At 52.8% G+C, this 69145-nt stretch overlaps 2 protein-coding genes and 1 long non-coding RNA gene across 7 annotated transcripts in view; 2 read left to right on the forward strand and 1 right to left on the reverse strand.

The window, feature by feature from the left end:
• Ubl7 (ubiquitin like 7) overlaps positions 1 to 8085 on the forward strand; it is an 18746-nt gene extending 10661 nt beyond the window's left edge. For all 4 annotated transcript variants that reach the window (XM_076576370.1, XM_076576374.1, XM_076576371.1 and 1 more), the window contains exons 5-11: positions 1 to 59; positions 427 to 484; positions 1390 to 1523; positions 1741 to 1790; positions 2016 to 2183; positions 2742 to 2864; positions 7836 to 8085. The exon at positions 1 to 59 is cut by the window's left edge and continues 26 nt beyond it. In XM_076576370.1, coding sequence (XP_076432485.1) covers positions 1 to 59; positions 427 to 484; positions 1390 to 1523; positions 1741 to 1790; positions 2016 to 2183; positions 2742 to 2864; positions 7836 to 7973 — 730 coding nt within the window. In that variant the 3' untranslated portion in view covers positions 7974 to 8085. The remainder of the gene's footprint in view (positions 60 to 426; positions 485 to 1389; positions 1524 to 1740; positions 1791 to 2015; positions 2184 to 2741; positions 2865 to 7835) is intronic.
• Positions 8086 to 18803: 10718 nt separating this feature from the next.
• On the forward strand, positions 18804 to 41708 carry Sema7a (semaphorin 7A (JohnMiltonHagen blood group)). Of its 2 annotated transcripts, none has more exons than XM_006971515.4 (14): positions 18804 to 19055; positions 32172 to 32314; positions 32813 to 32854; positions 33182 to 33274; positions 33481 to 33568; positions 33704 to 33814; positions 34374 to 34513; positions 35058 to 35242; positions 36052 to 36160; positions 36252 to 36450; positions 39048 to 39175; positions 39359 to 39513; positions 39671 to 39732; positions 40053 to 41708. In XM_006971515.4, exons 1-14 carry the CDS (start codon positions 18878 to 18880, stop codon positions 40412 to 40414), a joined length of 1995 nt encoding a protein of 664 aa, XP_006971577.1. In that variant the 5' UTR covers positions 18804 to 18877; the 3' UTR covers positions 40415 to 41708. The 2 variants fall into 2 exon arrangements, with proteins under 2 accessions (XP_006971577.1, XP_076432490.1); XM_076576375.1 differs by lacking the exon at positions 18804 to 19055 and adding an exon at positions 30931 to 31098.
• Positions 41709 to 59624: 17916 nt separating this feature from the next.
• LOC143274134 (uncharacterized) lies at positions 59625 to 63923 on the reverse strand. Its single transcript, XR_013052565.1, has 2 exons — positions 63757 to 63923; positions 59625 to 60352 (listed from the first exon to the last, which is right to left on the reverse strand). It is a non-coding gene; the product is annotated as an uncharacterized LOC143274134 (long non-coding RNA).
• Between the last annotated feature and the right edge of the window lie 5222 nt (positions 63924 to 69145).

Below are 69145 nucleotides of genomic sequence, written 5' to 3' on the forward strand. Positions count from 1 at the left end.
GTCTCTGGATCAGATCATTGTGGCCACTCCAGGCCTCAGCAGTGATCCCATTGCTCTAGGTAAGTACAAGAAAAGATCTGAAGAAATGTGAGGTTTTGGAAGAGGAGAAAACTAGAAGCAAAAGAGGGCTCTGAAGAAGCACTGCTCTTGAGGGATGAGGGAACATAATCAAGTTCATTCCACACACCTAGCCCCTAAGGGCTCTAAGTCCTTCAATGTGGCAACTCTGTGTGGCCTAAGTGCAGGAGAATGGGGAACAGGGAGCATTCCCACTGGAACAAGATACCCTTGACTTTCGTTTCTGCCTTTCTCGGGAGGGCTGGTTTGGGGTTCCATTGAGTTGCTTGCTTTGAGACTTAATGCTGCTGTTTCCCTCTGGATCTGGCCAGATTTCAGCTGCCTAAGAGAAATCTTGGTCTCTTCCAGGGGTTCTCCAGGACAAGGACCTCTTCTCTGTCTTTGCTGATCCCAACATGCTGGATACGTAAGTAAAGTACCATTCCTCACGTGGTCAGGCTAGAAACCTGGTCATTGCCTGGGATCTCTTCTTGGAAGTCAGTTCAGTCTGTCACCGGGTCTGCTTTTGAAATGTGTCAAGATGTAAGGAACAGCAGGGGCTGCTTAAGGAATAGAAAAGCCCAAGGCAGGGGCACATGAAGTATGTCACGATGAAGCAGTATGGTGAGGGAGGGACGGAGGGAGGGGGAGAGAGAGAGCGCTTAGTGTGCTGGGTGGATTCCGTGTAGTAAATGTCAGGGATTGTAAGCTAGGGAAAGAAGACATAGGTATATAGGACCATAAAATGTTAGAGCTGGAAGGACATTAGTGGCCGCGTCCCCTTATTTTGCAAGCAAAGAAATTAACCCAGATCTAGGAAGAGAAAGGAGTTATCAGAAGCTGTCCACTGTATAGGAAGTTGTGTCTGGACCCAGCTCTTAAGCCCGAGCCTACCAAACTGCATTTCCATTTCCCATGGTGCCTTGCCTGTAGTTTTGCTCTTTGGTCTGTGTGACGGATTTTCAGTGGATTTCAAAAGTGGAGCCTTTCTAATACTGCTAAGGGCAGATCAGCAGGATGACAAAACTTCCTGGCAAAAGATGCTGAAGAATGGGCTAAGTGTGGGGCACTTACTTATAATCCCAGAACTCTGGAAGCAGAGCTACTCACAATAAATCTGAGGCCATCTTGGCCTAGAGAGCAAGTTATAAGCCAGCCAGAGCTATAGAGTGAGGCCCTATCTCAAAGCCCAAACCCAAACTAGAATGAAACAAAATCACACTGAAGACTAAGGGATTAAGGGCAGGCCTGGGTAGCTCTGTTTTAAGGGTCACCCATACTGTCATGGAAAAGGGTGCTCTTTCTTTAGTCATTTTTTTATCCCTCTTCTAGATTGGTGCCTGCTCACCCAGCCCTGGTCAATGCCATCATCCTGGTTCTGCACTCGGTAGCAGGCAGCACCCCAATGCCAGGAGCTGACTCCTCTTCCCGAAGCATGCCCTCCAGCTCGTACCGGGATATGCCAGGTGAGGCCCCTCAGGAGCTGGTAGTGGCCCAGGGATTTGCTTTACTCAGCAGCTATGTATAGTGTTGGCATAGGGCGTGAGTCAGGAAGTGCATCTGTCCTGTAATTTTCCAAGGGGAGAGATGAAATATGAATTTAGAGCGTAACTCGAGCTGAGATCTGGAGCTGCGCCGGTGCCTTTCTGTTCTTCCTCCTGGAATCTGTTCACTCTCCTGCAGGTGGCTTCCTGTTTGACGGGCTCTCGGATGATGAGGACGACTTTCACCCAGTGAGTGGCATGGCAGCCTGCCCCTTGGGAGAGATGGTCCTGGGAACCAGCTTCTCCTTAGACCTGCCATTTCCAAGGCTGGGAAGTGGTCACAAGGACCTTTAGGGGCCAAGGCCATGTATTATTATTCCTTTTAAAAGGAGGGACCTTAGGAAGTCTTCCTGGGAACTGTGGGAGCATGGGTGTGGTTCTTTTATCCTAATTCTGGATGCTTCTTTTTTCCAGAGCACCCGGTCTACGCCTTCTAGCAGTACACCCAGCTCCCGCCCGGCCTCCCTGGGGTACAGTGGAGCTGCTGGGCCCCGCCCCATCACCCAGAGTGAGCTGGCCACTGCCCTGGCCCTGGCCAGTACTCCAGAGAGCAGCTCTCACACACCAACTCCTGGCACCCAGGTATGGAGAGAGAGTTGAGGACCCTAAGTCCAGGCTGCCAAGAGCAAAGCTCCCTGCAGTAGATAAGATTTACCTTGACTACCCCTGGTGCTGGATCTTTTTGCACTAAGTCCTGGGGCCTGGTGGGGATTTCTCAACTGTGGTTCAGGTGACTCCCTTTTTCACTTACTTGCCTTTAGGACTCAGAAGTCCAGTTTTAGCACAAGCCTGGTTGTTCCCTCTTCCTTATCCCCAATAGGGACTAGATATCACTGGAGTAAGGTTCTTGCTGATGATTTATTCTGTCTCCAAAGCTACCTCTCTCAATACTGGGGTTCTAGATTGGGCCTGGGGTCTCAGAGTCCTTTTCCCTGGAGTAAAAGAGCATGGGACCTTTTATGTCCACATAGATTGCTTTTAGGTACCCCATAATATAGTGTGGTTGTCTCATAACAGACCCCTGTTGGTAGGCAGGAGTTAGGTACCCCAGGAGTAACGTGCAGTCATGTGGCAACACTGTCTGTCTGCTGGGAAGCTGAGATGGCTGTGGAGCAATGCTGACTGTCTATTTGAATCTAGGGCCATTCTTCAGGCACCTCGCCGATGTCCTCTGGTGTCCAGTCAGGAACGCCCATCACCAATGATCTTTTTAGTCAAGCCCTCCAGCATGCCCTGCAGGCCTCTGGGCAGCCAAGCCTTCAGGTGAGTCTCTACACTTTCAGGTTTCATGTAGTCTCCTAGTTTGGCATACTAAACCTTTTTCTGCACACTGGAGGAACACCAGGGGCAAATGAATGGCAGCGTGACAGGTGAGCCTTCCCAGAAAGGCAGTTATTCTTGTGACTTCTCATTCTTGACTGTGGCCTGACTCCTGTGATCATGAGGAAATTTTGTGCTTTCTTTTCTTTTTTTTTTTTTTTCCTGAGGCAGGGTTTCTCTGTGTAGCTTTGGAGCCTGTCCTGGAACTCTAGACCAGGCTGGCCTCGAACTTACAGAGATCTGCCTGCCTCCCAAGTGCTGGGATTAAAGACGTGTGCCACCACCGCCCGGCAAGGAAGTTTTAGTTAATCATTCATTCAGTGAGCATTGACTGGGCAGTGAGCACACATATTATTGGGACTAGGTTGAGCTGCTGGAGCTCAAAGCGAGCCTGTTCCTTGTTCTTGCCATGGAAGGGTACCATGCAGGCACACATTTGGGAAACATCTTGGTGAGAAGCTCAGCTGCTTGGGGTAAGGGCCTGGGTCCAGCAGAACTAAGAGAGGCTTAAGCTGATTGATAGAGCTAAGTTTGGTAAGCTAGGTAGGGGATGAGTTGTTTGTGATGGAGAGGGGATGATTTCCAGACAGAGGCAACTGCCTGATGGAACAGACATGTATAGGTGTATGTGATATATAGTTAGAAGTCAGTGTTGGCATAGAACATCCTGAGATGGGATCAGAGAAAGAGAGTAGAAGCCTAGGTGTAAGGGGCCTTGAATGCCAGTCCAAGGGGGTTAGATTTGATCTGGAAGTTATTAGAAGTCCTTAGAAGCTTTAAAGACAAAAGGTCACCCTAGCAGCTAAGTGGAGCATCAAAGTGTTAGCATTCTATCTTACACCTTCAAGTATGAGCTGTTTGCTTTATGCCTGCTTCATAGTGAGTCTGGGGGGGAAGCATCATTCTGAAATTTCTTTGGGTCCCACAGCTATGAAGTCGTAAAACCAGGGCACAAGCCTACGTGGTTTTCATGATTATATGTGGTACTCATGGGCAGTGCAAGTGATTGGACGGCCTGGGTTTGCTTCAGTTTCATCTCCAGCCAAATGCCTGTTCCCTGGGCTCCAAAGCTCTAGGCTCTCACTGGCTCTGCCTGGCGTAAAGCGAAGCTGAGATGGCGTGTGTGCATTTCTCTACCGTCCGTACCTTACCCTGTTTGCCTCTGCATTTCTCCCCACTGCCTTCTCCTCACGTGTGCAGTTTTCCGTAAGTTATACATTTCCTTTTTGTGACGAGGTAGGCAGTCATGAACCTATGAAGGAGGAATATGTGGGCAAATCTCTTTCAATCCTTAGAGCAGGGGAAGCTGCTCATGGCTGAAATTCAGAGTCTAAGAGCCATTATATACAGTCATTCTAAATTTTGAGTTTGTCAAAGTGAAAATTCATTCCTGGAAAACCAAAGCCAAAAAATCAACAGCAAGCTGGGTGGTGGTGGCGCATGCCTTTAATTCCAGCACTCGGGAGGCAGAGCCAGGCAGATCTCTGTGAGCTTGAGGTGATCCAGAGTGAGATCCAGGACAGGCTCCAAAGCTACACAGAGAAACTCTGTCTTGAAAAACAAAACAACAACAAAAAATTCAACAGCAAAACCCAAGCAAAGTCTTAAGGCTGACAAGTTATAACCGTATCAGACATGTGGCACACCCTCCTGAAATAGAGCAACTTCAGACCCACCACTTCCTAGAAAAGTGGGAAAGGGTATGAATAGACTATTCACTGAAAAGGAAGTATGGCTGTATGCACACAGAGTTCCTAGCAGTCCCATTTCTCCGAAACTGTCCTGGAGATGTTTGTATATAGAAAATGATATTTCACAACACTGAAAGAGTCACAGCAGCATTGTTTGTAATGGCAGAAAATTGCAGACAGTCAACTGGGGGCTGGACTATTATTATGTGCTTACTAAATAAGTTTTTGTATTAAGGCATGGTGGTACACTGTGATCTCAACACTTAAAAAGTTGAGTTAGGAATACTATGAGTTGGTGACTAGCCTAATATATATATATTAGGAAAACTCTTAAAAAACAAAACAAAAATTTTTGTGTATGTACTGGCTATTTTTTATGTCAACTTGACACAGTTTGGAGTCATCGGAAAGGAGGGGACCTCAATTGAGAAATTCTTCCATAAGATCCAGCTATACACAAGCCTGTGGAGCATTTTCTTATTTAGTGTTGATGGGGGAAGGGCTCAGCCCATTGTGGATGGTTCCATCCCTGGGCTGATGGTCCTGGATTCTATAAGAAAGCAGGCTGAGCAAGCCATGAAGAGTAAGCCAGTAAGCAGCAGCCCTCCATGGCCTCTGCATCAGCTCCTGCCTCCAGGTTCCTGCCCTGTTGGAGTTCCTACTCTGGCTTTCCTCAGTGATGGATTTAAAAGCTGTAAGGTTTTCCCCAGTTACTCCCCAGTTACTTTTATCGCAGTGGCGGAAACCCTGACTAATACAGTATACCAGCATAGTAAGATCACTTTCCACTACCTATTATAGTAAGCAAAAATTAAGCAAGGCGTGATGACGTGTACCTGTAATCTCAGCACTCAGAAGGTGGAAGCAGGGAGATTGAGAGTTCAAGGGCATCCTCAACTGTGTAGTTAGTTCGAGGCCAGCCTGTTCTACATGAGATCCTTTATCAAATATCCAAAAGAAAAGAAAAACTTTAAAAACAACTCAACTTATTTATTTTTGTTGATTTTGTTCTTTGACAATTTCATGCACATACATATTGCATATAATTTATTGTGATTACTCTCCTTGCACCCTCTTATGTCCTCCTCTCATCCCTATCAAATCTGCCTAACACCGCTACTAGTCTCTTTCCGAGATTCATGACTTTCGGTTTTGTTTTGTGTCCCATTAGTTTGACCAGGCCTTCTGTATAAGCACTGGCTTGGGACTGCAGTGGAGCCTGGTGGGGTCACCAGTGGGCACACAGCTGAAGGCGGTGACTCCGCCCTCCTTGATCTATCAGCAGTAAATAGTTCAGCCTTGTGAGGGATGCCCCCCCCCAGCCCTCCCTCCACCTATGCCTGACTGCTGATCAGCCCATTGTTTTGCTTTGATTTTTACATTATTTAACTTATTATTAGTGTGTGTGTGTGTGTGTGTGTGTGTGTGTGTGTGTGTGTGTGTGTGTTGCAGCATTGTTGGGTTCCAGGGATTGAACTCGGATCATCCGGTTCACAAGGCAAGCACTGTTACCCGATGAGCCATCTCACTGGTCTTCCGGGCCTTTCTGCAGGCTCAGTCAGTGCAGACATCCACGGCTGCTGTGAATTCATTATTGTAATGGTTGTGTCTTGCCTAGAGGAGGGCATTTCGTAGCCCTTCTTCCAGTGCTTTCTTTTCTTCCCACCCCCTCCTCTGAGTGTCCCCTGAGCCTTAGAGGGAATGGGATGCGTGTCTAGTTTAGGGATGAGCACTGAAGCACCTTGTATAGCTATGAATCTCTATTCACCACTATTCACTGGGAAGGGAGGCCTCCCTGATTGAATGTGTGTGCATAAGCATAAGTCGTTAGAAGGCAGTTGAGGACACTGTCAGTTTATCTGGACCACAGCAGTCAGTCCTTTTCCCCTTAGGGCTTGTGATCTTCCAAGCATGGGGTTTTGGTCAGGTTTACCATAGCAGACGGATTCCCTCCTAAGGAGCGGTTGTTTGCCCCATATCAGCAGTGTGACTATTGTTCGAGAGGGGCACGTCTTACCTGGCAAGTGGTCTCATAGTTTGTAGGGTCACAGACGGATAAGACCATTGATGCCTTTTCTCCTTCAGCAGCCTGCCCAGTACTTTTGGGGACTTGGAAAGCTATCCAGGAGGGAGGAAGCTTCCAGCTCAGTGCCACTGTTATTTATTTCTCTGTATCCTGCTGCAAACGTGTGTGGTGTCTTCAGTAATAGGGTCTGATTGTCTACTTCTGGTGGCCAACCAAGAGGATGGCCAGAACCTGTGTTGTTTTGGGGAGCTCTGGTGCCTCCCTGATCAATAACTCCCTAATCATATCCCACCCTCGGCACTGGTGTTTTGTTTAATAACCCAGAGCTTCTAGGAGCAGCTTTTTCCAGCCATGAAAGGTATGCTTAATAGGTTTCCATGTGCCTTTTCGTATCCCCTTTGTTTTCGTTAACCAGCCTCCTCTTCTGTCTCAACTCCTCTTCCTCGTTTAAACCTTTCCATCCCAGTGTCCCCATCTTTGCTTTCATAGCACCTACATTCTGCTTTACTCCTCTCTCTTAGGGCAGCCTCCTCCCAATGGCCCTCTTTATAGTTTCATGACTTCTACAACTACTCTTTTTTTTTTTTTTAAGGCTCACCAAGCTTGAATTAGGGATGCCCTGCCTTGACTTCACCCCTGACTTAAAACTAGTTTCAAGCCGGGCGGTGGTGGCGCACGCCTTTAATCCCAGCACTCGGGAGGCAGAGCCAGGCGGATCTCTGTGAGTTCGAGGCCAGCCTGGACTACCAAGTGAGTTCCAGGAAAGGCACAAAGCTACACAGAGAAACCCTGTCTCGAAAAACCAAAAAAAAAAAAAAAAAAACTAGTTTCAATATTTATTCCATGTGTGTGTGTGTGTGTGCGTGTGCACGCAGATAACAGGTTTTTGGAATTTAGACATTGAGTAATCTGTGCTTTTTCTTTACTGTAAAGCTTCATTTGTTCTCTTTACCTTTAAGTGTATCTTTAGTCTTCCTGAAGCACCTGTGGTATGGCCTTGAGCATCAATAGTTTTGCTGTGTGTCTCCTCTCTTCCTGTCTATCCTGAAAACAACCTCTAAGTCTGAGTATGGCCCTGGGCACCAGTAGTTTTGCTGTGGGTCTCCTCTCTTCCTGACTGTCCTGAAAACAACCTCTAAGTCTGACTGTTCCATCTGGAGCCCGGCTAACACCTTTGCCTGCCCTGTCTTTCCACAGAGCCAGTGGCAGCCTCAGCTGCAGCAGTTGCGTGACATGGGCATCCAGGATGACGAACTGAGCCTCCGTGCTCTTCAGGCCACTGGAGGGGATATCCAAGCAGCCCTGGAGCTGATCTTTGCTGGAGGAGCCCCATGAACTTCTAGTACCCGAGTGCCTAGCAAGTTGCAGAGGCGATTCCTAGAAGGAGACACTTGTGAAGTTGCCTCCAGCTCCCCCCACCCTCCCAATATATCTGATGGTCTACTCACCTGCTGTGTCCAATGCTTGGCCTTTCTGTTGATCTCAACTGGTGGGAACAGCTGGGCAAACAAGATGTATGGTTTTGGTGCCGTGGCATCAGGGGTCAGGTTGACACCCCTCCCCGCTTGGTTTGGGCCCTGGGTAGGAGGTTTCAGACCAGTGTCATGGAGGTACTGTGTAATACTCATGTTCACCCTAGAGACAAGTCCCTAGAAGTAGCACCCATGTGATCTGGTGCTTTAGAGCCTGAGGCTGGAGCCAGGCTGCAATCCAGTTTTCATAGTAGCTGCTGAGTTACAGTTAAGTCCAGAAGAGACTACCACTTGTGATGAAAGGCTAGAGAGTGACCAGACAGATTTTGGGTGTGGCAGGAGAGAATATTTGTCAAATGATTCCATGTCCCTACACTGGCTGTGTCTTTGCAAACCTCCTTTGATGTATGTTCTGTAATCCAGGACTCAAATGGTTTCAGGAAGTGTGTCCCTTTCCTGTGTCCTAAAGGCATAAAGACAAGAGCAGTTAAGAAAAATGCTAACAAGACCAGTACAAACAGAGCTGAGCTTTAATATTGAAGATCTTAAAATGTATGTTATTGGAGACAGCTGCTGCTCATCTGTCTGTGCGCTCGTTCCACTTGACAGCGTCCCCTGGGGCATTTCCTGCAGCATTGTAGACATGTCCAAGTTGACCAAGTGGGCTTCGTGCGCTTCTCATCTGTTTGGGAAAACGTCTTTGCTGTCAGTGGTGCGTGGACTCACTTGGAGCTGATGTGGGTGGGCAGGAGCTCAGAGGGCTGTCGCTGCCTTGGCCTTGGCACACGTTCCATTCACACCATCTCCAGTCCTGGCCATTTGGCTCCAGCTTGTCTCCTCTTGGGAAAGAAAGTTTTCCATGAGTGTATCCATAATCTTTTTTACCACAAGGAGCCATATGGAACTGGTCTGTGCCATATTTCTCCACCAGTACAGTTTTAGTTATTTGGTAATTCCATGTGTCCCTTTGAACTACCATCCTGATTTTGGTCCCCAGCACATCCTGTTCTGTATAACCTTTATATTAGTGATAGTCATAAGGGGAGATGCTCAGAAGAACACAGTATTTAAGAGATGCCCTCAGCAGCCCGTTCTTTATCTACTCTGCAAAATTTTTGAAGTTTCCACATTTCCTTCATGATCCTGGGGTTGATGTTGAGAGTATTTGCATTGGGAGAAAAGACTCAGAACTCTCCTGGCTCCTGGATGTCAAGCCTTTTGTGCCTCAGTGATCTGCCTAGAGCTCTGCTTTGTGGTTGGCAGCGAAGACCTGCAAGCTCTATCTGAGCCCAGTATCTCTCACTCTGGTAGAAACAAAGACCCAGGTCCAGTGGTGGTCCTAATGGGGCTGACACAGCCCCTCCGGTCCACTGCTCAAGCTTGCCGGGAGCTGCTCTGTTCTGGGGCAGCCTACTCTGCCAGGCTCCTGAGCTCACTCACCCCATTCTGCTGCAGAACCCTTGGATGTCCTCGCTCTCTCTGGAACAACTCCTGGTACCTGTTACCCAGCTTCCCAGAATTGAGCTGAACAGTTTCCCCTGTTTATCGGGTCTTTCCTCCATGGGCTTGGCACACTGGCTTTGCTTCCTGTGGTCATATTTTAAACAGTACGTGTTGGGCCTGAAAAGTGCCCCCTCTGAGTCCGGGGCTTTCCGTGGCTGAGGATGCCTTCCTTGCCATTCATTGTGCTTCGCTCTTGCAACAAACAGTGAGCCTCTGAGTTGTGTAAACATGGTGGCTTTCTTGCTCATGAAGAACTGGGCTAGTGCTAAGACAGACAGGCCTTGCCCACTAAACCCTGATGAAAGCTGGGCCAGGCAAGTCTAAGGTTGCAGTGGACAACTCGTGGGGAAGGGAGCTCACTTAGATTAGGAGTATGTGTGTGAAGAAATGCTGCTTGGAGAAGGTAGTATTGGAACTAGATTGGAAGGGTAACGAAGAATGGGTAGGCAAGGAAATTGATATGCTGAGTGGCTAGGAGTGGAGAGGGGATGTCACCAGGTGGGCCTGTTAGTGTGGAGAGCAAGTTGGGGACCATAGGGAACCAGAATTGTAACTGGGGAAGCAGATTCGCATTTCAGAAAGGTCATTCTGGCTTCTGGTTGGTGACTAGATTAGAGATGGACAAGTTTGGGAGAGGGGGAGGAGTAAAGGTTGAGGCAGTGGGCCTCTTTGATTGACAGGTCTGGCCTGGCAGGAAAGGAAAGAGGCTGAGGGGTAGTTGGCATGACTGAAACTGACTCCAGTCTTTGGGAGAGTGTACTGTTAGCATCCTGTTTAATGACGACAAGGTTCTGAGGGGAAATCCTGTCAACAATGCCATGGTTAGGAAGTGGACAACTAGAAACTCACTCCAAAGCTGTGTTCTTTCTTCAGCTGTGGCCTCGGAGATGGGGAAGAGCAGGTGGTGAGAGTTGGAGCAGGCTGAAGAGCTCTGGTTTTCTCCTCAGGGCAGAGGAATGGGAGGTGCTCAGAACACATTATTCAAGAGATGCCCTCAGCCGCCCATTGTTCTTAACCTACTCTGCAAAATTTTTGAAGTTTCCACATTTCCTTCATGAGCCTGGGGTTGATGTTAAGAGGTATTTGCATTGGCAGACTCAGAACTCTCCAGGCTTCTGGGTGCCTTTTGTGCCTCAGTGATGTGCCTGGAGTCTTGCCTTGCAGAGTGTCTTTATGCAGGACAGTGGGGTGGGGGTGGGGGACCAGATTTGCATGTGAGATAATCTGACAGCTGTGTGGAGGCTGGATTTGTGGGAAGTGAGACTGCGGATAGGCAACCACCGAGAAGGTTCGTTATCTCCAGATGGGACATTGTAGGGCCTTGCAACCAAAGCTTCAGCAGAGGAGCTGTGGAGGGGAGGGATGTGAGGTGTGAAGGACAGACCAGATCTGGGGGTGGGGAGAAGGGAAGAGGCAGGATGTAAGTAGGTAGAATTTGATGCTGCCAAGAATAAGGAATGGGTTACGATGTGGAATGCAAGACCAGTTTGGGCATGGTGAGCTTGAGGTACTCGGAGACAGCCAGGCAGTGGTTCTTGGCCTGAGACAGTCATCAGGAAATTTAAAGTTCAAGATTGTTTTGGCATCGTAGAGGAGGTAAATCATCTCTCCAGGAAAATGTGGAAGAAAATAGATACTCAAAAGGTTGTATGGGAAACGGGAACTGGGAGATGTGGGAAAGAGATCTGCTTCTGGGAAGGGGCTAGCAGGGGTCACCAAAGTGGGGTAGAAGGAAGTGGACAGAGGGCATGGTCAGTGGTGTCAGATGCCAGGCAAACCTAGTCTCAGAAGGGCAGACCTTGGACCCAGGGACTTGTGCTTTGGTGACCTTAGGGAGATGTTACAATGGGGCTAGAACTGAGTTGCAAGAACTGGCCCCGAATAAGCAGTGGGCATTGGAGGCAAAGAGGTCAGGGGTCTCTGGGCAGCCTTGCTAGTGAGGGAGAGGTGAATGAATAATTGGAGAGGAGATGGGATGATTGAGTGAGCATTTGCAGTTCAACAGAGGTGAAGTTGGAATTGATGACGAGAACTTTTCTAGGAAGCTAAGGGAAAAAAAAGGAAGAGAGACCCCAAAATAGAATATGCAGATATGCAGAGATGGGTGAGCTTTCTGCACAGATCCTCTCTCCTGATATAACTCGGATTTGGCTGGGCTGACATGGGCTGGGCTGGCACAGCTTGCTGGGCACATGGGCCCGGGTTCTGCTCCTCGACTCAGCCCCATCTGGCCTGGGCCCCAGACCAAGCTCAGATCCTTACCCCAAGGTGGCTTCTTGTTTCCTCTGCCACGGGCCTTGGCAGTGACTGCTTGATGAGGATGCTGGGGAGTTTATTCACATGCCTCTCTGTTTGCCTCTCCTGACTCCCACAGCTTGGGCCTTCTCTGGCTCTGGGCTGTGTTCATGTCAGCTTAGCCTGTCTTGGTCCCACAGACTCTGCAGTTGCTGGTTACAGAATTCAGCCTTCTCTAGGCCAGAAGTGCCTTTCATGATGACCTAGGCACTGGCTGCCTCTGCCTTGGCAAAGCTAGGGGCCTGCAGTGCAGTGCAATGGTGCTCATTTACCAGGCATTTTTCTGTTTGGGATTGAGTTGGGGTCTCACTGTGCATTCTCCTAACAACCTTGAAAAGCAGGTTTTTATTGCCCTGTGCCCATGAGTGCTGCCATTTAGTAGATGTGACTTGGTGATGGGAAATCAGCCTTTCCAGGGCTTGGGTGAAAGTGTATCCAACATAATCCCATTATTGCACTCACCGGGTCTTGTCCTCATCCCACAGTCTGGAAGCTACCTGGGCCTAAGAGTTTATTAAACATTCATCCTGAAAGTGGCAGCTTAGGTGTGGGAGGGGAACAGGTTTCTAAGTCAGATCCACTCTTCCACAGATGATCTGTATTCGAGGAGCCTCAGTTGTGTCTTGTTTGACAATATACTCTATGTCTATAGATATTAACAGTGTGTGTATTATAGATACACTATCTCCAGGCACTCCAGAGCTGGGTTGGGGAATATTCAAGGAGTCAGAATCCTACCAAGTAAGACAGCACAGGGAAAGTCTGGAGAGATGGTTCAGTGGTTAAGAACACTGGCTGCTTTTGCAGAGGACCTGGGTTTGGTTCCCAGCTTATAACTGCCCCAAACTCCAGTTCCAGAGGATCTGATGCCTTAATAACTTAGCCTCTGCAGGTACCAGACACACACACACACACACACACACACACACACACACACACACACACACACTGCACTTACATACATTCCACCCATACATATAAAAAACAAAACACCCATACATATAAAAAACAAGTAAGTCTTATAGAAAGAAAGCAAATTTTGTTTGTCTAATGTGTTCTCATTTTGTCTCCTCTTGGGCCCCAATTCAAATTGAGCCCTTAATTCCAGAGAAACTCTGTTAATGGTTAGAAATTAGCCCATGATGACCTCTGAGTAAAACTGATAGGATTCAGATACCTGTTTCATCCTTAGAAGACAGTGATGCTTAAAATCGGAAGCAAGGAAGCCGGTCTTTACTACCCAGCCTCTGCTACAGCTGCTGTGTTCTGATCTGCGCATGACCTTTAAAAGAGATGGACACACACTAGACTGCTTAGGGGCCAGGAGAAGTTTGTTAAATACCTGACTGACCATGTCTTGAGAATCAACCAATTATTAGACTCCAAGGGAAGCCCCATGAAAGACCTTTTGGGGATTGGAATTATTTACCTTGATTGAAAAAAAAAAGCGAATTTGGGGTTGAAGTCCAGCGGTTATATATTAAGTATTCAGTTCACAGCTGTTTCTAACTAACTCCAGGGGATCCAACACCTCTGGCCTCGGAGGGCACCTGTATAAACGCACATGCATACATACGTGAGTGTACACACACACACACACACACACACACACACACACACACACACAAATCTTTAAAAAATACTTCAAAGGATGTGACCTAAATTCGTGAAGGGTTGTATTCTAGAAAGAGTGAATAGACACACGCTGTATGATTTTAGAGGGTAAATTTCAGACCACTGTTTGGTATTCACTGAGGAAGGAGCCTTTGTGCAGAGCTCAAGAAAATAGACAGGGTTGCTCCATGGTAGAGTGCACTATCCCCAGAAACATGCACTTAGAGACTGTGAGGCCATGAGGGCTGTGGTAAGGGGCTTCCAAGTTAGACTGCATGAATGTCTTTTGAGTACTGCTTTTGGTCTGTGATTCATGGGTTTTTCCATTCATGAGAGAAGGTGAATGCTTTTGGGGAGCACACCTCTACATGTGGTCTCACTGATAGGGCCTTAGCTAGCCTGAGGATCATATCAGAGCTCAGAGGGTCCTGGGATCCTATCCTATGGAAAGTGTGGTAAAAGTACATGTAATCCAGTGTCCAAGCAAGAAGAAAAAACAGAAAGTGGGACCAGAATGCTTTGTCCCGATCCAGAGAGGAGCAAGGTCAGGAAAGCAGCTGCTTTGGTTCTTTTTTCATTTTGTAAATAAAACATGGTGGCTCACACCTGTGATCCTAGTACTTAAGAGACTGGGGCAGGAGGATTGCTGTAAGTTTGAGGCCAGCCTGGACTGCAAGAGCGTAAGACCCTGCAAAGAAGAAAAAGAAGAGGAGGAAAAAGAAGAGACAGAGAAGGAAGAGGAAGAAGAGGAGGAAGGGAGGAGGAACAAGAAGTAGAAGAAGAGGAGGAAAAGGAGGAGGAGGAAGAGGAAGAGGAGGAGGAGGAGGATAGGAGGGTTGGTCTGGGACAGGGCATTGCCTAATAACTTAGCAGCCAGGCTGAGACAGGGACCTTGCAGCCCCATCTAGTCAGGAGATGTTAGATTCTATGGGTTCCATGTGACTTCATGTGATTGTCTTGGCTCCAGGCCCTAGAGACCAAGAATGGAGGCTCAGAGATGGGTTTGTGGCATAGACATGGGCTGGAGGGAGGAGCTTTTCTCATGGAAGGTTTGGGAGTTTCTGTCCTCAGTCCCTAGGACGTGTCTGTTCTAGAGTAGACACCAGGTGGCGCTCCCACCACAAATCCAGTGCCATCTAAGGATGCTGAGCTGTCTGACCCAGTCATACTTGAGGTGAGCCGACTGTCTTAAGGGAAGGTGAATGAGTCTAGCTCTTCTCTGCCAGTTCCCTGTCCTCACTAAATATTTCTCTGTGGATTTTTACATTATCATCTCATTTAATGTGGCTAGCCAGACTTGGGTTTTAGTAATTTAGGGTAGGGTCAAATAAAAATCCACCTAGGAAGACAGATATAGGTATAGGGTGGCCTTGGGCAGTGTAGACCAGAGGGGCTAAGTAGTGTGTGCTTAGGTAGAGGAAGCAGAAGCCCCAGAGCAGTGTGGTGGGGGTCTGGAGGTGGGGGGAGTGAGATGTGGTCCCGGGATCTGTAGAACCTAAACAGGGTTCCTCTGCACTCCTTTCCAGGCACACTTAGGCTCTGCCTTCTAGGCCTGCGGGCCATGGACAATGGTAACTTAATCTGTTATGCCATGCTTGTGAGGCAGACAGACATGGTGTGCTGAAGGTCCAGATGTAGCCTAAACCTGTTTTTTTTTTTCCTCCAAACTTTAAATTTCATTCATTTATTTATTATTCTGTGCATATGAATGTTTTGCCTGTTTACATGTCTGTGCACCATATACATGCAGTGCCATCAGTTTCCTGGGAACTGGAGTTACAGCAGTTGTGAGCTACCCTGTGGATACTGGGAACACAATGTGTCTCCCCTGGCAGGGCAGCCAGTGCTCTTAACCATTGAGCCATCTCTTTAGCTCCTAAAACCTGTTTTTATTTGGCCTTATGCATCCTTGTTAACTTTTTTGAATTATTTGGCGATATTTTGATTTGATGATACCTTTAAACCAGAGAGTTTGAGCAAAGACTTAAGTTTCAACTCCACATGAAAAACCAGACCACCACCTATCTGTTGACTTTCCTGTGGCCCCCATGGTCTCCCCTGTAAACATCATTCCACAGGCCCAGCCTACTCAGGTCATGAGTGACCTGCCTGGTCTGTTTACCTCTGACAATAAGGGGTCATGAAGTTGAGTAAATAGTTCCTGTTGTTAGTGGCAGGCTTGGGTAGAGACCTAACAGCAGGGGATGGGTTCCTGTATGAGGAGGCTACTTAAAGGACCCTAGTTACTAATAATCCAAGAGTTTAGATTCTTAGATTATTGTATCCATGAAAACGAGCAGTTTATGATGGCCAACATCAATGCATGTTATACACTTCCCATAGGCTTCTTGTTGGGTAGGTTATTCCTGTAAGGCTGTGTCTAGGCATTGAATCAGGGCTGATGAAAGCTTGGAAATGGAGAAGCAGGCTGAGTTTGGCCCCAAAGGGTAAGAGGCTCTGTTGGAATATTGGGATGGACTCCCAGGACCTCTGCTGTTTCTGGGTCCTGAAGCTCCAATCTGCATGTGTCCGGATCCTTTGATTCCCCAAGGGTGCCTCTTGGATTTGGCTGCACCTTGTCTGCCCTGCCTCATTGCTTCTATCAGACTTGTCATCATCTGCATCTGTTGCTTCCTCTTCTGGACCATTTCCCATCACTGGTCATGAGTAGGGGTTATGCCTTGGTTTGGGCTCAAGAGTCAGCTTTGGACTCCAATAAGGCAGGCAGGGCCATCACTACCTAAACTATTTTGATTTGATTGCTCAGTGTTACTTGATTAAGGAGCCCCAAAACTATTGCTGGTACCTGTTCCCTCCAGTTGCTTTTCCCTCCATAAAACTGTTGTTTCAAATCATGGACCCAGGAGTGGGCTGCCATCTGGCTTGGCCCTTTCTCCCCAGGGCCTGTCTTGGAGAGAAGATGGCCTTTAGTACCACTACTTCTCACTACAGCATGCAGCCTGGAAAAAACATTCTTTGGCTTCTACCCCTACTTTCCATCTGTTTCCTATTGCTTAGGAGGCTGAGTCTGGCCCCTGGCCTGCCCTTCTGTACAGCATGTGGTAACCTAGCCCTGTCTGGGTCCTTCTGAGGATTGTTTGGACCCAGACTGCAGCCATGTACCAGAGCTATAGTGCAAGGGTACATTATACTGATGGAGATGAAGGCGTTGGCCCTGTTGAGACCACTTGAGTTAAAGTCACAGCTCTGTCTCTGTCCACCTGAGCAAGCTTAGGTATATTGCATCTCCTTTCTATGCCTTAAATTTCTTGCTTATAAAGAGAGAGAAAGGAATAATAGCATCTAGCTCCTAGGATCATGAAGACCGAGTTAAAATGAGGCAGTGAAATCTGCATAGCATGTAATAGTAACCACACTGTTAGCAATTGTTACTAGAATCAGAAAACTTGGCTTCCTGTCTTACTCATTTCCAATTGACCTCAGACAGATCCCTGATGTCCTGTATGCCTCAGTTTCTTTCCTAGGATGTAGTTATGCTTTCTTACTCAGAGGGAAAAAAATGTAGGTCTGACAAGAATGATGTAGGCGGAAGTGGGCTGCATCTTATGAGTTACTGTGCACATGGGTAATGTTTTCATTTCAGATGCACTCGAATCTTTGGTTCTTAAAGGCAGAGATAGGTGATTTCTTCTTGCCTCAATCGTTTACAGAAATGAAGACACTGGAGGCCATACTTGTCTAGCAAATGAGTCTTTGGGCTAGAAAGCAAGTGTCATTCTTAGAAGCTACCTTGGGCCAGTCAGATTTCCAGCTTTAGGGCCATAAGATCCAGTGCAGGCCTGGGAAAGGAGTTCCTGGGCTGTCTTCAGCTGTCTCCTATCTGGGTGTGTGATTCTGGGCATCATGAAGCTAGTTGCTCCGTGTAGTAGAAGGGGCCTAACCCTTCAGTATCCCTAGACCCCTCCACACATCCCAGTGCTGGAGAGCTGGAGGAATCCACCTTATTGGCTCAGGTACTTTGGGGCTTTTAGGAATGGAGAGAAAAGCTTGAAGCAGAATGTGCAATTGGCAGGGCTACAATCCATGCTATCAAAACCTTCCTGGCCATGGTGCAGTGAAGAGGGCCGGCTCTGAGGTCAGGGCATCCTGCCCAGTGTCTTTGCCTGTGTCTGCAGCATGCTCAGTAGGTCTAGGTCTGTAGGTTCTGAAGGTCAAGTCTTTGTTTACCTCTGTTCCCTCTTCCTCACTCTGTCTCTTCTCGGTGCAGTACACCTTAGACTACATATACAGTAAACACTAGATGAAGAGCTGCGGAACTGCCCGGATTTCATGGATTTCAGTCATGGCTCCCTGGGGTACAAGCAGAGGTGGAGAGTCTGAACCATCTCTCTGACCCAAGGAAGACAGGAGACCCTTTTACAAAGAGCAAGTGACTCCAAGTTTATAAGCTAGCGACAGAGTTCCCCGGGCTGTTCAGGTGACTGCAGAGGGGCTGGGGCCTGGACCCTCCGAGGGAGCCACCACCAAGTCATGAGGTCGCCCTTGGTAGGTAGCCGGGCCTTAGGCAGAGGGATCCCTTCAACTGGTCTGACCTTGCCTCCCTGACTGTGGGCGTGCAGGATGTCCCCCTCACGTTCTTCTTGGGGAAGGGGCCTTCCTAATTATATCCCCCTCAGCTCACATGGAAATGAGTTTGGATTTTCTGAGCATACACCAGCTGGCTGGGGGGAGGCAGCCCAGAAGGCTGCTGGCTGGGGAAGGGAGGAGAAAGGAGAGGGAGAGGAGGGAGCCAGGCCAAGATGAAAAATTCCCAGTGTTCTTTCAGGCAGAGCAATAGTGGGGCGTTGTGGGCACCCCACACATCATCGACCTCCTCTGTCTCCTCCACAGAGGAAAGCATCTTGCTCCGGGCCAATAGGATCAGCAGAGAGCTGGGTCCCACTCCGGCAAGCCCATTCTCTGAAAATGGCTCTCTAACTACTAACCACTTAGCTGGCTGCAACCGGGTTGTCCGGTGTTAGACTCATCCACGCGCTGAGTGTTCCTTCCAGATTTCCTAGGCCTTTCCTTCCACTGGGGTGAGGGAAGTGGAACTGAAGCCCAGAGGAGGGATGGGGCCTGCTCCTCATGACAGATCACAAGTCTGTCTTCTTCGCAGCTGGGTTCTCCCGGTGGAGTTGCCTGAGAGCGGGTGGCGAAGGTTCTCCTAGCAGCGGGCACCGGGCACCGCACAAGCTAGGGGCCACCGGCAAAGCTAGAAAAGGCTGCGAGGGGCGGGGGGGAGGGGTGGGGTGGGGTCAGGAGCTTGACTCCGCCTCCTGGCGCTAGGTTCTGCCTGCGGCCGGGCGCTGGCTCAGTCTCGGCTGCTTGCCGCTGTCGCTCCGGGGCTGCGGGATGACGCCTCCTCCTCCCGGACGTGCCGCCCCCAGCGCACCGCGCGCCCGCGTCCTCAGCCCGCCGGCTCGGTTCGGGCTCCCGCTGCGGCTGCGACTGCTGCTGCTGTTCTGGGTGGCCGCCGCCTCCGCCCAAGGCCACTCGAGGAGCGGACCCCGCATCTCCGCCGTCTGGAAAGGTAGGCGGCGCCGCGCGGCCGGCGGGGCGCGGGATCGGACGCTGTGCGGGGAGGGTGCGGAGTGTGCGGCACCTAGAGAGAGTGCGTGTGCGCAGCTCTGCAGGTCTCGGGCTGGCCCCGAAGGGAGCGTGTGGGTCCGGGTGAGTGTATGTGAGTGTGCGTACTGTCACGCCGGAGCGGGCTGAGCGCTGCAGCGTGTGAGCGAGCGGCTGGGGCCCGGGCCCGGCTAAGTGGCGCTCCAAGTCCAACAGCAGCTCCGAGCCGGAGCCGCAGCGCCTGAGCGCGGGGGGAGGTTGCGGGCCCTTGCCTCGCCGCGGCTCTCTTTGGCTCTCCGCCGCGGGGTCTACTATACAGGACCCTTCCTCCCCCCGGCCAGCTTCCTCACCCCGACCCCTTCCTTGCGAGCTGCGGGCTCTGCTGGAACGCGGGGCTCAGGATGGGCTGGTGAAGGGGGCGCGGACCCATTGCCGCCGCCGCTGCGCTCGGGCTGCGGGAACAAAGACCCCGCCGCCTGCCCCCGCCCCCGCCCCGGCCCGGAGCGCGGGCCAGGCAAGGGGGTGGGCACCTTGCGGCGATTCGGGACAAGGTGCAGTGCCGGGGCTCCGGGCACCTGGGCGCTGTCTCCCTAATGCTGGGACCAGCCGCTCCCCCCTTGCCCGCACGTGGCAGTTGTCACCAGAAATTGGCGCTAGCACGAGGAGGGGGATAGTGCCCATTGGGTGGGGCGAGGCCATTGGGACCCCCCAAGCCGCGTATCTGGGGAGGGGTGTGCAGCCTTAGGGCTGTGATGAATAGGAGAACCTGAGGGACAGGAGTCTTCCCCTGGGGTATCTCAGTTTAGACCCCTGTACAGTGGGACAGAAAGCTGGCTAGGTTAGGGTTGGAGGCTTTCTGCCGCTAGGGACGGAGATCCCCTCCCCTGCATTGCACACAAATGCCTCCCCGCCCCCAGGCAAACTCAGCTCTGTACCCAAATTTGGCGTCTCTGCAGCCCCTCCTCTAGTAGTGATGGGAGACTCATACCGGGGGCTGGGGGTCCTGGTCCAGTCTGTCCCTACTGGGGACCCTTTGATGCCTTGGCAGTTTGCAGGGATTGCGGAAGTCTGAGCATTATCTGGGGCAGGTATTCTTAGCAGGGGAAGGGGGGGAAACCCACATAAAATGAGTGGCCCGAACTGCCGCAGCAGCTGAGAGAATGTGACTTGCCCAAGGTCACTGGGCAGTATGGGCGCTCACTATCCAAGTAGGGGCTCAGATCTGACCCTGAACCTGTCCTGGTCCAGGGTTATGAAGAGGAGAAGGATTTAGATGGTTTTCCAACCAGAAATGAGGTACTCTGGTCTCCAGTTCGTCATCCAGACAGAGGTGTACTCGGTGGAAGAGGAAAAGCTTAGCTGGCGCCCTGGACCTCTCACTCATGGCGGGCAACTGCACACCGGGCATTTGCACCCACTCAGCCTCTTTTCCTCTGTCCTGCCAGCATTTTACCTTGCCTCTGTCCCCTTGTGTCTTGCACAGCACAGTACATGAGTGCTCCGGAGGAGACAAATGGTTATGTCTGAGTGTTGTGGAATCTCCCTCTATATTCATTTGAGCACGCTTGTCCCCCCAAATCCTTCCTTGACCTCCCCACCGCATACTTAATGCATACCCACTTGTTAGCACTTAATGCATACCCTTCTATCCCTGGCACTTAGTCCTTACTTACCCTGAGGCTATTTAAAGCTGCTTTCAGCCCTCTTACCCACTTTTCAAGCTCCCAGCCCATCTCCGTGCCCAGCTTCCCCCGCTTGCACTCCACGGCTGTGACCACACTGGTAATGCACTATTGACCCCCTCTGGCTGGGATCCACCAGACACTCACCAATCTTGTCCAAGGACAGTCTGCAATCTCCTTCACAAGTGCCAGGTGCCCCACTGACCAGACAGGCCCTGCCATTCACCTGCCCCCACCCCCTAGGGTCACCAGCTGGTGATAGTGTGCCCGGCTGACAGCTGCCTCCTGCCTCCTATGGGGTAACACATGGCAGGCGGGTAGTAGGGAGTTTGGACAGGGCAAACCCCGGCATAGAGTGAGAGGAAGACCCCACCCCCCACCCCCTCGCCAAGGCTCTGCCATAAGCCTAGGGCCCTGTCTATCAGGACAGGGACCTTCAGGGGTGACTAGACTAAGGACGGTGGTAGCCCTGTAGCCATTTCTCTACAAGACATAGATTTAGAGTTTAGTTTTGAGTCAAGACAGAATAGGGACTGGGATAGGTATAGAAATGTCTTTATTTTCTTTGCTCGGGCCCACACCCTCACCCCAAGCCTTCGGGAATGATTAGAGCAGGGGACTCTGAAAGGGTCCCAGACTGCAGTTGTTAAGAGAGTTGCCGCCTTTGCAGCCAGATGAAGGCCTGGTGCAGACCAGCTTGGACCAGGGGGAAGGGTGCTCCATCACAGACTGCTGGGGATCCTTGAGCCTTGCACCTGTCTTTGACCCTCAGAGGTTGCCGGAGCAGGAAGAGCTCTGGAGGTTGTCCCCACAGGGCATCACTCACACATGAGTCAGTTAACAATGTAAAGGGGTGACTCTGATCTTCCTTCAAGCAGGGGCCAGGAAGGGAGTGGATGGCAGGTGAGTGAGGGTGTGGTGAGGCAGGAGATTTGCATGCTTCTGTATGCTATGCACTCCTCCCCTGCTCCACCAATATTTGGAGGAGAAGGAGAAGCCCATGGAGGTCCTGACCCCCACGTCAGAGTGAGCTAGCCTGTCCACAGAAGGCAAACAGTCCCAGCTCCGGTCTCTACCTGCCCAGCTGGTTCTTCCCCCTCTGGCCCAATTAAACAACAGGATGTTATTGTTGACTTGGGAGCTGTTGGGTAGCCATTAAGGGGCCACTCCCCAGGGTAGGGGGGTTGTTATCACCTCCCCCAGGGGATGAGGTCACAGCTGGGGCTCCCCAAGCATCAGCATTTCCAGTGGAAATCCCTGCCCCCTTGGGGACTTAGATGAATTCATCACCTTCAAGGTAAACCACCCTCCCCCCTGCAGAACTGGGGGGGGGCAATCCCCAAGAGGAAAGGGGGTTTCCTAAGCTGGAAGAGATGCTTGGTGATGTCCCCAGAAGCTCCCTGCCAAGTTCTGTGATGGATCTGGGCTGAACATTGAGGATTCCAAGAGCAGGTGTTGGGGGCAGGGCTGCAGAGAGATGGTGGTACAGATCCGAGTTGACTCTGGCGCCTTGGGGAGAAAGAGGTGGGAAGTCAGGAGCCTGGTTCTGGCCTAATTGTTCTGGCTTCATTTGCTGTGTGACTTTGGGTGAGCCCTTGCCTCTTTCTGGACCTCTGTTTCCTCGGATGTCCGCAAATGTCAGAAGTAGTGAGTGTCTCCTTCACTGCTGGCCCATAACACCTCCAGATTCCCTTTTCTTTGGACCGAGGAGGGCGGAGCAGAGACCGAGTGGCCCATTCAGGTGTTAAGTAACTAAAACCGGGGCAGTCAGGGGAAATCCTTGAGTCTTGTGTCCTTCTCTTTCCTATCATGGGCTGAAAGTCAAGGATCAGTGGCAGGGAATGGCCTGTGGGCTGATGGCCTTAAGGGTGGACACACATTCAACAGGTTCTTTGTGAGTTCGGCTCTGTGCCAGTTCTGGGATTGGGCTTGAGGGTCCAGCAGGGAAAGGAAATGAGTTGGTGTCCTTGTAGGGAGGGAGACTGGGCAGATGAACCAGTACACACACTAAAGGGCTGGGACAGGACCTACAATGGAGGGCAGTCATGGGTGCTGAGGAAGTCTGTGAGGCCGCGGGCTTTCTGGATGAAGCGGTAAAGCTGAGATGGCAGAGGCAGGAGGCTGGATGAGGAAGGGCAGGAGTGGCTGCACCTGTCTGACAGAGTTGAGTCGGCTTTGGCCAGGGGTTCTCTCAGACAGGCTCTCACCGTGTAGCCCTGGCTGGCCTGAAACTTGCCATGGCCTTGAACTCACAGAGATCCACCTATCTGCCTCCCTAGGGCTGGCACTAAGGGCGTGTGCATTGCTATACTGGCGTCAACAAGCTTTCTTGGAGGAGATGATGGCTGAGCTTCACCCCTTGTCACGGCTTGGGCAGCCTTCTGGTGGGGTCCAGGGACACTAGGACTGTCCCCATCCCCTCCTCACTCTGAGGAGGGGTCTCGTCTGGGAGGCCCACGACGCCCTTTCTCTGCGTTCTCTCTAAGGCAGAAGAAACCCCCTTGTATCCGGGCCCTGTACTGCGGACAGGGCAGGCCCGATCCCTCTGACCAGCTTCCCCTTCCAGGGACCTCGGTTCCTTCTGAGAGTAGATAATTTTCTGGGTTGCAGATGAGGTTCTCTACACGTGGGAGAAGCAGAGTGAGCCGCACAGTCCTCTTTGAGGAGTTACCAGGCCAGGTGGGCTGTGAGGCTCAGCCTACAGGGGGCAGTGGTGAGAACGGATGACCCCAGAGTTGCCTGCTAGCGTCTCAGCTGACATTCCCGCCTCCGCCACCTCCACTCTACGCCCATCATTGTACCTCATTCAGGGTGGCTGTGTCATAAGAGACTGACCACACTTCCCTACCTCTTGCTAGCAGCTCAAAAAGCCTTCTGCTTTTCTTAGTTTCCTTTTTTGGTTATCCCAGAGGCCTGTCTCCTCTTTGGGGACAGGAGAGACAGGCTCTTGATCTGCCCTGGCCTTGCAAGAAGGACTGGCTGCCAGGCGTATGACCATTTGGCCCTCGGTGGACCAGGCGGACAGGAGAAAGGAGAAAGAAAAGGCCACAGTCCGCGCTCCACAGAGACCGGCGGCTTCTCCTTCCCTAGTCAGCCCAGGCCCCAAGTTGCTGCCTTCCCACGAGGGAAGGTTCTCCAAGCCCTTTCCTCCTGCAGGCCTTCACCCTGGTCCCGCTGTCCCATGTGTGGATTGTACTCTGCCCTCTTCAAGGTCCCTCCATTCCTCTGTGACACTCTGCTGAGTGTTCTACCCAGAACACACAGCCACAGAGTTGATGCTTCCCCGGAGCCTGATGGTTAGTTACCCTGTGGCCCTCCTCTTTCCTTCCCAGCACCCACTGCTGCCCCAGGGCATCTTCTCTGCCCCATGCCTACCCACCTCCTCAATCTCCCTTCTCCTCCCTGTCAGTTCTTTCTCAGTTTCACTGAGGAACCTTCTGAGATGTCCTCAGCTTACTCAGCCTGACAGCGCAGAGCTCAGGGTGTGAGAAGAGAAATGTCAGAGAGAAGCTGGGCCAACCACATCGGCCCCAGATGGGGAAACTAAGGCCCAGAGATGGCAGAATTGGCTCAAGGTCATTGGCAAAATAAGCAGAGCTGGAGTCAAGGCTGCATTTCCTGCCCCGAGGTTACTGGCGGCCTCAGCTCCCTGCCCTTTCCCAATGTCCCATCTGCTTTCATGTGTTTCTGGGTGGAGGACTTCGAAAGCCTATCGCCGCCTTGGCCAGTTTAACTGAGCCCAGAGACTTTCTGTCCACACCCACCAAGACCATACTCCCTTTAGACTCTCAGATTTGGACCCCGCTCTGTGTACCTCATGTCTGGCCTTTGCTGAGCAGAGCTTAGGTCTCAGGTTGCTCTGTGTCATGGCTCAGGCTAATCTGGATTTAACCGCCACAGCAGCCTGGGGATTAGGCTGATCCTGCGGGGCCTCCTGTACCCTGCTTCTAATCAAGACCCTGGGCTTTGGGCCAGCATCCTGGGGACCCTCCCTGTAGAGGGCAGCCAGCCCTTGACCCTTGCCTGCACCTGATTCAGCTCCTGGGACAGGGAAAGCAAAAGAAGCCCTGCGCTTGCCCCCAGGGAGCCGTTAGTGACTAAGATGTAGGGCTCATGCCTGTGATGGAAAAGGGGCCCCTGGGAAGTCAGGGGTGCAGAGCCAAGACTGCTAAGGAAGGCCGGTGTGGGTAATATGATCAGGGAGAGGAGAAGAGCCAGGCTAGAGCAAGGGTTAGGGACACAGGGCGAGGTACAGCTGCTGCTATCAAGTAAGGTCACCATGATAAGCCCTGCACCCCATAGATGGCCCAGGAACCTCTTCTAAGATGTCTACTCCTCTCAAGAGTAGCACCCCTTCCCACTGTCTGAACCATCCTGTCTCGTCCAGCCCTGGCAATGGACGATGGGGTCCTTCTTCACAGTACCCCACATCTCAGGTAAAACCCCACCGGACACAGTGTGATCTCAGAGAAGGTGTTGTGTGCCAGATGGTGGATGGAGCACAGTCAGGGAGTACAGGGCAGAGTAGTGAGGGCGGGGAGCAGTCTGGAACACTTCCTGGAGCCAGGGGATTTGGGCTAGACGTTCAAGGACAGGTGAGAGCCACATGCAGCGGAGGAAGGACAAGGGCGGTGAGCGCGGGTTGTGTGGAGATGGGAGTTAGCCATGATGGAGTTGCTCACAGATAGGTGAGCCTTGACTGCCCTGCTTTGGGGGAATTGGGCCCTACTGGGATGGGCAGTTGGGAGCTGTGGTGAGGTCCTGAGCTTAGAGCCCGGGCAGAGAGGATGAGTGCTTCAGTGAGTGTTGACTGGCCGGGAAAAGTAGAAAAGGACTGGTGTGCATGCCCAGTCCCAAAGTTGCCTAGTAGAGACAGAGATCCCAGGAGATTTGTCTTCCCAATTAACCATACTGGCTAGCATTTAGGGTGAAGGTGACACACGGCACCCTATATTCCTGCTCCACCTGCACCTGCACACTCATGCTTACTCACCCACACTTACAAGGTGTCACAAGCAGAGAGGTCAGGCGTTTGGTGGCAAGCAGCTTTTGCCTGAGCGCTAGCCGCCCTCAGCTTTGGGCTCCTCAGCTGTATAGAAGGGAATGCCCTGGAAGTCCCTGAGAGTCCACGCCTGGAGTGCAGCAGGATACACGCGGGTACCAGAGTTAGTCTGCCCTGCTGCATCCCCAGATGTGTGATTCTGGGTAAGTTGCTAAGCTTCTCCTGGCCTCATACCCCTTCTCTGTGAAACAGAACTAATAAGAGACCAGGCATCGCACGAGCTTACTGACTGGCTGAGTTAATAGATCTAAAAATCACGTAGAGTAGTCCCTGGCAGATAGACGGTGTTCCTGAAGCGCCGGGCTTAGGGCTAGCCCCACACACCATCGCTGTCCCTTTCCTCTCTCCATCCTCCTCCTCCTCCTGCTGCAGCATCTCTGGTTTCTCCTGGAATGCATTTCTGGCACCCCAGACCCTGCCAGTTCTCCTTAACGGGCTGTGCTGGCTGGCTGCCTTCACACTGTGTCCCCTGCTGGTCCAGGCTAAAGCTGAGGCCGGGAACCTTCTGTTTCACCACGGTCTTCCACCTGTCTCCCTCTCTGCTGCCCTGAGGTAGCCGTCCTCTGCTCTCTTGCCACCCCAGCCCGGGCTCTGGGCCCAAGAGCAGACTCTGTACTTTTGCCCACTCTCTGCTTTGAAGTAGCCACTAGACGACCTTTAGGGCTCTGGGGACCTGCTGGGCCAAAGAGTGGATGGGAATTAGATAGGGTGTGGGCATTGGCTCTGCTCTTCCTGCTTTTCCTGGGATCGAGCTCAGCGCCCCTCTCCACTCCTACTGGGCTCTGGGACCACCTTCCATCTCCACCTGAGCCCTTGACTCCTGCTCAGTTCAGCTCCCCCAAAATGTACTTCTCATCAGAACTTGGTCCAGCAGCTAAGCCCTCTGATTTTCTGGTCACAGTAATGTATGTGAGTGGTCCCAGCCCTTGGTGGTTTGGGAAAGGGCCTTAGTTTTCCTCTCTGTGGAATGGGGATGCAGACCTTTGACCTGCCTTCTTTGCAGGGTGGTGGGGGATTTGTTGGGCTAGCCAGTGCAGGCAGATGAGGATGTTGCTTCTACTGTCTCTCTCTACTTTCAGAAAGCTGCATCTGACTCCTTCAGCACACACAGACTCATATTTTCCCCCCAAACGGCCCATGAACTTAATCTTGACTGTTTGGTGCTTGTTCCTGGAATTCTGACGGGTCATAAAACCCAACCAGTAACCCCCCATCCCCACCAGCCGCAGAAGGCGACACTGAACTCAGGAAGGCCCTGCCCCAGCTCACAACCACAACAGCTGCCTGGATGCCAATGAAAGTGGGAGGTTTCTCAGAGCTGAGTCTGGATCAACACCTGAGACCTCCTCCCCTCCCGCCATGGCTGACCTTGGCAGTGGGTGGAGGCTGTAGCACACACAGCTTGTTGATAATAAGGGTGGGTGTCTCATTCCTCCACGAGGGTGACTACCACGTTAGGGCTTTGCCACCTGTGTTGGTGTAGCACTTGCCTGGCAGAGCCCAGCCGGGCACAGGTGTTGCTACCAGGACCCGGATAGTAGCCATAATCTGCTTTTAACACCAGGTCGGTGCCATCTGGAAATGGTTTTCTTTCCTGGCTATATCAGAGGCAGAGCCAATGAAACATCTGTCCCTGTGTGTCTGCCACCAACTGGGAGGTTTCCCTTCACCACCCTGCTCAGCACTCACAGTTCCATTAGTCATGCCTTTGGGTTACTAAAGGCCCTCGGGAGATCAGGGCCCTACCTGGGAGGTGAGTGGGTGATTCCCTTCATTTGTCAAGTTGGTGACTCTGCTCCTGGTGAATGGGGTGAGGGTGGAGGTCTAGGGAGAGGGTGATGCAGAGGAAAGGGAGGGTGAGCAGACAGTTTTGTTTTGTTTTGTTTTTTCACATCAGTCTCTCAAAGAAGTCCTGAGTGTGGTTCTAGAGAGATGCAGTGGCATGATGGGTACCCAAGTCTGTGAGCCTCCCCTGGGTATTAGCCCTTGGGCCAGCCTCCCTGGCCTCTGAGTCTCCCAGCTTCGTGGCTGTTTGTATACCTTCTCCATGTGTGTAGTGCGAGATTCCAAAGGGTAGAGAGACCACATGGCGCTTCTTTCTTTTCTCTGCCAAATGCGTGGTCAGGTGAGGTTGTGAGTCGGCCTCTAAGTGCAAAGTGGGACACAAGTGTGGGAGGAGGTCCCTGCCAGATATGTGGTTGGCCAGGCTCCTGCTCATTGGCGACTTGACTCAGGCATTCCCTACTGGGATGCCCACATTCCTGCCATTCTCTGCCCACTTTCCAAGGGCTTTTGGAGGTTAGCATGCAAGGCTGATGAGTTCAGTGGGTCAAGCAGCAGCCCTCGTTGTTCCTTTGGCGGACAGTAGTCCTCATTCCATCCTCCCCAGCCTGCCTCCCTCTTTCCCAAGCATCCAGGCTCTGGGGATTGACAGGACCAGATGGCAACAACATCCAGAGTGAATGAGAGGAGACAGATCCTTCATTAGGCAGGCCTGCTTTGAAAAAACCCACCGTTTCCCCAAAGAAAACATCCCCACTTCCTATAGTCAGTCAGCTGTTGGGACGGGGCGTAGGGAGGGGAGAGGGGCCCTCAAAAGGACTCAAACCTGACTTTTGCCCCCAACATAATCAAGGCCTCATGGGCACCCTGGCAGGGGTGCTGTGTCCGCATGGGACCACTTTCCCTGGTCCACCTTCCCAACACTTACATTTGGCTAGAACTGGAGCTAGGCTTTGTGAACCCTAAACTGCAAGGAGGAGGAGGAGGCGGGGTCCAGCCAGGTATGGGACAGCCCCGGGATGTTCTTGCTCTGCTCAGGAGAGCCAGGATTGGCTCTGAGTCACATGGGGGTGGGGGTGGCCTTTCTTGTGCCTAACCTGCCTTGAGGCCATGTCCTCTCTGTGTGCCCCTAGCCCCCTCCCCTGCCTGAACCCCCAGTTATTCTGGGAGCTTTTAGCTACCACTTAGTCAGCCACTAATGCGTCAGGCCGGCGAGAGAGGGGGGAGACACGGTGCCAGACGGTGCTCCTTTTAGACACACAGGATGGAAAGGAAGCAGGGAGAGCCAGGAGGTGGGAGGTGGGGGACTGCCAGAGGATGGGAGACATTGCCACTCCTGACCCTGCTCCTTGGTGGCAGGCAGTGGTGGTGGGGCGATGGGCAGTGGGGTTGGTATGTCCTTGGGTTCGATGGAGCTAGCTGTGCCTCCCTTGCCCCACCACCAAGGCCTGAGCTTCTGGATTCTTCTTTCACTGGTTCTCTGTCAGGCGGCAGTTGTGGCCTCTGTCCTCTGCACCGATCACACAGTCCGCTTCCCATCTTTGGTCACGCTGTTTCCTCTGCTTGCCTATCCCTTCCCCATTCCTGGCCAGTCTAGCTTTTATCTATCTGTCTCCCCATATCTTTGGATTCACAAGACGGCAAAAAGAAAGCGTTTAGGGATAGAAACACTGAGCCTAACCCTTTTAAAGGGAGACTCCAGCTCGCTCAGCCCCTGCCTAGGCAGGGCCCTGAATCTGTCCCTGCCCATGGCCCAGCTCTCTCTGAGGTGATCCTGGCTATGAGGCCTTGCTGCTGCTGCTGCCCTCACTTCCAGGCAGTCCTCCTGCCCAGAGCCCCCAGCCCCCGCTCCTGCCGACCTGAACAAAGCTTCCTTTCATGTATTCATGGAACTGCCGCTCTGACACTTCCCGGGCACAATCAGGCCCTTTGAGGGCCTCGGGCAGTGCGGGAGCCTGGGCTGGGGCCGGGGTGGAGAATGGGCCAAGGTCTTGTCCTGGGGCTGAGCTGGTGCCATCCCCTTCCTCCCCTAGTCCGCAACACATCACCAGGCACAGATCTGGGAGGGACAGGAACCTGAGAGTCACGGGAGGGCCGGTGAGAGTCGTGGGAGAGCTTAGGAGCTCCTGCTTGTTCTGCAAAATGGGGCCAGCCGTCCCTGCCTCTTCCCCCACGTTGACCTTGCCAGGGTTTGAGTGGAACAGGCTTGCAGATCAACCGAGTGCTGCCCTTACTCGGCTGCTGACACTCTCCCCTGCCCTTCATAGCTTCTGTGCGTCTTTTGGGAGCAGCCCCGAGCTCCCTCCTGGGACCATCTGCTTAGTGAGCTTTCTATGGGATGGGTCCCTCTCAGACTTTGTCCTTGGTGCCTCCACACTCAGGCTGGACTCTTTCAGGACTGCCCTTCGACAGCCCTGCTACCTCCAAGACAAAGGCTCCCTCGTGGTCCCCTCTGGTGCCTTTTCCCGCTTGAGTTGACTTGTACATTAGCCTTGCCTGGCTCTTCTCTGAGGCCTGGGGGTGTGACCTTGATCCAGATGCTTGGGAGCTAAGGATCTGGTGCATGTGGCCAACACGGCCTGTGAGTGCTTCTTTTCCTTGGCTTTGGGGCTGTGGGTCTCAGTAGCCCAACATCCCCAGGTGCGGATGTGGACCTTGCTCCTGGCTCCCGGCCTGGATGTTCAGGCAGTGGAAGAGAAGCCGTGCTGCCTGGGACCTGCTGCTCAGGTTGCTGCTTGGGCTGTGGGTGAAAGGAGAGCCGTGAGTCAGGGAGACCACGTGTGTCTGGGAGCTGCTGACCCCGGCTTTGCATTTTTATCCCAGCTGCAAGAGAGCTGGAGGACGGTGCCCGCCTGGGATCTGCCACCATTAAGTACCTCTATCCGGACAGCAGCCCAGAGCTGGACCCTCAGCCCCTCCGCGGCACATCTGGGGCTAATGAGAGGCAGCTTTGGGGTCTAGGGTATAAGAGGTAGGGTGTCTCACACACACACACACACACACACACACACACACACACACACACACACACACACACACACACACTGCTGGATCAGGCTGTTTGCGGCATGCCCCAGGAGAGCCAGGCCAGTCAGAGGGCAGCAGACTCAGCGCTTCACGCCGCAGCCAGCCAGGCTCACATCTCCAGGAGTGTTCTTGAGAACTGATACTGTCCGGATGAACCAATCTGTCCCGCTTGCTGATGTGACCTTGGGCCAGGCTTGTCCCCCAGGGGCCTCGGTTTCCTCCCCTACACAGTGAGCCAGGCCACAGCAGAAATGCAGAGTTTGAGTTACTCCCACTGTCTGTCTGGGCCCACTTGGCTGTGGAGAAGTGTGTGTTCAGGAAAGGGGACGGAGGCACGAGTCCTACACGGTATGCTCTTGCCGTTCCTTGCTCTTGATGGATGCAGGATCAGTAGCAACGGCTTAAGTGGCGGCAGCAGCAAGGAGGATTTAGGGCAGACCTTGAGGAACTGGCAGGTTTGTTTTTTGCTTGGGCTGGGTCATGTCCTGCTTGGCGGTTTCTGCCAAACTGGCTGTTCCCAAAGTTTGCCGCAGCTGAAAAAACAGTGGTTAGACCAGATTCCGGGGTGAGGCCAGGGCTAATCAGAGACGAGGGGACAGAGGCTATGGTTGAGTGCCCAGGGCATAGCCATAGGCCATCCCATCCCTGTCATTTAGTCCTGCCACCCGGACAACCGCAACAATGTCCCTAGAGAGGAGACAGCCTCTCTCTGGAGGTGGTGGCTGCAGACAGTTTCTTTTTTGGGCAAAACTGCCCTGGTCAGTCCTTCTGCTGAAAGGCATAGCCTGTGATTTTTGAAGGTCCCCTGTCCCAGAGTTGCTGGGAGAGAGAGCTGATCCTGAGACCCAGAAAGAGCTGGCATCTGGGTGACGGAACCAAGCTAGAGGTTAGCTTGAGAGACAGAAGCGGGAGGGTTGGTTTAGGGCCTGCTACCCACCTGCTGTCATGGGTTCCTTGACCTGTTTCCCCAACTGTATAATGGGAAAGAATGAACGTTGAGATTTGTTCCAGCTCTGAAATGGTGCCCACTGAGGGCCTGGGAGGGGTTGGAGACAACTTCTCAAAGGAAGATTTGGAGTTGTGAGTAAAATGGTTGCCTGGTTATCTGGACTCTAAGTGGGGTGCCTCTAAGTCCTGCCGTTTGCTTCTGAGGAGGCTGGGTGAGGTGGACGAGACTGCAGATCCCCTCACAGCACAGAGGTGATGGTCTCCCTATACCTGTCCAGCCCCTCAGGATTGTGTGTGTGTGTTTGGGAAAGGGGTCTGTTCTCCCCGGGGTCCCTAAAATGCCCCTCACTCTGAGAAAATACACATTGTGGGGAAGGGACCATGGCTTTGGGTGGGTGGAAAGGTGGTTTCTGGAGCCCACGAGGGGGTTCTTTACTTCTCAGGCTCACCTAAATCAGGCTTTGTCTCTGAGCCTCAGTGCCCTGAGCTTGGGGCATTGGTTAGCCAGCAGGGTCTGGTCTGGCTGTGGAAGCTCGAGGGTCCTCTTCCTTAGGGTGTTTTTCTCCTTCATGCTGCACAGGGCAGGACCATGTGGACTTTGGCCAGCCTGAGCCACACACCGTTCTTCTCCATGAGCCTGGCAGCTTCTCTGTGTGGGTGGGTGGACGTGGCAAGGTCTACCTCTTCAGCTTCCCCGAGGGCAAGAACGCCTCCGTGCGCACGGTGAGCTTGGGCCTCCCCTGCCCCATCCCCTAACCTTTCCTCATCCCTGACCTCTGGTCCTGGCAAGGGCCCTTAGGGAGTGTGAAGGAGCTGGCACATCTTTCCACACAGGTCCTTCTACCTCCATAACCTCACACACAGTTCCTGGGGGAGGAGGCATCAACAGGTAATCTACAGTAGAGTCAGACTCTGAGAGAAAAATTGGAGGCTAACACACACACATGGTCAGGCCAGTAGTACTGATGGGGGAAGGCAGGCTGGGAAGCTGGATTCCTGGACCCATAGCCTGCCTTTTGCGATTGCTAGGCTCTGCTCCTGGTATCAGACAAAGAGCCTATGTGACCTTGGGAAATCTGCTTACCCTCTCCAAGTCTCAATTACCTCCATGGAAGATGAGAATAATAGTCTCATCCAGGGCGTGTCCTGTGGCTGCATGAACAGCATTTCAGAGACATCTCATCCCTCCAAGAGGGACTAATGCCTCTCTCCCTCCTCCAGGTAAACATTGGCTCCACAAAGGGGTCCTGCCAGGACAAACAGGTGAGCGGGGCAGATGGGGGAAGACCATGAAAAAGAGCAGGCCCCTTGGGAAGAGGGAGAAGAAGATCATGAGATTTGGAGGAAGGGAGGGTACATGGTTTTGCCTTGTATTCCCTAGACTTATGGGGTTGCGGGAGTTTGGGCCAGTTTTAGGGTCCCTAGTCAGAGGGGAGACATGGACCCCTGACACAGGTCTTGTTCAAAGGGGGATAGAGTCAGCTGTCCTGGGGGGCTGCTGTTGGCCATTTTGGATGTCTTCTTTCCCAAGACTGATGGTCTTGATGTCTGCTGGGCCTGCCCCACCTAACAATCTCCTTCCCCACACAGGACTGTGAGAACTACATCACTCTTCTCGAGAGGCGAGGTAATGGGCTGCTGGTCTGTGGCACCAATGCCCGGAAACCCAGCTGCTGGAACTTGGTGAGAACCCTTCCCATGTGCCTGAACAGCCCTCATTTCCTGGGTGGGCGTCAGCCCCTCACGGCCAGACAGAGATGGGAGATTCTGAGCCTGGAATTGCCCTGAGCGGAATCTCTGCGAGAATAGGCTCCTGGCTGGGAAACTGGCCCTTGTAGGGTACAGTGGCTGGTGGTCATGATGCTATCTGCACCTCTGATCTCCTCCAGGTGAATGACAGTGTGGTGACGTCACTTGGTGAGATGAAAGGCTATGCCCCCTTCAGCCCGGATGAGAACTCCCTGGTTCTGTTTGAAGGTAGAGCCGTGCTGTGACAGGGGCCCCGGGAGGCGCGGGGTAGGAGGGTCAGCCCCGTGTTCAGTGGCCCGAGCCTGGGGTAAGGACTTATGGAAGTTGTCGCTCTTACCCACATGTCCTCCTACTGTATCCCAGGGGATGAAGTGTACTCTACCATCCGGAAGCAGGAATACAACGGGAAGATCCCCCGGTTCCGCCGCATCCGGGGCGAGAGTGAGCTGTATACAAGTGACACTGTCATGCAGAGTGAGTCAGGTTGGGCTGAGGGTGGACCAGGGCGTGTGCATGCCCAGGATGGCAGATAACAGCCTGATACATCCCAAGAGGACTCCCTGAAAGGCACAGACCCGAACAGCCGGGACCGAGGAGTTTGAGTTGTGGGAGAGGAGGAATCAGAGAGAAAAGAGTGTGGAGGCCGGATGGGTCGGAATTACTCCGGGAACAAACACAGGGGAAACTCAGACCTAGCACGAGGCTCGGAGAGCCAAAGTTCATCTTTCTCATGAACCCATGTTGGGCAGGAGGCCGCATCTTCCTCATTAAGGCTCTGTTGATTAGGCAGAAGTGACATGGGCACCCCAGGGGCTTTCCTGCGGTCCCCAGGCATGAAGTCATTGCTCCTGGGCCCATGACATCTTTGTAGAAGAGGACATAACAGGTGTGGGGTATTGCTTTAGAGTCAAGGGCCCCGTGGGGCTTTAAGTTCTGAGTTCATATATATATATATCTGGGAGAGATGTGCAAGGTTAAATGGGTACCCCACGCAAGTTTCTAGCCTCATATCCTTTCACCCTGTCCTTGGCAGACCCACAGTTCATCAAGGCCACCATTGTGCACCAAGACCAAGCCTATGATGACAAGATCTACTACTTCTTCCGGGAGGATAATCCCGACAAGAACCCAGAGGCTCCTCTCAATGTGTCCCGAGTGGCCCAATTGTGCAGGGTGAGCCAGATATGTGAGGGGTGGCTGGATGAGCGGGAATGTGTCTGTGTATTTACAATAGGAGTGTGTGTGTGTGTGTGTGTGTGTGTGTGTGTGTGTGTGTGTGTGTGTATGAAACCGTGGGAATTTGTGTGCACAGGCTATCATGTGCCTGTGAATAAATGTGGTCTAGTGTCTGTGCATATTGGATATACAAACATGTGAGTACCTAAGTACCCGTGTGTTTACCTGTGTTGTGTTTGTGTGAATTTGCTATGTTGTATGTTTGTGTACAAGTGTGCAGAGGTGAAAGTAGCAGAGGTGTCTGATCATGTTTGCTGTGGGGACCAAGAGTGTTCATCTGCAGGGCCCCAATGTGGGTCCTGGCACACCAGGCTGGAAGTCCACCTGAAAGCTTGCCTGAATCTCCACAGACATCAGCCCCTGCTAGGCTGCCCTGCTCCGCAGTAGCCTGGGTGCTGGCATGCCCGGCAGCAGGTGTCTCTGGTGTGTCAAGCAGCCCAGGCAGGTGCTGAGGGGCATCTTCTGCCTTCTGCCCTTCCAGGGGGACCAGGGTGGTGAGAGTTCATTGTCTGTCTCCAAGTGGAACACCTTCCTGAAAGCCATGCTAGTATGCAGCGACGCCGCCACCAACAGGAACTTCAATCGGCTGCAGGATGTCTTCCTGCTCCCTGACCCCAGTGGCCAGTGGAGGGACACCAGGGTCTATGGCGTTTTCTCCAACCCCTGGTGAGAAATAGTTAATGACATTAGCAGAGACTGCGGGTGTAAGGCTTGAGCTGTTATTAGGTGTGTGATGGTGGTGGTGGTGGTGGTGGTGGTGGCGGCGGCGGCGGCGGCGGCAGTCAATGTGATTGATGCCTGTCCTGTTGTATTTCTGCCTCTGTTCACATGGTGTGTGGCCCTAAGCCCTGTGTAGATTCCTGCCATGTGTGTGCCAAAAGCTGATACTAGGCCTGGGAAAGGCTGAGAGGCCTCTCCTGGGGTGCTGGGTGCTATCACACCTGCTCAAACACTGCCTGCTAATTCACACTCTGTAATCACTTTCATTGATTGGAAACAAAGCAGACAAGTGTTGGGGGGTGGAGAAGGACCCTGGTCTTGGCTCCTGTGTGGGTGGAGCCACGTACTGGTCTGGACATGGAGGTCTGGGCCCCTGAGGCTGTAGCGCCCTGCAGCCTGTGACTGGAGGGCCCAGAGAATGACTCAGCCCATGATGGGCTTCCTCTCTCTTTAGGTCGTGTAGAACAGGTGGCCTCTGAACTCAGTGGTGCTGTAACAGAACCCAAGGTTGTGGTTGGAGATTGCAGTGGAGATAACTTATTTGAGCTTCCCTCCCTCCCTCCCTCCCTTAGTTCTTCCTCTGTTTGAACTTTGTTTGACATGCTAGGCACCGAACTCGGCCTCAGACTGGTCCTGGCTCACAGAGCTTGCAGGCCGAGGGCTGTGGTTGTGCCCTGTCTGGCCTGGGCCTGACCAGGGTAAGTGGAGGTGGGTATCCTGGGCCACCTACTGGAGTGGTTTGTATATCCTTGCAGGAACTACTCAGCTGTTTGCGTGTATTCTCTTGGTGACATTGACCAAGTCTTCCGTACCTCTTCGCTCAAGGGCTATCACATGGGCCTTCCCAACCCTCGACCTGGCATGGTGAGCTGTTGACCAACCGTGGCCCAGACCCCAGCCCTTCCTGGTCTCACCTCCCAGTCACCTACTGACCTACTTCTTTTCTCTTTCTCAGTGCCTCCCAAAGAAGCAACCCATACCAACAGAAACCTTCCAGGTAGCTGACAGTCACCCAGAGGTGTCACAGAGGGTGGAGCCCATGGGGCCGCTGAAGACACCATTGTTTCACTCTAAGTACCATTACCAGAAAGTGGTTGTCCACCGAATGCAAGCCAGCAATGGAGAGACCTTCCATGTCCTTTATCTAACCACAGGTGATGGGCTATCCCAGAACTCTCTGATTTACTTTGTGAAAATAGATAAGAACCATTCTTTGTTATGGCGCACGCCTATAATCTCCCTACTCTAGAGGCAGAGGTAGGCAGATCTCGGTGAGTTCAAGGCCAACTTGGTCTATGTAGTGAGTTCCAGACCAACCTAGGCGATATAGTGAGACCCTGTTTCAAAAAAAAAAAACAAAACCAAAAGAAAAACTAAAGTTATGGAAGGAATAAAGAACCCTGCAGGGTAACATCTGCTTGGGCCTTTAGGTGTAAACAGAGAATTGAGTGGGTAGAGCTGTGAGGGGTTAGTGTACCGAGCTGTAGATGCTCAGGCAAAGAGGGAGGGCTTCCTGGAGGAGGTGAGGCAGAAGGACAAGGGAAAGCTCCTGAGTTGAGAGAAGAGCATGCACTAGAGCCAAGTACAGCTTTGGCCCCCATGTCTCTCTCACTGGAGAAGGTACGGGAAGAGACATACATGGACAGCTGGGGGTGAGTCAGGGTTGGGGGCTTGAGCAACGGGCCTCCTGGGAGCCTCTGTCTGGCAGAATAAGGGTCGGGGCCTCGCTTAGACTCTGGGGTTATGCAGGTGAGAGGAAGTGTTTGAAGAGCTGGTAGGACACAAAGAATTAATGCCGTGTCAGGAAGGAGTTGCAGATGGCAAAGCCTCCTGGAGACTTGAGACAGCGTCTCCCCTTCCTTTCCTGGAGGGGCCTCCCTCGGGGGGACTCAGTGAATGCCCTAGAGATGCTCCTTTGTTCTAGAAGGCCTTTGTACACCCTGAGCTTACTTTGTGTCTCCGTCCTCATCTCAGGTCTTGGTCAAAGCGGGGGTGGGGTGGGGGTGGGGGGTGGGGGGTGGTATCCTGGAAAGAGCCTTGGAGGCCATTGTGGGCTTGGCCACGGGCCTTCCTGGAAACTAGAGAGGACCCTATACATCTGGCACCTTTCGTCAGAGCCCAGGCCCCATCCCTCAATTGTTCATACTCCTTCACGTGGCTTCCTGTTGCTGCCTCGCTTTGGGGCTTTTTTGGCCATGTTGGTCTGGTTGGAAGCTAGAGTCCTGGGGTCATTGTTTGGCTCCTGGAAATCTCAAGGAGAGTAATTTCCCACAGGACATTGGGGACAAGGGAAGGGAGGTCACACAGTTCAGGATGGGGAAGGCTGGACTTGGGCCCAGGGAGCCCTGCTACTCCCTTCCTATGTGAATGGGCTACAAACATACTCAGGGATGACAGAGGGAATCTCTTATCTTCCCTGTGGCCCATGGGAGAGACACCAATTTAGAGCCTGCAGCATTTAGAAATATTGGGGCCAGATAAAAATAAAGAATTCTCTAGGTCCTCAACAGAGACTGGAAACTCTCACAATGGGGACTCGCTGTGTGTTTACTTATCTGTATGTGTCTATGTCTGTGTGTATCTGTGTCTCTGTGTCCCGGGTGAGGCAGGGGCTGTGTTGGGGGCTGGTCAGGTCCAAGTAGTGTTTGGCCACATCTCAAAGCCTGCTGGTTGAAACATTGAGCCTAGAGAACTGTCTCAGGTAGGCATTGTCTGACTGCCTTTTTTTGGGGGCAGATAATGCCCTGGGAAATGGGGATGGAAGGAGAAAAGGAGGAGGCTATTCTAGAAACTGGGACAGTCGGTGAGGTGGGATTAGGAGGACCAGGGTCAGGACACCCATTAGTCCCCAACAGGTGCCAGCGGAGAGAGAGCTGGGCTGGCAGACAATCTGATTGTGTGACCTTGGGAGCTCTCCTATGGAATCCAAGGTTCTTTTCAGATCTAAGAGTTTGCAGAAATTAAAATATCCCTTAAGACCAAGTGCAACGTGGAATCCTGGATTGGCTCCGGGAACAAAAGAAGGACATCAGTGGAAAAACCCCATAAACCCAGATGAAGTCCCAGTGAATAGGAACACATTGGTGTCAATTGCTTAGTTGTGACAAATCCACTCAGGTTATGTAAGGTGTTCAGCTGGGGAAACTGGGGGAAGGCTAGACAAGGACTCTACTATCACAGCCACTTTTCTGAAAATCTAAAATCACTCCGAAAATAAACAATTAAAGACAATATATCCCCTAGGTACCTCGGAGGCAGGCAAGTTTTAAAAAAAAACAGCCAGAGGTGGGGTTCTGACCCATCTGAGTTCCAGTTTGTTCCCTGCTGCTCACCATCTGGGTGACCTTGAGCAAACGTAGCTTTTGTGCGCCTCCTTTCCTTATCTGCAAAATAAGGGAGATAACGCCTGCCTCCGGGGCAGAGGAGGGGAGGGGGAACTGAGGTAAGGTGAGGCCACCATCCCAGCTTGCTTTTTCATTTTGCAGCCTCCAATAAGCCTTTGGCATATTGGGGGCACTCACTGAGGGGATGGCCTTTGGGGATCAGCCTTGGAAACTTCCAGACTGCCCTTAGGCTCCATGTTCCTTCTCACTCAGCTGTCTCCGCCCCATGCTACCCCAGTCCTGTGACACTCGCCTGAGCCGTGACTCCTAAGCCCTCCCCGCCAGTGTATTTTCCTGGCAGCCCAGCCTTAAAGAAGGCCGTCTGGCTGAGGCGGACTTCTGTCTGTTGACCCCTCCTCTGCTCACAGACAGGGGCACCATTCACAAGGTGGTGGAATCAGGGGACCAGGGACACAGCTTCGTCTTCAACATCATGGAGATCCAGCCCTTCCACCGCGCGGCTGCCATCCAGGCCATATCATTGGATGCTGACCGGGTGAGCTGCCCCACCCTCGTCTGCACCCTTGGGACCACCCAGACAGCTCTTGGGGGAGAGGGCTACACTGTTTGCAGTGTGCATGTCATTTCAAGGACCTCCAAGGTGGCAGAATCCTTTCTTCAAGGGTTGAGAGCTCAGTGAAGGGCCCTGGCCTGACCCAGCCTTGCTCTCTCGTTCCAGCGGAAGCTGTATGTGAGCTCCCAGTGGGAAGTGAGCCAAGTCCCCCTGGACATGTGTGGGGTCTACAGCGGGGGCTGCCATGGCTGCCTCATGTCCCGAGATCCCTACTGCGGCTGGGACCAGGACCACTGCGTGTCTATCTACAGTTCCCAACGGTACATTGGACAAATCCCTTTGCTGCGAGAAAAGGCAGACCCGAGAATGGGGAGGCACTGAAGGGCACGGGAGGATCATTCTGGGGTCACGTGAGGATAAGTGGGGGTGCTGTGCTGCAGCATCCCATCTGCTGATGTTTGCTCCTCCTGCTTCTAGGTCAGTGCTGCAGTCTATTAACCCAGCTGAGCCACACAAAGAATGTCCCAACCCTAAACCAGGTATCTCATTGAATCCCACCCTTGGGCCCCAGGCTGATGAAGGAAGCACAGCTATGCCTCAGTTACCTTGATCTGCAGAAGGCATGGCCTTGGTCGGGGGCCCCTGGCCCATATCCTGCGGAGGGAACTCCCATGATATAGGGTGCTTATGAGAGGGGTGGGGATATAGGAGAATGCAGGAATGTAACTAAAAATCAGGATCCCCTCCCTCTCCACCATGTTCCCTTAGAAGCCTTGCTCTAGGAGCCTCATCTGCAGGACCCAGAGACTCCCAAGGTGCCTTTGACCCCTCCTCACGTCTGTTTCCCCTACTGCCACAGACGATGCCCCGCTGCAGAAGGTTTCCCTGGCCCGAAACTCGCGATACTACCTGACCTGCCCCATGGAGTCCCGCCATGCGACCTACTTGTGGCGCCACGAGGAGAACGTGGAACAGAGCTGCGAGCCGGGCCACCAAAGCCCTAGCTGCATCCTTTTCATCGAGAACCTCACGGCCCGTCAGTACGGTCACTACCGCTGTGAGGCCCAAGAAGGCTCCTACCTCCGGGAGGCTCAGCACTGGGAGCTATTGCCTGAGGACAGATACCTTGCAGAACAGCTCATGGGCCGTGCCCGCACCCTGGCCGCCTCCTTCTGGCTAGGAGTCCTGCCCACACTCATACTTGGCCTGCTGGTTCACTAGGGCTTCTAGGAGCTGGGGGGTACCCCAGGCTTCTATAGCCCGGGAATCGTAGAAAAACACCACACTCACAGCCGGCTGGCCCGGGAGCTCCTTGTCCACTGATTCTTCCAGGGGTACTAAATAATCCAGTGGGGGGGGACAAAGGGCCTGGAGATGTCCAGCCGCAGGCGGCTGCTGAGGCCCAGGTGGGGGTGGGGACAGTGAGGGACAGCAAAATGAAGGCACCGACTGTGAAGCTGGGGCCATCAGTGACCCGAGACGTTATCTCCCTGAGATTATTTTTCGAAATCTCCTCACACTTGACTTCATGCAGTGATGCACCTGGCCTGAGAGCCCAGCAGCCTGGCAGTGGGCTTTGGGAAGGGAGCTGAGACCCCATCTCTGGACCTTGGGGCCGAGGCCTGAGTCCTTTGGGACCGCTGTGCCCAAACTGCTTCCTTCCCTGCCCCACTGCTGGGTGGCCAGCGTTCCTGCAGACCCAGGCTGCTCCTCTGCACCTCCCTCACAGCCTGGGTCCCACCGGACAGCGCCTTGCATGTTTACTGAAGGATGTTTGCTTTCCGGACGGAAGGACGGAAAAAGCTCTATTTTTATGTTAGGCTTATTTCATGTATAGCTACTTCTGACTGCATCTGTATGAAATACCAAAACTACATGCTGGGGGGCGGGTAGAGGGAGGGCTTGGGAAGGGGGGGGTGGGGGCTGATCCCAGGCTGGGGCTCCCTGGGATGCGATCGGAGTCCAGGGACAGGCATGGGTTTGAAGAGAGTGGCATGAGCTGGCTCTGCCCTGAGAGCCCGGTCTGAGGGCATGAGCCTCCAGTGTGGGGTGGTTCTGGGAGGGGTGGGTGAGGGAGACAGGGGAGAGCGAAGAAGAAAACTGAGCCCTAGGTAGATTTGCCGTGGTCATTTTGAAGGAGGAGCCGGGTCCACAGGGGGAGGTTCCAGGACTCTGCCCTTGGCGTTGGGGGTTGGGGGGCAGGGGGAGACTCCTCCCTTCCCTTCAGCCCCCTTCCCCAGGGGCTGTGCTTCCATGCTCCTAGCCTCCCACCTTCAGCTCAGGACATGTCCTAACTTAGGCTAAACTGTGAAAATTCCCGTGGAGATGGCCCAGGCCGAGCTCTCCAAGTGGGCCTCCCTGCCCCCAGTCCATGGATTTCAGCAGAGAGCTGACCCTTCTCCAGCTGTGTCTGGGGCGGGGCCTGGGGCCGGGGGCCTTCCAGCTTCCGTCCCTTATCTCTTCTCAATGCACTTTAATAATGTAACATATTACTAATAAACAAGCTATTTATTTACCTGTGCCTGCTCCCTGTCTTCCTTGCCAGCAGTGCTGAGTGGGGCGGGCCTCCTGTTTGTCCCTGGGTACCTCGGCTGTCTGTGCAGACATCACTGTCTAGGCTCTCCCTAGTGATTCTGCTGGCCAGCAGACTCGGAGGACCTCAGCTCGCAAGGGGCAGAAACGGGGCATGTGAACTTGCAACCGCTCAGCCAACCTTGAGCCTGCAGCCCTTCCCTCCAATAGCTCGAACCCCCGACTTTCTGAGTCTCTCCTTCCACTGCGTCCCCCTGGGAAACCCGGCCAGGATCACTCTAGGCCTCCCTATCTTCAAAGGGCCCATCTGAGAGATGAAACTGATCAATGAGGACTCCTAGGATATGATAGAAGGGTGTGTGCAAGAGGCTGGTGGTGGTGGCGGGGGCTGGAGAGATGGCTCAGCGGTTAAGAGCACTGACTGCTCTTCCAGAGGACCTGAGTTCAATTCCCAGCACCCACATGGCAGCTCACAGCTGTCTGTGACTCCAGTTCCAGTTCCATAAGCAAAACATCAATGCACATAAAATAAAAATACACTAAAAAAAAAAAAAAGAGGAGGCTGGTGGTGCCAGGATAGGACCAAAGAAGGGTTGTTTGCTCTTGGCCAGGCTGCTAGGAAAAGAGGGTGGCTGCGTGCCATTCTGTCTCTACCGTGAGCATCCTGTTAGAGAAAGGACTGGAGCAGAGGCAGGTGAGAAATTGGGAGGGAATGAGGAAGCTGCTCAGAGGATAGAGGCCAGGACTAAGGACAGTGGCTGTGGGATAGATATGGGGGACACCTGACAGCCCAGAAAGGAGCCCGGATGTCCCCCTAATGACCTTCCCTATGGTTTTCTCTGCCCCATTAAAATTTTGTTATTTTAGCTGGGTAGTGGTGGCACACACTTTTAATCCCAGTACCCAGGAGGCAGAGGCAGGTGGATCTCTGTGAGTTCGAGGCCAGCCTGATCTACAAAGCGAGTTCCAGGACAGCCAGAGCTGTTACACACAGAGAAACCCTCTTTCGAAAAACAACAACAAACCCCCGTCCCCCGCAACAAAATTTAATTTATGAGTATGGGTGCATGCATGTCTGTGCACCATGTGCATGCCTGGTGTCTACAGAGACCAGAAGAGAGTGCTGGATTCCCTGGAAGTGGAGTTACACTGGGTAGTGGAGAGTAATGAGCCGCCACGTGAGTGCTGGGAATTGAACCTGGGTCCTTGAAGAGCAGCCATTACTTTTAACCACTGAGTCTTCTCTCTACTCCTCCCTGCCCCATTTTGTTCCTGTTTTTTTTGTCCATCAGGAGCAGAGACCAAGGCCTTTGGAGTTTCTTAGGAGCTTTTCTGTTGGAGTAGTAACTGCTGGAGAGGGGTGTATAGCCAGTTTGGGACATTCTGTGACATCAGCTGAGCTGCTAGTGAGCTATGGAAGACTTCCTACCCTTACCCACAGCATTTTCTGTCCACTTGGGCCAGCCCGGGGCTGACTATCCCACTTTTCTCTCCCCCAACCCAGTCTTCCCAAGGTGGCCTAAGTGGTGGCTGGGACTATGGGTTTCTGAGGAACCCAGACCTGTGGCTGGAGCAGAGTCCGCGGCTGTTGGTGCCTGTTGCGGTCTGGGAAGACTTCTGCTCTCCAGAGCCTCGTAGGGCCCGGCTCCAGTCTATTTGATCTCCAGCTTATAGCTGTGGTGGCAGCAGCGGCAGCGGCAGCGGCAGGGGTGGCGGCAACAGCAACACTTCACAGCCTTCTCAGGAAGACCTCCGATGGAGGGAAGGAACGAGCTTCAGCCCCCAAGTGAGCAGAGCAATGGGTGAGGAATGTGAGCTTAATCCTGACTGCTCCTGGGCCATGGGTGACCTCTAGGGTGGCCCCTGCTTTCTCTGTACCCCAACAGCCTTCCTCTTCCCTTTGGGAATGCTCAGGGTACCCTGATGTGCCTGTAGAAGGGACCTGAGTGACTGAGCACACCCCTTTGTCTCTACAAAGGAGAGGCTCAGCCAGGCAAGAAGCCGTGTGCATCCAGGCATGAAATGAGCCCATGTAGATCCCATGTAAATGAGCCATCAGGGAGGGGGCAGCCGGGGACAAGGCTGTTTGCCCTGATGGGTGATCAGCATCAGGGGCCTCAGTCTGGCAGTGGGTAGACAAGACTGTTAGGCTAGGCTCAGTGGCAAGCACATCTGCTGCAAGGATGGCCACAGGATACCCACGGTGCCAGGGTTGGCTGCGGATGAAAGTGAGCCCCATCCTTCTGCCTCTGTCTTACGCGCTCTCTCTTGGGAGCAAAGAAAGGGCAAAGTCTGTGAAAGAACAAAGGCTGTCTACTGAGGAGCTCAGCTGGAGACCCCCCCCCCTTTCCTGACCCTCGCCCCTTTCATAAATCTGAAGGGCCACACAGACTGATCTGCCTATACATCCTACCATTCCTGGCAGGGCATAGAGGCCTGTTGTCTCCAAAATCCCTTTAACTACTCCCTCTATCTGTGGGCCCACGCACCCTGAGCTACCATTATGCCCTCTGACCCCACCTTTCTGTCCCCCATCTGCTGTTCCCGGAACCCCTGTGCCTTGGCGCCTGTAATTGGTTTCCTTGGATGACAGAAGGAGGATGCTGTCAGATGGAGGTTTCCTGGTGACCCGAGATTCCCCAGAGGAGTCCTGGTCTCATCGCTCCTCAGCTTGCTTGCCCCAGAGCAAGCAAAGGCAAGAGGAAGTATTTGGAAGAACGTACACAGATGCAAGTCCCCAAGGTCCCCAGGAGAAAAGGCATCTATCCTGGAGCCCCTCAAAGACCAGTAGGGGAGAAAAACTAGGGGATAGATGGTGACCATTGATGAGATGACCCTAGACCAGAGGTGGGAGCCTACAGGTCACCCAATCTACCTGGCATGCTCAGGGAAGGCTTTGAGTGGCGCTTTAGAGGATGTATAAGCCCCCCTCCCGCATGCGCCCACCCCCTCTGGAGAGAGAGGGGTAATGGAAGAGGAAGGAACCGTTCTGCCAAGGTAGAGCTAAGGGTATATGGGCTTGTGGGCCCAGCTGGAGTACAGTGAACTCTGCAAAGGCAGGAAGCCTTACCAGCGCTGCCCACAGCTGTATCCCCGACAGCTGGACCAGTGCCTAGTTCCCAGTAGGTGCTGCATACACTTTGATGAATAAATAACTAAGATGAAAGGAAGGGATGTTAGGAAGTGAGCCTGGACAACTTCATCATGTGCCAGGCTCGGGAGCTAAGGCCGCAGGTACTAAGGCCTGCAGGTACTAAGGAGTAGCTGAAGGACATTTGGCAGGGGTAGGAGACAGACAGCAAGAAGAGTGATGATAAAGATGGGTGGGGCCTGAGGTCTAGTTCCTTCTCCCATCCGAGCCTTACCTGTTTCAACCAAAACACCACACTCCTCCTTTGGTGTTCAGAACTCCTTCCAAAGCCTAATTTTAGTCTGTCATTATCTAGCTGAAGAAGGATATGGAGCCATCCCAGCTAGGGTGGGTGATCCCAGTGAGGGTGCCAGACAGGAGGTCTGTGGGTGTGGGCTGGTGGAAAAGGATTGAAACAGCTAAATCAGCCTCAGGAAGCTCTTTTATGTTGGTATTGGTTAGCTAGGGGAGGAAGAAACTTTGGGGAATAAAAACAAACATATTGTCAGGGTCACCAGTGGCAGTGAGCCAGCCCCACAAAGGGAGTGACACAGGACCACATCCTGGAGGCACTTGGCCAGAACGGCTGGCCTTGACCATGACCAGGGGTCTGCACTCAGGCAGGCAGTTGCTCCAGGTTAAGCACAGTGAATGGGTTTGGAGGGTTTGGAAGTGAACACATCCTAAAGGTTGGGCCTCCATCGCCTCGGACAGATGCAGGTCTGTCCCTTGACCCAGCTATTGCTCCCGCAGCTACAGATGTCACAGACCAACTGTGGCATTTCTTTCTCCTGATTCAAATGAGTGCTTTTCTCTACAACTGTACCCTTCCGGGATCACTATGCCCTTTAAATGTGACTTATCTGATTTAAGATGTCCGGTAAGGATAGAAGACACACTAGACTTCAAAAATCTAAATATAGAAAAACATTTCTCTTAAATTGCTATGTGGACAACACATTGCAATGATAGTTTTTGTTGTGGTGGTGGTTGGTTGGCTTTGTTTTTCGAGATAGTGTCTCACTATGTAGCCCTAGCCTGGAACTCACTGTGTGTACTAGGCCGGCCTCAAACAGAGACTGCCTGGCCCTGACTCCCAAGTGCTGGGATTATAAGTATGTGCCCCCCATGGCTATCTTTTTTTCTCTCAAGACAGGGTTTCTCTGTGTAGCTTTGGAGCCTGTCCTGGAACTCACTTTGTAGACCATGCTGGCCTTGAACTCACAGGCCTGCCTCTACCTCCTGAGTGCTGGGATTAAAGGCATGTGCCACCATCGCCTAGTCTGGCTATCTATTTTTGTTTTTGTTTTTGTTTTTGTTTTTCGAGACAGGGTTTCTCTGCGTAGCTTTGCGCCTTTCCTGGAGCTCACTTGGTAGCCCAGGCTGGCCTCGAACTCACAGAGATCCGCCTGGCCCTGCCTCCCGAGTGCTGGGATTAAAGGCGTGCGCCACCACCGCCTGGCCTGGCTATCTATTTTTAAAAGCCATTTATTATTTTTGTTTCTGTATACATGTATACACCTCCATGTTTTTATGCACAATGTGTGTACAGATGCCCTCAGAAGCCAGAGGGTATTGGATCTCAGGAACTGGAGTTACAGCTAGTTGTGAACTGCTTGCTGTGGGTCCTGGAGAGGACCCAGGTCCTATGAAAGAGCAGTAAGTGCTCTTAAATGCCGAGCCACCTCTCCAGCCCCCTACCATCTATTTACTTTATGTTAGTTTTGAGACAGGGTTACACTATGTAACTCTGGTGGCCCTGAAACTCACTATATAGACCTTGGACTCATGGGGGATCCTTCTGCTTCTGCCAGATTACAGACATGTGTCACCACACCCAGCCAGTTTCACCTATTTTTTTTTTTTTAAAAAAAAACTTTAATGTGTCTTACTAGAAATTTTATAATGACCTGGGTGATTCAATATGGCATTTCTTCTGGACAGTGCCAGGGAGAGTGGGAAATCTTGTCTCCTGCATCTAGAACAGTGTGGGACATATAGTAGGTGTTCAATAAAATATTCACAGATGGAATGAGTGAGCCCACACTCTGCAGGGAGAGACCAGTTCACTCAGTGGAACATATCTGCTGCCCTGAGCCCACGTGGTACTTCCACCAACGGGCAGCCCCTCCACCTGTGCCTTTTGCTACTCAGGAGGGCAGCTCAAGGGAGACTTGGGTGAGTGGGTGAATGCCCTGCTCTCTTGAGAGCTCTCCAAGAGGGCACTTTCAATTCCTTCTGCTCAGGAAGCAGGGCAGCTTGCAAATAGTATGGAAATCATCTCTCCAGACAGGTTTTGCATATGGGGTCGATGGAGATGCTTCCAGTCCATTTTCTGCCCCCAACTCTGGTCCCCGGGGATAAAAGAGGAAGCTCGGAAGGCCTTGAGCTGCTGGTGGGGTTCTGGTGACTCGTAGGGGAATGGGCCACTTCAGTCTTTCCCCAGTGAACAACGGCTTGTAGCCTGGAGCATCCTTGTATCTCAAATCGAACAGAAGCCTAAAAATAGTCTGCAGTTTTAGCCTCCTCCACAGCCACCCGCGCCAAGCCGGGCCCTGCGCCCGCCGGCTCCTCCACAATCCAGACTGTCTGTACAATCTGCCCAAGCCACTGGCCGGCTCCTCTGTGTCCTGGCCCTGGGGACCCTGAGTCAGCACTCCATTCTCAGGCCTGCTGAGGTCTGCCTCCTGCTCTGCCCACCCAAACAAACTGAGCCCACTGCTTCCTGGGCTTGCAGAAGATGGTGACCAAGCCACTTGGTTCTTAATGGGGACTTAGGCAGACCTGGATGCACTGAGCAGGTCCTAGACAACGGAACCTGCGGGACAAAGCTGAAAGCCGGCGAGAGAGCCTGCAGCGTGTGGCAGAGAGTAGGAGCCACTGGGGTTAAGTGGAGATGGTTGAGCAGGATTGGGGATGGGGGCAGGCCAGCAATGGCTGTTGGCTCCATCCCACGCACAGATTCCCCTAGGTGGAGTGGCATCTCTGTCCAGTCACCCATATCTCATGCAGCACTCAGGAGGAGCTTCTCCCTATTTACGGGGTTCCACACTTACTATCTGCAAGAAGTCGTATGTCTTCCTGCCTGAAATTCTGGGCTTCCCACCTTCTGGGCATTGCAGGGAACAGTGAGAACAAGTCCTCAAGGCAACTGTTGTTGCTTTGGGGACAAATGTGGGACCAGACTGGCTATATCCTGATTCCCAGCCTGGAGCCCTCTGGCTGTGGCATGGATGCTGGGCACTGTGAGGGCTTTGAGACTCACTCTGCAGAGACCTTTCCTATGGCGGTAATGAGCGTACAGGTGACACAGCAGAACTGTGAGTTCTGCTCAGAGCTGAGCAGGGTCCCTGCTGCAGGAAGTGGGCCAGCAGATGCCGCAGTCCCTTTCCTCTCCTGGGATGAAGTGAGGGGAAGCCAAGAGGAAGATACTAAGCTTCTGGTGTGGTTCTTCCCATGGCTGATGCCAGAATTCTATTAACAAAGCCCCTCTTGCCATGTCATCTCCCAGTAGCCCTTGGAGGTGGAGTGACGGTGTAGACTCTATGGTTGCTTTTTAGACAGATAGGCAGATAAAGCTTGGGAGAACCGGCCTCATGCCCAGAATGACCTGACCATTAGACCCAGGCTTGGAAGCCAGGGCTCCTGGCTGCCTGCTCCCATCTACACACAGCTTCCTCCCCGGAGAAAGCAGGGTGGGCAGAATCTGTAGGCTTCTCCTCGAGGTGAAGGTGTGGGGGCGGGCTTCAGACTCTTGAGGTTTTCTCGCCTCCACACCACCTCCGTTTCTCAGCAGATGTGAGACCTCCTCGCTGTGCATCTTGGCCGCTCATGATGGGTCAGACAGTTTTAGGACCTTCGGGTGCTAAAGTGGCTTTGGGTGCCTTCCTCTCCCAGCTACCTCAAGAGCCCTGAATCACTCTGCACCGTGTGTGACTGGAGACCCGTCTTTGTTTCTTTTCCTGTCGCTGTGAGGGAACACTCCGACCAAAGCAGGTCAAGGGAGAAAGAGTTTGCTCTGGCTCCAAGTTCAAGGGTGAAGTCCATCGTGACCGGGAAGTCAGAGGGTTAGCAGGGGCCTGGGGCTGCTGGTCACATGGAAAATACACTCAAGAGGCAAAGAGTGATGATGGCATACTATCCCTCAGTTCTCTCTCTCTCCACTTACCATGTGGGACCCCTACCCAGGGAATGGTCCCACCGATAATTAAGATGGCCTCTCTACACTAGTTAATCTCATCTCCATTCTCCACGGGCATGCCTAGAGGCCCATCTCCCAGGTCACTCTAGACTGTGTCGCGTTGACAATCCACACCAACACCACAGGAACCCAGACCTTATTTCTCAGCTGGAGCCAACTGAAGCCGCTGAAGAGTTTGCGGACTGCGCCTGGGAGTGGGGAGGGGTAGGGTCTGTTGGAGTCCTAGCCTCATACAGCCCATCCGGAACTCGGTCTGTTGAACCTTCACCTCTTCTGAAGACTCCTACCCCCATCACAGGCCCTAAGCAAACACCGAGCATGAATAAAACGCCACCGCCGCCGGGAGAGCCTCTGTCGCAGTAGGCAGCGCCAGGGAGCACGCAGTCGGGGCTCGTTCTGTTCTTCTGTCCCAGTCTCATGCTCCCTGTATGTCCCTCCTATTCTCTCTTGAGCCAGTTCTCTTGTTTTCATTTACTGGAAACAATCATACACACACGGGGGTGGTGGGGCGGGGCACTTATGCACAGGCGCACAACATCTGGGCTGCTTACTTGAGTAAACACACAGACATCCATGCACATGGTCACTTTGGTCCTGCTTCCCAGGGTCCTCGTGAAAGGGTGTGGGTGAAGCTTCCTTTGTGTGTTCACTTCTGGGAACCGGAGGGCCCAGCTGAGTACGTCACCAATACCTAGGGCTCCAATGGGAATCGCTGGACCACGATAGCCTGCCAGCAGAGAGAGTCAGGGCCTTCCTGGAGGCCAGCAGAGAAGTAATGGGCCTTTGCTGGGTACTTGCCGGGATGCACTGTGACCTACCTGAGGCTGGGGCCCCGGGATCACTGGACTAGAACCTGCCTCAGGGTGAGATGGCTGCAGGAAGGAAGCCTGACTATGTGCCCCACCCATGGAAAGCTTGGGACTACATGTCCCTGGGGTGGATGGTCATGATGACTAGGGCTCTGTTTTTGTCCCTACAGGACAATGGGCCGGATGAGGCCCCGCCAGGTGTTTGGACTTCCTGGGCGGGCTGGGACTTTCCTGGCATGCCCAACCTTCTTGATATCCTGAGATCGAAGATATTCCACGGGGTTAAGGGAGGTGGGGGCAGACAGGAAGTCCCTAGAGACACCAAGGACACGTCCTGTTCTGGTGTCTGGGCTCGGGAGGCACACAGAGTCCATGTCCCCCATCCCCCTTGGCACACACCCATTACCTACTCAAAGCACCTGTTTTTTTTATGGGCTCTGCTGGAAGAAGCCTGTAAGGGTCACGGGGAGGCAAGGCTGACACCAGTCGAGGACCACTTCTCTCTGCTAGACAGGAGCTGAAACCCTCTAGACCTGTGCCAAGGGCTAGCCTGGCCCAGCAGAGCCCAGTGAGCATTCTGAAACTTGTTCCTTACCTCCACCTCTCTGCCAAAGAGGGACACTAATCAGTCAACCAGGCTGGCTTCGAAGTATTCAGGTCAACTGCTATTAAATATAATAGAGGTGAACATATATCAAGTAACACACACCTACCTGCCTAGGTATCTAAAACATGGCGAGGATGACTCATTGGGTAAAAAAGGTGCTTGCTGCCAACCTGCCAACCTGATGAGTTCGATTCTCTAGAACCCATGTGCTGAAAGGAAAGAACTAGCTGCTAAGAGTTGTCTTCTGACCTCCACAGGCATGCTGAGGTAAGTACCCCTTCATGCATATATAGTTAACCAATGTATACAAAAATTATTTTAAAAAGAAAATATGACTTATCTTAGAGATTTTTCATAAACTCTTGCAAATTGGCATTGCCCCCCATGTGGTGTGTGTGTGTGTGTGTGTGTGTGTGTGTGTGTGTGTGTGTGTTTCTGAGCATTGCACCTATGGCTTCACACATGCTAGATGCCCCACTACGGAGCTGCATCCTCAACACTTCCTTCTCTTCCTGTTCTGTTTAAATTTCAGAAGAGGGTCTTGTTGATTTCCTTAGGCTGGTATTGAGTTGCTCTGCAGCCCAGACTGGCCTGGTGCTTCCACCCACCTTCTCTCAGGCCCCTGAGGTTACAGGCTGCAGCCAGGCCCACTGTCTCCAGGTTCAGTTAGAGGAACTCAGACCCGGGAAGGGTAAGTTGTGTGCTGACCAGAGTTTCTTGGCTCAGATGGACTAGGGGGTTCAGACTGACCCGATCACTCTCATTCACTCACTGCGTAGCTATGGCGCCCCTCTCTGCTTAGGCTCATGGTTAATACAGCAGAGATGGGGAAGTGACTCACGGGCCAGATCACCATGATCAGGCCTGGGGCAGAGGCAGCTCCAGGGTCAGGGATTCCTAGGTACAGTCTGTTAGGACTTAAGGCTTGGTCATCAGAGGGAGGGGACGGGATCATCTGTCCCAAGACACATGGAGCTCAGAGAGGGGAGGTGCTTAGCTATCCTGACCTCTGTGGGACCAGAGACGATTGGGTGGGATCTAGCTAGCTCCTCTGCTTAGCTGCAAAGTCTGATGGGGCAGGGTGAGGATGACAGCTTTGTTCTTTGCTGGCTTCCATCAGAATCATCTCAGGGAGGGCTGAGGTGTGGCTCAGTGGTGAAGAACTTTCTTGGTATGCATGGGGGAGGGGTTCTCTCACAGAGCAGCTGCTTTAGGGGTCGGTGGGCACCCACATCCTGCCCCATTACCAACACACAAACGCCCATGGGTTAGGACCCCCTGCCATGGGGGCCCGAGGATGAGTTAGAACTGACTCAGCGGAAACCTCTGCCCACCGCTTTCTCCAGTGGGATACTGTGGTCTAACCAAGGAAAGACTTCCCAACTGCTGGTCCACACATGGCCAGCAGGCATGCCAAAAAGGCACTGTTAGGAGGGACACTCATCCCGGGGCTCTGTCAGGCCACATCCTGCCCCAGAAAGACCCTGTGAGGTAATGCTCACCGAGGGGAAACGACCTGGACAGAGCTGGGACTGAAGCTGGCTTTGGAGTCCTTTTATTGTGTGACATTTGTTTGAAGCTGTGGACAAAGGGGGAGCACTCCACCGGATGTCCCCAGGCCTCCCTGTCCCCACCTCTTCATGGGGACACGGGACATCGGGGAGGCACAGGGGCTTCTCCGAGCAAAGACTAACTTGTGTGACATCTTTGCAGACAGACACAAATGGACGAACCAGCTTCTCAGTCAGGTTTGGCCACTCACGCTTGTCCCTGGTGGACCTGTTGGCCTCCACACACACACATTCTTTATTGAGAGAAAATCCACATTAAAAAAAAAAAAAAAGCCGCTATTTTCAAGAGTTCAAGTTGTGGTTTTCATACCTTCACACTCCTGTGTGATCCTTCCATCCATCAGTTCCGGAACTCTCCCTCACTTAGAAGAAACCCCCTTCCCACCAGCAGCCACTTTCCTCCCCCTCCTCCCCCTACTCTACTTCCTGCTCGGTGAATTTGTCTGGGTCACACATCGGACTCCCCCGCCCCCCACCCCAGAGCTGAGGGCCCTGCACTTGCTAGGCAAGCGCTCTACCACTGAGCTAAATCCCCAGCCCCACACATCAGACTTTTGAATCTGCTTTCTTTCACTTAGCTTAATGCTTTCGATGTCATCTGCGCTGAAGGACCAATCTACATTTCCCACTATGTTAGTGCTGATGACACCCCATTCACAACTCTGTCATATTTGGTTTATCTGCTCACCAAAAACCTCTGCGGTGGGCAGAGGTTTCCACTGAGTCAGTTATGAGTAATACTGCGTGAAGATCTGGGTAAAGTTTGTGTGTGATCCTGTTTTTGATTCTTTGATAATTCTAGATTATCTAGATAGTTTTTTATCTAATTGGAGTGGATTGCACAATTGTATGGTAACCCTGTTTGATTTGGGGAGAAGGATGCTAAATTGCTTTCCAGGGGTCATACTATGTCACATTCCCACCACCAGTGCAGCTTCCAATCACTACACAACCTCACTAACTTGTGTGTGTGTACACACATGTGCACATGGACATTTGTGTTAGAGGTAGATATGCCCCGTTGGGAGAGAGCCAAGCTCTGAAAACTTTCCCAGGCTCTGGTGTGTGGGTGAGGGTTGAGTGACAGAGGCCCCCCGGGTCTGCACAAACTGGTTTCTCTTCTGCATCTCTCGGTTCTGCCTTTCTTGTCCCCCTGAGACTCCGATTCTAGGGTTTGGATGGTGGTAGGTCTGACTCTCAGCCAACTCATCATGATTCCCAAGGGTGCAGGAGGCCTGGGTGAGCAGGGCCAAGCCTGGCTGGCCCACGATGTCCACGGTCTGTCTTGCTTTCATAACTCCAAGCACGGAGCAGCCAGTGGCTGTAAGGCAGCCTGGAAAGGTTTATTCAATGAACTCGTGCTGTAAAGAATCAAGTTGCAGCCCAGTGGCTCTTGATCTACATCTGTCTTGATTCACAATGTCCCAGGTAAGTCATTGACCATATCAGAAACATGTTCACATAGACACATAGACAGGTGTGTGTGTGTGTGTGTGTGTGTGTGTGTGTGTGTGTGTGTGTGTGTGTGTGATCCTATTCTCCCAGCATGCTCTTGGTCTGGAAGGTATTAAAGGTGGATCCAGCCTGATAGGGTACTCAGGCCTTGTCTGTCATGGTCTCTATGTCTGGCTTGCACAGATCTCTCAAAGGCTAGGGTAATGTGTTGGGAACTCTGGGTTCTGACAGAGGAACCCACTTTGCTGGAGAGAGGCTCCCTTTCCTTTTGACCCCCACCCAAGACACTCAGGAGTGACTCTGGGTGCTGGGAGGAGGCCTGGTGGCTCTCAAGTCGACACCTACTCTTTTTTGTCCTGTTTTTTTTTTTTTTTTTTTTTTTTTTTTTTTTTTTTTTTTTTTTTTTTTTTTTTTTTTTTCTTCTTCTTCTTCTTCTTCTTCTTCTTCTTCTTCTTCTTCTTCTTCTTCTTCTTCTTCTTCTTCTTCTTCTTCTTCTTCTTCTTCTTCTTCTTCTTCTTCTTCTTCTTCTTCTTCTTCTTCTTCTTCTTGAGACAGGGTTTCTCTGTGTAGCCCTGGCTGTCCAGAATTCACTTTGTAGACCAGGCTGGCCTTGAACTCAGAGATCCTCCTGCCTCTGCCTCACAAGTGCTGGGCTTAAAGGTGTGCATCACCACCACCCAGCCTCACTTACTCTTGTGTTCACTGCTGTCTTCTTTTTTCCTTGTCTCAGGACTGATCTGTCCTAAGGCGGAGTCCAGAGGTCCACCGTGCGAAATTCAAGTGGTAGGGAAATTCCAGAAGATGCTGTTCTTAAAGCACCCCCCAGCCTCAGTAAGGCTCACTTCCCCATCACGTACTCCTGTGGGGCTTCAGGGGCAGTTTCTGGGTCATTAGCAAAGGGCCTCTGAGGTCTGGCTTTTCCTGGGGCCTGTCCTGGCACTAAACACCAAGGAGCTGGGGTTTTGACACTGTAAGGCACTAGTCATGGCCAAAACCCCCTCAACCTTGACAGCTCAATGATCTAAAGCGTAAGCCCCCACATTGTCCCAGTCAGGCCTTCATGGCTGGAAGGATTGGCCACAGGATGACGTCAGGGTACACCTGTGAGCTCTGAGCTCTGTGCCTTTGGGACAAGCTCTCTAGTTAGGTTTGGGGGTTCAGAGCTCTGACAGGCAGACTGGAGGTACAGGTACTCCATGTATATGATCCATTTATAAGGGATGAGGTACTCTTTTGGTATGCAGGTGCAACCAAGCTAGTCAAAGTGGTTCTTGATTCTGTTAGCTGGGCAAGGAAGTGGACGGGGAGTGGAAGGACCTTTGTTCTGTGTGTCTGTCTGACTGTGGCAGAGGTGGGTGAGGCAGGAAGGCAGAGAACAGTGAAAGCCCCTGAGGGGACCCAAGGGCTCCGTCAAATACCAGGAACTTCCCTGAAGCCAGCTGGGGGCCGAAGAGGAGCTCCCAAAATACTTGTACATCTGTTCAGGGCCCCTTCTTGCAAAAAACTGGCATGGACCTCTGAGGCATCCTGGACTCCTCCAGCCCCCACCCCTATAGCGGACGGTAGCTGACCCGGCTCTTGCCTCTGTGTGGGTTCCCTGCGAGCCTCAGCCCGGGCTGCCTCTCAGCTGCCCTCTGTCAGCACCTGAGAGTCTCCTGTTGGGGTCTGGCTGTCCTATGGCCTGTTTCTGCGGGCATCTGGGGGAACTTTACCCATCTTGCGGTCTCTGAGAGAGCCATTGACATGGGACCAGAGGCTGCAGCAGGAGAGAAGACAGTCAGATGAAGAGAACCTGCACAAAAGCCCACACCTTCCCCGAACCATGGGCAGTCGGCCAGTGTTTGGAAACGGCCTGACCTCCTGTTGCCTTTCCACAGCTCATCCTGAAACTTCCCAGCTGAGCTGCTGACGTTCTCAAACTCAAGTTCAAAGAGGTTGACCTTGACTGAGGCAGAAAGTGGAGCTGGCCCGGGTCCTTCATGGCTGTGATTCCTCTTCTGAAGGAGGAAGGGTGGCACAGAGGGAGAACTTGAATTCTGAGCCCTTTGGCTCTGCTGGGGAGCTGGCTGAATTGATAAGGCGGTGAAAAGGAATACATTGCACCTTCCTTGTGACTTCTGGGCCAGGGTGTTTGACCCAGAGAGACCTGCACAAACACAACGTAATGCCTGGTAATTCCTGTAACAGGAAGAGACTGGAAACACCCTTCACATGCCACTAGAGAGTACCGTCAGCAACTGTGACGTGTCCCTGTGCTGGAATACGATGCTGCTGTAGAAAGGGAATGTGTGCGCTTCCTGTGTATGAATGTGCCAAACCATTCTGGGATTTTTGTTAAGTGAAAAAGCAAGTACAAGTCATTTTAGAACAGAGACAGTAGTTGGTTAGTTGGCCAGGGAACAGATCAGTGTGCCCAGTGTGCCCATAGCAAAAAAGAAGGGGAACAGCTTGGGAGATGCCCTGGGTTCAGAGAAGAAACTGAAAATTGCTAGGAACCATGGGAAACTCCTGTGCTCGGTACTCGCTGTCTCAGTCAAGCCCCTCAATCATCCAGACAGCCCCGTTCACAAATGTGGGAACGGAGCAGAGAGTGAGGGAACCTGTTCAAAGTCACAGCAGAACAGGGCCAGAGAAAGAACGCACACAACTGGACACTGAGCTCACGCCCAAATCACGTCGATCACTTTTTTTCTTTTTCCTTCTTTGACAGGCTCACGCTATGTAGCTATGATTGGCTTGGAACTCACTATGTAGACCATGTTGGCCCAGAATTTTCTGAGATCCATCAGCCTCTGCCTCCTGAGTACTAGGATTAAAGGTCTATGCCACTACTACCCAGCCACAGTGGTCTCCTTTATTTTGCCGTTTAGAGTGGTTGCTGACTGGAATGGGGAGGCTGCAATGGGGAACCCAGGAGGCCTCTAAGACGGAGACTCAGATGAGAATAGTGAGGGATTGGGATGTAGTCTGTGGTAGAGTGCTTTTTGAGCATGCACAGGGCTTGATCCTCAATGTGGGGAAAAAAAAGTCTGTGAGGTCTTGAGGAAGGTGATGATGTGGGAATTCAGGTGTAGAATGGAGATATTTGGGGCTGGAGAGATGAACCAGTTGTTTGCTGTTCTTCCAGAGAGTTAGAGTTTGGTTCCTAGCATCCATGTCAGATGCTCACAACTATCTGTAACTCCAGCTCCAGGGGATCTAATGCTTCTGGACTTCTCAAGTGTCTGCACTCACATGCACGTATCCACAGGCAAGCAAGCAAACACACACACACACACACACACACACACACACACACACACACACACACGACTAAAGATAATAAAAACAAACCTTTACAAATAACTAAGAGATTTTAAGACATGGGAAAAAGACTTGGTGGTGAGCTAGAGAGGATGTTGTGGAAGAGGGTGGAGCCCAAGGTCCTTGCTTCCGTTTATTATTTTATTCATGCTCCAGACTATTGAGCTGGGCAACAGGTGCTGTTCCCAGAGCTGAATTTGTGTCAGTTACCAAGTCAGAAGTAGCCCTGTCTCAAGGAATTCCATCCCAGGTGGTAGAGATAAACACTAAAGAATAAGGGGTGGGGAGGGGCTGGAGAGATGGCTCAGTGGTTAAGAGCACTGGCTGCTCTTTCAGAGGACCTTGGTTCAATTCCCAGAACCCACATGGTGGCTCACAACTGTCTGTAGCTCCAGTTACAGGGTACCTGACACTCTTTTCTGGCCTCCACGGGCACAGTATACACACAATGCACAGACATATATGCCGGCAAAACACCCATACATATACAGTTTAAGAAAATATGATTCCCTGGGATCCACAATGTAGAAGGAGAGAGCCAACTCCCTGAAGTTGTCCTCTGACTTCCGCACATACATGTGGCATGCCCCCATCCATGAACACAAAATAAACAAGTGAATAATTTTTTTTTCCAAGAAGAAGTGTGATGATCGTTAGTTAAAATGACGAGAAACAGACCGGTCAGTATGACTGACAGTCTCTACCAGGGAGGTGTCTAGAGTGTTAAGTGGGGTGGTCAGGGAATATTTGGAGAGATGGCTGAACAAAGATATGGAGAGGGCAAAGGAGTGAGCCCTGTAGATAGTGAGAGAAGGCAGAGGTCTGGAGGGGGAGAGGAGCGGGTCTGATGTGTTTCAGAAGCAGAAGTGTGGCAGATGTCATTCCTAACTAGCCATTTGTCCATCTTCTTTACTTCTGGGCCTAGGAAGGGCCACACCTCCCTCTGAAGTCAGGCACAGTGTGAGATTCACTCTAGCCAGTGAGATGGGAGAGGAGGAAGTGGGTTACCCTTCCGGACTGAAGCATCTTTGAGCAGATGAGTGGTCCTGTATTCCTACATTCCTGCATTCAGGATGATGCCGACTCTATGGATAAGAGCATGAGTAAGAAATATGTCTGCTTTAAACCCTGGTTGGTCTGGGGTATCCTGAAGCAGAACCACGCCCACACTCAGGTGTGGCTTTTTACAGGTTGCTGGGCAAAAAAAATAAGAGTAAGAGATGTCACCAGGGACATAGCGATCAAACCGTTGGCTTCTAACTTGAGAGGAATGGGAAGGCCTGGGCAAAGCTTAGGCGGGAGGGAGATGGAACCCCATGGCATCTTACTGGCAGCAAGTTGAGCCTGGCTGGGACAGCAGTGGCCAAGGCAGGAGCAAGGATGCTGTCAAGAGCCTCTGAGATGACTGGGTGGGAAAGGATGGTGGCATGGCCCAAAGTGGTGGCCGTGGCCAGATGCTGGTGTCCTTGAACACTCACCAGTGGATGAGAAAGGGAGAGGAGTCCAGGATGTTCCCACCGTTTTTGGTCAGAGCAACAGGAAGGAGAGAATGGCCAGGTTGGGCTAGTGGGGACCTCGGGATGGGGGAGAGGCTGGGGCCCTGCAGCTGGAGCACTCGAGAGACTCATTAGATGGCCTGCAGCAGATGGATGCCAGGTGGTCGGGTGTGAGCTTTGGTAGTACAGTCTAGAAGATACTGTATGCTATCTGCACTCAGGCATGATGGGAGCAATGGCAGGTAGGACAGAGGGGTGGCAATAACAGCCTGGAGGTGATGTCTAGCAGGCACTAGGCTTATCTTGTCTGGAGCCACAGGCCTGAGGCTTCAAGGGTGCAGGAGCAGAGGCAAGCTGGGGAGGGGAAGGTCTGCCTCCCTGGGAGGAGAAATCCAGAGAAGAAAGGCCAGGATAAAGCTCTGGGTGGGGCACCTCTGAGGGAGGCAATGGAGGAAGGAAAACCAAAAAGGGCCCAGTGGGTGGGGTGGCTAGGGAGGCAGAATCCAGAACTGGGCCTCTCAGCATCCAGGAGGCCATGTGAGTCAACAGTTTGGGAAGAGAGAGTGACCTATGGGTGGGTGTGACGCAGACAATCTGGGCCTTGTGTGGGCAGAGCCAGGCCAGGGGAACAGTGGCAGAGAAGCTGTTTGGTCTTGGTGGGGTGCCGAGATGAATATGGGTCCCAAGGGTAGGTATAGAGGGAGGCGGGTGATGGGGGTGAGTGGAGACCTTGAGGCAGAAGCTAGTGGTGTGGGCTAAGGGCTGTTGATAGCGGGCTTTTGCAGGATGGGAGACTCAAGGGTTGGGGCCAAGAGGAAGCAGAAGGAAATGAGGGGACATGTGGACACTGGTAGGTTCCCTGGGGGTCATACCGGGACACATGAGACCAAAGTGACCCTTCCTCTTTCCCTGGGCTTCTGAGAGCTGATGGCTTGGAGAGGGTAATGGACTCAGAGCTGGGGAGAGGGGTAAAAAGTAGTGGGGTCACCTCCTACACTCTACCCCACTAAGGCCCCGGGGATCTTCAGCAGTTCTGCGAGGCTCATTGGTGGTCTGACTGTGGTGGGGAGACTTCCAGGGGGCCCCTGCAGACACTGAGGTTCCAGAGTGAGAAGATGGTTATAGTGAAGACACCTGGCTGGGACACTAGGGGCAGCAGGGTGGGATAGGGGGGGGGGGGGAGTCTGGGACAGGCGTGTGGCTTGAGTGTTGGCTGTACATATCCTAGCCAGAGATGTCTACTGCCCTTGAGTTTACCTACAGGGCTCACAGTCTCCCCTGGGTGCCCCCAAAGATGGCAGGGGAAATAGATGATGGGAGATAGAACTCAGTGGAGGGACCTGGCTTTAATAACCCTTCCTATCGACCAAGGCCTTACCTACTAAATCATTGGAGTAAAACACTTGCCTGAGAGGTGGCTCTATGATTTCCTAAGAAAGTCTACATCCTCTTTCCTAGAAGTCAGAAGTATTCTGAGAACAAAAACAAAAACAAAAACTAGCTCCCGTACACACAGTAGTGGTCACTAGACACTCAGTGGTCCCTCAGACAATCTACTGGAGATTGTTCCACTGTTCTCCACACTTAAAGGGAGAGGCTGACGCTAGGGAGACAGGGACTCACCCTAGGCGGCACTGGGTACAGTCTACTGAGGTTGTTGACATGGCATGTCAGGTGAGACTCTCTGTGAGGTTTTTTGTCCGCTGCACAGGGCTGCCCACAGCCTGGTGTGGTCAGGTAAATCCCTGCTCTGCCTGTCTCTCTCTGGTGGGTTCCTATCCCTGTTACAAAGGAAACAGAGTTTCCATCTTCGGTCACAAAACTTCAAGCAGGGTCCCACACCACGACCTTGTGCTTCCTCATTCTGGCTTTGAAGGTCTGGGGCTCCTTCTTCCTCTGAGGCGTTTAGAAGGGGGCATGAACTGCACGGTGAGCTGGATCATAGGTTCTCTGAAGGCAGGGCTAAGCAGTGAGCTTCAGTCTGTGTCTAGTCCAATGCCAAACTATTGGCAGTGGTTGTCGTCCCAGAGGGCCATTTATGAGAAAGAGAAGGGCCTGGAAGAAAAAAAAAGATGTAGAAATTTCTCCTGGTCTCATCAGTCCTCCAAAGAGGAACCTTGGGGCCTGTATGAGCTCAAACCCTGGGGTACCTATGAGGCCCCTTGTTACAGCAGCTCAGGGGCCCAGAGCAGGAGGTAAGAGCAGGGCCAGGGACTCAGCACTTTCAATACACTCACCTTGGCACCCCCCCCCCACCCCCGCTTCTGTGCCTGCCCCTGACGTCCTCAAGGCCTTCCTCTAATGTAGCCTTTACGACCCTCCCTGACCAGCCTCCTGGCTTCACTTCCGTCCTCCCTTTTCTACTTGTTTGCTCCTGAGGTTGGGGGTCTGTGTGCTGCTGGGGGACAGGTATTTGTGGAGGGCGGAACTCATGCCTGCTGGGTTCTCGGGGTCTCCCCAGACAGCTTAGGAATGTCTGGGGGTAGAAGAATTAAGTGCCTTGGCTTCCTGGCATGGTTTGACCTGTGCGTGGGCTTTATCTAATCTCCCTAAGGCCTTTGCAGGGAAATTTTATTATCTTCATTTCATGAATGAAGCTGCTGGTAGCAGGAGGAGGCTGATGTGTGTAATCAGTCATCCAGGGAGTAAACGGTAGTGAGGGATTTGAAGCAGGGGCTCTGTGAGAACTGAATCTGAGGTGGGTATCCTGGCTTCACTGAATGGGGGTGGGGGGTGGGGTGATTCCTTGGAGGAGGGATTGAGGCTCGGGAGGTTGCTGGCAGCGGACAGTATCCTCCATGGCAAGGGGTGCTCACAGAGAGGAGAGCATGAGGAAAAGTTGGCCAGTGGAAGGATCACAAATAAGGAACCAAAGTGCCCTGGATGTGCAGATGAGTAGATTCCGAGGAGGGCACGTAGATCTGCTTGCTATAGCATCTCTAGGAACGGCTATCATCAGCACCAGGCTTTGCAGCTCTGAGCCACACATTCAGCCTCTCTGTGGCTTTTCCATATTTAAGAGGAAACCCGAGTATGGCAGCCCCTGCTGTCTGGCTTGCCTTTGCTCACTCCGCCCTTCTGCAGTCAGTCTGCTGGGACCCTGCGCCCACTCCGGCAGCTCTGGGGCCCCTAGTCTGTCGGCTCTCCCTAGCTCAGCTTTTGGTGTGCTCTCTACTGGCCAGGGTCTAAACCTTTCCCTGGGGCCTGTCCTGGAGTCCTCTTGGACTCCTGCTTCTAACCTTCTCTGGGCCCAGGGCAGGAGCAAAAAATGGAAACTCCATGTGCCATATGTCTAGATCCTTAAACGTTGTACATCAAGCCAACACACTGCTAAATAGAGCATGCGCTCTCCGCCTACACTGACAAGCACGCAGACTAGTACACCCTCACGCCACCTTGGGAGGCAGATCTCAGCAGCCGTGGACTCCTGGAGTGCAGTTTTGAAAAGAGGCAGCATCACGGGGGTGGGGGTGGGGGTGGGGGTGGGAGTTGCCCACTCTTCCCCTAGCACAACCTTGACACATGTCACACTGCCCCAAGGTATGTATCCACAGGCCATCCCCATACTCAGCAACCCTGGCTCCTGGCTACCTCTTAGCCCAGGCAAAAGACCCATACAGACCGCAGAGTAAATCTTGGGGGTCTTTTAGGCAGGGAATTCTGGGTTCTTCCCTGGGAGGAAAGTGAGTGGCCCTGGGTAGGCATGTCCTCGGGCGTGGCCCTATTGGAGGGGTAACTCTAGGGGAGGCTAGACTGAGCTTCTCTGGAATGCAGGATCCAGAGCTGGGGCTCTTGTTGCTTGGCTGGGTTCAAGGGCTCTGCTGCCCCCCAGGCTCTCCCATTCCAGTGTGGACAGCCTTACTCTGCCTGCACCCCATATTTGAGGCACCCGCTAACCACTGGGCCCACCACGCCTTGCTGAGCCTACCGTTAAGGTACATGACCTTCTCCTCTTCACTCACCCCAGGGCTTCTTCCCAGCACCAGCTCTCCTTCCCTACCCAGCATGCTTCACTTTCCTCATGTGAAGGAGCAGAGGCGGCTCTAGTCACCTGCCCTCTACCTGCCTGGGACACCGATTTCAGCCAGCACGCACACTTGCCTGGCCTCATCTGGCTGTGTAGACACCTCAGTTCTGAGCCCTCCTGCCTCACTCGGACCCTGAAGGCAGTGGGCAGCCCTCCCCGGCTTGTGCCCAGAAAGTGGGGCACCAACTCCACTTTAGCCAACGTTTCTCGCTCACTCAGCTGAAAAGCTGCAGCTTCCCTGAGGCTCCCAAGCCTCACCCAGCACTGACAGCTCCTTCCCTGATGCTGTGTGACAGGCCGATGTCAGGGCTCCCGCACCTGCTACCCTGCCAAATGGCTGCCTCCTGCCATGGGGCACAACATCTGCCACAAAAGGGCATCAGGCACCTGCAGTTCCCCTGGCCCCCCCAATGCTGCCACCTCTTGGCTCAGTCTTTCAGGACTTCCTTGTTAGGGTCCTTTCTGCTTGAGTTGAGGGAATGGAAGGAGGGCGGAGGAGGGGGCATGGCTGAGGACATACAATCTCTGCATCAGCCGCGGAAAGCTCTGGTTCTGGTGGGGTGTCGGGCATTCTAAAGAATGAAGCGGGTTCTGAGCTGGGCCCACATGGGGCCTTGAGCAGCCCTGACTCCAAATACGTAATCAGGAGCCTGCTGAGCCGAGACCTGGGGACAGAGCGCTCACATAGCTGGATGCCACCTCAGGATCGACTCCCGAGACACAGTCTCTTCCCGTCTTTCTTTGCAGGCTGATGGCCTTGTTCTTGCAGTGTCAGCATTTCCTTGTCCTCCCCCGCGGCGCCGCCCCCCCCCCCCCCCCCGCCCCCGCCAAGGCTTGGCTCTGGTCCTGTGGCCAACGTAGTTAGCACCAGACATGGTTCTTACAAGGCCTATGCTGTTGGCTGAGTGGGGACCTGGACAAGTGGGTCGCCACCCAAGTATGCAGGAGAGGTATCTTCCTGGGCACACGTGGCTTTTGGGGGACAGGTTTGTTCTGCCTTATGTGGTCCCTCCCCTCTTTCCCTTCATTAGGGTATCCAATGTCTCCTTTCTGCCAAACCACCTCTCCTGGTGAGACTTGTCAGCACAAGGACTCCTGGATGAAGGAGAGCCGCCATGTGTGGGTCTGATCATATGAAATTCATAACGGACTGTGAATAGTGAGCCCAGACCCTTCCAAACCAGTGGCCCCGTAGACATGGGGTGGATGAACTTGTAAGAGCAATCCATGGGTCCTCTGTCATCCCACCCACTGTACCTGCTCCTTGTCTCGGGGCCCCTTTTCTTCTTCATTGGCCCAGCATAACCCCCTCCAAGTAGCTCCCCTGACTACAAAGAGCTTACGCTACATCTCAGCGAAGCACTTGCCATAATTGGTCCTTGTTCTGAGTTGAGACCTCTGGGAACTGGGGGGCCCTCTAGATTTTACTCACCCCGTGGGGACTCAGCCTGTTCTTGCAGGAAGGGAGGAGCTCATGGTATTCTGGCTTGTGTGAGCTGCTTGTCTGAGAGACAGGGGCTCAGTCACATCCCTTGTCAGACACAGTCCGCCCCTCCCCGCTCCCCTGTGTCTCTGCAGGACCGGACCAGCTGCATCCGAGTTGGGGGCTCAGGAAGGAACTGAGGATCTGACCTCATGTCTGTCTGTCCAGCCCTGTCTGGTGCTGCCTCTGTGGGAGAAAGGAGTCAAGCTGGAGGTGGGGGTGTAATACTAGTAGCCACATATGACCCAGCCCCTGGGTTAATGGGGAACTGGGGTCCCCAACTGAGGGGCAACCTGGGCTACACAGTAGCTGCCCATGCCTCCCATTCCAGACTTTCTCCACCATGTGATGAGGGATTTACCCAGGAGAAGCACCGGTGGACACCAAGCTTCCAGGCTACCCCACATCTAGGAGCTGTGAGACTTAGGCAGGCAGAGAAGAAGACTGGGCTCCCTGTCTGAGGACCAGACATTTCCTCTCTAGGGACTGCACCCTTTCTGATTAATCCCCACCTGCCTGGCTGCCCCGCCCACTCCCTCATTTCAAGAGCAAATGAGGTGATGCAAAAGACTCTGAAAAGCATAAAGGTGGCATTATTTTTAGCAGGAGTCATATTTGACTTGCTAATTAGCTTCCTAAAAATAGCCTCATTTATTATTGCACAGGGAGAACCCTGGGTAGGAGTTGACGCCCTGGATCCTTGGTACGGCTCTTTGGCAGTTCTGCTGTGTGACCCTGGCTGGGCCCTGACCTCTCTGGGCAGTTAGGCAGTGAGATCATGCCCGAGGGCCCCTGAGCCTGAGACTGGATTGGCAGCTAAATTTGAAACTGAGGAGGAGACTTCCTCCTGTTGAGAGTGAGTTCTGGGATTCCTCTGAGTCATGGGTTAGAGCAGTTGGTATCACTAACTACCCAGAACCTGCTGGAGAATTTATACAAGTCTCTTGTCTTAATCATGGGCCCTATGCTCGCCCACACCACAGAGCCCAACCATCAGGTCAGAGAAAGGCGTGGGGCTGGATGAGGTAGAGAGGGATGGAAGGGTCACCATGAGCCTCCAGCCAACCGGAGAACCCGTTCTTTCTGATGCTTATTGAGTATGTACTGTGCACCCGTCACTGTGCCCCATGCGGCGGAGATAATGGGGGCAAACCAGACGAGGTCCTGGTTCTTCAGACCCAGTGGGAGGGAGTGGGCACTCACTATTTACACAATTGAGGTCTTGGTCTGACCACAGAGAGGGGTGTCGGGAAGCCTGTCCCGAGGATGACCAAGGGGGAAAGCCAGGGAAGGCTCCTTAGAGGGGTGACGTGGGTTGAAACATGAAGGATGAATAGTAATAACTGGGCAAAGTGGGGTTGGGAGTAGGGGGTCCTAAGCAGAAGAAAGAGAGGGGGCAAAGGTCCATGGTGAGGGGTTGGAGGGACTGGGAGGAGCTGGGACCCTTGCCTTTACCATCAGTATGGTACCCTGAAAGGAAGGCAATTTTCTGTTCAAAGCTCTTTCTGTAGTTCAAGCCAAGGACCACAGTGGTTGAAGCAGGTAGAGGGTGGAGGCAATGGGGGGTGGTGGTGGTGGTGGCAAGGTGTGAAACCGAGAGCGTTGGGACGTGGATTAAGCTTCAAAGTCAGCATGAGGTGGCTGCTGATTCACCAAACACGGCACCTGCTTCCTTGTCTGGTTTCTATTGCTCCTAAGGAAACGCTCATCAATTGGTCATGCGAGTCACCTCCACCTAGTGCCAGCCAGGTTAGTGCTGCCTTCCTTATCCCCAGTGTGGTCCTGCCTCCATTTCCCCTGCCCCTATTCCCAGGTCTCTGCTGTCACTCCTTAGCCCTGGCCCCTTTGGGCAGCGGAGAGCTGCATGGTGAGGCTGCCGACTGTGGTGGGACTTCACTGAAATGGCCTGGATGTAGTAGCATAGTGTGAACTAGAGGGGACAGTGGTGAAGGGCCCTCAGAGGACACGCTAAGCCAGCCATGATCCCTCCCATTCCCCTCTGTGGCCTCTTCCCACGAAGGGACCTAACAACGGGCCCTGGGCTGACCAGACAGTGTCCAGCAGAGCATTTCACGCTGTGGCCTCTCTAGGTGGCCAGCTGTGGACAATAATACCCCAGGAGTGGCTACACCCACGTTCCAGCCGCCTGCCTTGGGTCCCAGGATGCAATAAGGCTGGGGTTCAAAAGGGGCTCATCAGAGGCCCTCTGGTCCTTCCTGGTAGATGGGGGACTGAGGACATGACCAAGTAGATCATCATGGCACAGAACCCTAGCCTGTGGGATCCTTGTGACTTCTAGTCCTTAGTCCCCTGTCCTTTCTGTCTGCTCCGGGGCCAGGCTCCAAAAGTCCCGTTGAGAAATAAAATCACTAGTAAGGGTTTTAGGGCGGATAGTGTTTTCGGAGTATTCCTTTCTTGGGCCGGTCACCCAAGGGTCTCTCCTCAGGGACCACGTGTGTCATCGCTATTCTGGAGCCCTCCTGACTGACCCTTCTCACCTCCACCCTATTTCCTGTCTGGGGTCTGAGGCACCCCTCTCTCCCCACGGCAGTTGGGCCGTCGCCCTCTGTCCCAGTGTGATTTCGTGGGGACACTCAGCACGGAGCCTGTGAGCTCCCACTTAGGCCTAGCTTCCTTCTCAAGACAGCTTTCTCTGCAGCTGCGCCCTGGACACAATCCCTTCTCCAGCCCTTCCCCCTCTCTTGAGAGCAGAGTTGGGATAGAGTTGGGTGCATTTCTAGAGTGTTCTCTCAGCTGGTGAACACACAACACAAGAAGGGAGGGGGGTTTTCTTTTTGTGCACAGGTTAGAAAGAATGAATTTTGTTCCCTAGTCTTATTGTGTCCTGGGAGCCAAGGCAGGAGGCTGGAGCCTGGGTGAGGCCTTTCTGGTGGCCAGCACCACCCCCTACTGGCCACCTAGAGAGGCCCCAGTGGGAGACGTTCTGTTGAGCCCTGCCGGGTCAGCCCAGGGCCAGCTGTTAGGCCCCTTCATGGGAGGAGGCCGCAGAGGGGGATGGGAGGGGCCATGGCTGACTTAGCGTGCCCTCTGTAAAATGGGATAATAACACTCAACACCCAGAGCTGGCTTGATGATTACACAGGCTAATGATGCACTTTGCAAAGAGCACTGCCGATGGCGGGCGTGGGTCAGAGGAGAGCCGAGTGGAATTCTGAAGCTGCCTCAGAGGCGGCCTGGACTCCTCCTGCCCTGGTTGGCTTTCTGTTGCTGATAAACATGGTGATAAACACCACGACCAAAAGCAGCTTGGGGAGGAAAGGGATTATTCGGCTTACTCGTCCTGCTCGCAGTCCCAGGAGCGGGGTCAAGAACCGTGGAGGAGCGCTGCTTGCTGGCTTGTGCCCCATGGCTTGCTCAGTTCGCTTCCACATCGCTCTGGGCACCACCTCCCCAGGGGTGGCGCTGCTCACAGTGGGCTGGACTGTCCCACATGGACCATCAACTTAAGAAATGCTCCACAGACTTTCCTGCAGGTCAGTCTGATGGAGGCAATTCCTCAGCTGATGTTCGCTCATCCCAGATGACTCTAGCCTGGGTCAAGTTGACAAAACAAAAAACAAAACAAAAAACAAAAACCAGCCAGTACACCTCCTCTTCCAGATCCCGCCTACAGACGCTTTGGCACAGGTCAGAGGTCAGATGGCATCCTGGTCCTTGGTGGCGAGAGAGGCCTCGGGTCTGGTGAGGAGAGAAGATCCTGCCTGGCATGGCTCCACTACCTAATGGTACTAGCGTCCATGTAGGCCAGTCCCCCAGCCCCCCAAGGCAGGATGGGCTGTCTCTGCAAACATCTCCAGGGAACTGTCGAAGGTGACCGGAGACTTCAGACTTTATTCTGAAAGCTCACCACTTGTCCCAGGTGACAATTCTTAGGCCTTAATGAGAACTAATAGTCTTAGGCCCCTGGCGCCTGGGTCCCTCTCTTGCTTCGTTATATAAGCCTTCCCTCCCATCCCATTGGCCACTTTGAATTTCTTGAGTTCATAGGCAACCCCTGGAATAGGTACTGTGATTAAGACAAAAAAGCAAAGAGTGGTTAAACTTCCTCAAAGCCACACAGCAAGTGAGTGGAGGAGCAGAGTGGGGAGGCATGAATGGGGGTGCAGACAGAGAGAACCACACCCAGACAGAGGGAGGGGGGCACCAGAGAGCTGAACCTGTGGGTAGGAGCTGTATGGGGGAATGCTTTTTTTTTTTTTTTTTTTTTTTTTTTTTTTAAGATTTCTACTTTTTGTTTTGGAAGTTTTTATTATTTATTTTTTATCGGTGAATGTTCTGTCTGCAGGTACACCTGCATGCTGGAAGAGAGCGCCAGATCTCATTACAGATGGTTGTGAGCCACCATGTGGTTGCTGGGAATTGAACTCAGGACCTCTGGAAGAGCAGCCAGTGCTCTTAACCACTGAGCCATCTCTCCAGTCCCATGGGATGCTTATTTTTTGTTCTCTCTCTCTCTCTCTCTCTCTCTCTCTCTCTCTCTCTCTCTCTCTCTCTCTCTCTCTCTCTCTCTCTCTCTCTCTCTCTCTCTCTCCAGGTCTTATTGTGTATCTCTGACTGGCCTGAAACTGGCTATGTAGACCAGGCTGGCCTCGAACCCACAGAGACCTGACCTGTCAGCTTCTGAGTGCTGAGATTAAAGGCCCGTGTTAGTACACCCTGTGAGAGGTTTATTTTGGTTTGAGGGACAGCATCTCCTAACACAGAGTCCTGCACACTGAATGAGGCTTTCTCTGGAGGGTGCTGATCTGCCCCAGCACGTGTGAGCGGCCCAGCCTCTCTGAAGGGTAGGTGTTCTATGCAGTGGGTGGTAATAATAGACTCAGGACCAGAAGCTACTTCCTAAACTTTACCCAGCTGTACCCTGGTGGTGACCCCAGCTCTTGGAGATTCATCTACTGCGTGGGCAGAGGCTTTCCACTCGGCCAGGAGAGGTCTCTTCCCTTTCTAGCTGCTGGGGTGTTTTGTCTGGTTCCTTCATCCCGTATCCACCCAGGGCTGGCCCTGGGTGGGCTGAAGACTTCCTGCCTGCTTGGCACTGGGGGAGTGGCAGAGGGAGGGCCCCTGCGACATCCCAGCTGGCCTGGGGGCTGCAGTCCCAGATTGGCCCCCGGGAGGGGCTCCTGACATGTTTCTTTAGATGTGTAATTGGAATCGCATGGACTTGGTAATTAGGGGAGGCAGCAAAGTGTTCTAGAAATGACTGTAATTATAGTTACAGACCAGCAGCTAAGCCAGGAGTTTCGGCGATCACCTGGGGGAACTGGCTGAAGGGAGAGGGGAGATTTGGCTACTGAGCATCTCCTGTGGGCCAGATGCC

The sequence above is a fragment of the Peromyscus maniculatus genome, chromosome 7 (genome assembly GCF_049852395.1).
Source record: "Peromyscus maniculatus bairdii isolate BWxNUB_F1_BW_parent chromosome 7, HU_Pman_BW_mat_3.1, whole genome shotgun sequence".
Classification (NCBI taxonomy): Eukaryota; Metazoa; Chordata; class Mammalia; order Rodentia; family Cricetidae; genus Peromyscus; species Peromyscus maniculatus.

Bases quoted from the DNA above. Each gene is read 5' to 3' on its own strand.
- Sema7a (XM_006971515.4), top strand. From the start codon at position 18,878: ATGACGCCTCCTCCTCCCGGACGTGCCGCCCCCAGCGCACCGCGCGCC. The intron at 32,855-33,181 runs GTGAGCGGGGCA...TTCCCCACACAG, and splicing joins GGTCCTGCCAGGACAAACAG to GACTGTGAGAACTACATCAC. The intron at 39,733-40,052 runs GTATCTCATTGA...CTACTGCCACAG, and splicing joins ATGTCCCAACCCTAAACCAG to ACGATGCCCCGCTGCAGAAG.